This window comes from Marmota flaviventris, chromosome 3 (assembly GCF_047511675.1).
Source record: "Marmota flaviventris isolate mMarFla1 chromosome 3, mMarFla1.hap1, whole genome shotgun sequence".
NCBI lineage: Eukaryota > Metazoa > Chordata > Mammalia > Rodentia > Sciuridae > Marmota > Marmota flaviventris.
Window position 1 is genome coordinate 146,849,089 of NC_092500.1, and position 72,089 is coordinate 146,921,177.

General features: G+C 36.6%; 1 pseudogene; it reads right to left on the bottom strand.

The window, feature by feature from the left end:
• Positions 1-9,340: 9,340 nt before the first annotated feature.
• Positions 9,341-16,467, bottom strand: LOC139705111 (large ribosomal subunit protein uL18-like; annotated as a pseudogene).
• Positions 16,468-72,089: the final 55,622 nt, after the last annotated feature.

Consider the following 72,089-nt stretch of genomic DNA (forward strand, 5'->3'; position numbering starts at 1 on the left):
TCACACTAAAAAAAAAAAAGTTTTCAATTGAGTTAAAGGAACTAGAAATAGATGGAGAAGCCTATGCTCAATGTCCTGTTTTGGTATAGGTATTTGTTGAGGAGAAATAATACTTTCAATTTGAGGATGTTCATAGGGTGTTCTTGGAAAAGAATGATAAGAAATGAAGTGATTACTGCAAATGAAATTCTGGTCAAATATAATCAAAACTCCAAACTGTCCTCTGGGGAAAGAAGGAACTGTTCTCTTTGAGTATTGTAAAGAAAAAAAGTTAGGTTCATAGCAATGCAGAGGTGGGTAAGAAAGGAATAATAAATTTGTGTTATAATTACCAGATAACTAGAAAACAGTAAAGCATGTGCTCAAAGAAAAGTTTTTAGAAAGATGAATTAGCACGGTGAATATGACATTCCTGTTCTCAAGTCTTTGCTCTGGAATTCATAACTTCTAAAAATTCTCACATTTTCTTATATACCAATCACTCCCCAATACTGTATAAATCTAACTATCAACTTTCTCTGTCCCTTGTCCCTATATAAATGATACTGTTGCTTTGTAAAAGGATCTATTACTAAGTATCTGAGGGGTTTTACATGGTCAACAAACATTTTGAGTAAAATTCAATGCTTGAGTCTGTCTTTCTACTTCTAGTTGGTTGGACCAAGCATACCAATTTATAAGCTTGCCAGAGGCCTCCTACTGGCCAACAGCTGGACTTTCTGCTTCTCAGTGACCAGAGAAACAGATGGACCTCCTAAGAACTCTCTTCAAAGGGTTTCAACAGGAGACTTACAGATACAGTGTATGAGAGGGCACAGAACTCAGAGGAGTCAGAAGAATTTAGAAAGAGGCAAAAAATCTACATAACCAAAAAAAAAAAAAACACCCCAAGAATTATAGAAAAAGCATAGACAAAACTGAAAGTGGCAGAAGCTGAGTGTGCAAATAACTCAACTCTTAGACCTAACTGCTGTCTTTGAAAAACCTGCATACAAGCTTGCCCTTGGCTAACATCTGGGAACTTGGATTTGAAGAAGCTTCCCACCACCCAAACTTGAAAGAGTGGCTTACCAGGCTGAAACTATGCAAATGGTATATTATGTTGAAAATCTACTTTCTTCTGGGTCTCTGGAATATCGGCATATGTCCATATGCCTAGGTAAGCAAACTCCAATAAAACTCTGGGCACCTAGCCTCTAATGAGCTTCATTGGCAGATGATACTTCACCCATGTTGTTATAACTCACTGTTGGAAAATCAAATAAATCCTGTGTGACTACACTGGGAAAAAACCCTTGAAAGCTTGTACCTGCTTGCTTTCAGCCTGAGCTTCATATAATTTTCCTTTTGCTGATTTTGCTTTGTAGCTTTTTGTTGGAAGAAACAGTGGTTGTACATAAGACCATAGCCTCAGTTTAGGGTATTCTTCTTATAAAACTGAACCTGAAGGTCGTCTTGAGGACTGTGACACATGGCACCAATATAATAAGTTCTAACTTGATTGGAAAACCTACTAGTTTTCATTCCTATAGTTGAAGGGGATAAAGAACAATAAAAACAGACTTAGATGCCAGTAATTGATGTTGGTGCTTGGTGATGACAAAATGTTACTAGAGAGTTGTGGTATTCTGAATAACTGAATAACTTTCAATTATACTCTGGACTTCAGGAAGACTCACTATATATAGTTTGAAATCCACATTTCTTTATTTTACAACAAACTCCTGTTATATAAAGTAAGGCAATTATGGTATAGATCTAATTCTCTCCTAACAGGAGCCCAATTAGCAATTTCCAAAGAAATTCACATAACCAGATAAAATGATTCTGCAGCCAAAGGATGAATTTCCACCTGCAATAGAACCTCAGTGGTACGTGCAAATGATTTCCCTGACTTTGTTCAGGAATCTTTTGCACTATCTTAGAAGAACTTCTAAGCATAGCTTTTAACTTCAAGTTTCAACCCCATCTTTATGTTTTCTTGCAGAGGGACTTGAACTCCTTTAAAAGAAGAAAATCCACTAAAGAGATGACTTCCACCTTCAGTCCTTCCTGCAGGAATCCTATTCTAACTGCCCTATCTTCAACATTACAAGAATTGAAACTCTTTCTTTCCAAATGAAATTAAGGATTTAATTTCTTCATGAATTTCTGTTTTCTTCTCTCTATCTTTCCATGTCCTTTCTCTGGTAGCCTCTCTTTCCTAGTACTTTCCATGTCTCCTTTTTTCAGCATCTTTCTTCTATGCTCACAAAACGTGCAAAGCAATTTTACCTAAGATAACAAAATAATACAAACAGAAACAAAGCTTTTCATTTCATACCAGCTTCTACTCTGAACAAACTTTTAGAGATGGTCCATGCTCATTCTTTACTTGAATATCTTATTCAGTTTTTCCATTTTTTTTTGTGTGTGGGTGTGTGTGTGTTCTACCCTACAACTTTTCTCAAAGACATTTTTTTAACTGCACAGCTCAATGTGCTCTTTCAATCCTCGTCAAACCTGTATTTGACTCCACTGCCCAAAGGATAACACTTAAGATTTTTATCACAGTACTTTAAAATAGAGTTGAATGAGTAAACACAGAATAATCAACTCCTAATAAAAGGCAAAACACATAGGACGTGATAAATGTCTTCATAATGTTATTATATTCAGAAAAAGAATAAAAGGCTATGTTTATACTCATTGAAGGCATTGGGTCATGGAAGTAGAGTGATACATGCTGAAGATTTGAAAGAGGAGTGTAATTTGAATAGCTTCATAAAGGCAGAGAAACTTGGTTCTAGAAAGAGAAGACAACACGTTAAAGGAAAGTGTAGAAATGTTCATCATACTCAAACTCAACCAATGATTTGACAAGGCAGAAGAGCAGTCCTTTGGATACAGGCTCCAAGGAGGTTAGAAAAAGTGACAGGGATATGATTATATCAGGGACCTCAAACTGTTGGTCGTGTGATGAATAATATGAGATATTACACTTAGAGTACCTTTGCATATGATTCACTTAGAAGCAATCCTAATTCAATGAATGTAGTCTGCAAAGGCAGTTTCCAAATTTAGGGGAGGACAGTAGATTGGGTAACAGGGAAAACAGTTCAGATATTCTTTAAAAAACAAGATTGACCGAGTAGGCAATTTCACTGAAGACAGGAGATAGAATAGGTCTTGATATTTATGTAAAACATTCAAAATAACATCCCACTGATTAAAGTCAGGAAGGCATTAAAAACACAAACTCATAATGTGAAAGGCTCATAGGGATAGTTAGCATTACCCTCCATGGGGCAGCTTCATTCTGTTGGTCTCACAAATTTACAATCAGTGATTCCAAACAGTAAATTCATTAAAAGTAGAAAATTGCTTAATTAGCTTAAAGTGACAAACATTTCTAAAAATACATCTTCAAACTACATGGATTCAAAACAAATTTATTACAATCAGAACTGTTACAATATACATAAAAAACTAGAAAATTAATTCAAGATAATAACATGCCAAAATGTGTGTTTCTTAACTTGCTTTTCCCCCTTTAAAAAAGTAGCCTGCTTATTTTAAAAGGTGTTTAATCTCCACCCATCCTCACTCCCAAGATGTCACCTGGAGTATAGACTGACTTATTTACAACTTGTTTTGTCCTCTTCTTCATTGCAAAAATTGTCTATAGATGTTATTGATGACACTTATATGATAAGGATGGTCTAGTGTGTTTTAGCAACCCAACATAGAATTGAGTCCAATTTTCATGTTTTAATATTACCCAAGCTCAATGCCTTTTTAAAAATGTGTGTGAAAATCTATACATTTATAGTTTACTATGGGCTATTATGCCAGAAAAAGATAACCCTTTATTAAACTAAATAGACTGAAGTTTTGTATTTCCCTTGGACATAACTTCCATTCTAGAGAATTTAAAAACCTATGAAAAATAACCGTTATTATCATGTAATATCCCTACTACTAAAGCCCTGTGATCTCCATCTCAGCCAGCTGCCTCTCTCAGAACAGCTTGATTGCTCTAGTATTCTTTCAATTGAATCATAGGTAGCAAAGATCGCCCATGAGATAAAGGTTCAAGTTGCTCCTGGAACACAGGAACAGACAAGAGTATCCTCAATTCTAAGAAGAATAGAAGTCTGATATAAATACAATTCAGTATGTTCACCCTGTAATCTCCCTCAAGTTTAGAAAAAGTAAGTTTCTCAGTGCAATCCTACTGAGTAGAATTTTTCAAGCATTTAAGATGCCATCTTGCTTCCTCCATCACCCCTTGAAGGCAGAAGATGGCCAAGGGTGGGAAGCTTCTAGAGACTGTAGTGATTTGCTTCTCTCCCCATCCCAGAAATATTTCCTGAGAGGTGACTAATGAAAAGACAGAACTCTGCAGCAGCCATTCCAAATATTAGTACAAAATAAATACCTGATTATACCCAAATCACATTAATGTCTGACCAACAACTTTAGATGTTAAAGCAGTTAGTGAAACATTTCAAGTATGAGGGAGGGGGCATGAACCATAAAATAAAGAACAACTTCCATTTCTCTGATATAGCATAGTTTTTGTCTTCAAAATCCTATTGATCTATTTGGCTTCAAGAAGTTCATTTGGTATATACATTACTTATTATCTAATCATAAAACATGTATATTGTTTACCTAAATATCAAAGAAATTCCTTATTTTCAGTATAAATAGGTAAATAGCAAGTAAACCAATGATCATTGATATGCAAATACCCAAAGAAAACATGTCACCCACTATTTCAAGTTTTCTAACCTGATTTCATTGAGCATTGATAATTATAACATTCACAATAAATTATATTATTTACTGAAAGATTTTTTAGAAAGGTAGTTTGATTGCTACAATGGTTTTAGAGGGTTACTTTCTTGACGCCAACATTCAGGGAACACATGTATATACCAAATTTTTTAAATGAGCAAAAAATTCTCAGCAAATGTAAGGAATTGTTAAAGAAAAATATTGCTCTTAGAATTATAATTATGTAAAATAAAACAATTGGGATATCTCAGGAGCTCTTAATTCTGGAAACAGATCATTTACTTACATACAAGTAATTTAGAAGTCAAAAGAGTGAACTTCCATCTCCAGTTTGCAAATTAACAACAACAGTAAAGGCGAAGACAATATTATTTTACTCAGGCCACTCAATTGGACAAAACAGAAAGAAAAACATGATTATATGATTTTTTTATTCAATAATACACATTGGTAGCATTGATGAGTTATAAATAATAATGATAATAATAACACTAATACTTCTTTCTGAAGACTAAACTGGGGCATATCAGAAATCTATCTTTTCTGAAACACTATTCTTCCACATACTAAGCAATTCAAGCTGTCAATCTGATTTCATGCATGCAGAGGAAAACAACCAGAAGATTAATACAATCACTGAGAATTTTTTAAAAGAGTGGAATTGTATTCTTAACTAGCATCAATACATATTTAGAAACACAGTTAAAATCACAGGGAAAATGAGAGACTATGTTGTTATGGTTTTCCAACTAGCTTTTATAAGTGGTTGCATGTAGATGCTAACACAAGAGCATCTACAGTCTCTTCAACAGCCACTGATGTAACATTTGTAAGTTTGGGTTCAGGAATCCTCTAGGGTGTCGCATTGATGTAAGCTCTGCTGTTTGACACTCTACCCAGATGCTCCAATTTTGCTTCAGTGACTCAGAGCTGAGTCTGAATGCCTCAAAGCATGGGTAAAAAAGAGTTATGGTTAAGGGAGGGTTGGGTGGCAGTGAACCAGTGTCACCTGCACTGATTTACAATCTTGTGAAAACAGTATGTTGGCCTTGACTGGACACTAAGCTGGCTAAGAGCCAAAACGAACATATATAAATTCAGATTTTTTTTCCTATCTCAGGATCTTTTCTATACCATAATGATTCAGTATATAGCAATTTTATGATAAAATATACACATTCAATGAAAGGAGCTGTGTTTTCATACCAGATAATCTTCTGGTATTTTTTGTCACACATATGAATGTGTCTTTCTATGTATAATGTAACATCCTCAGGTTGACCTACAGGTATTATCAGAAAAATTAATGTTGGATTTTGTTAAATTTCTTGTCTGCGTTATCCATGGAATTATTTTGAAGCTAATGATACACAAAGCGTAACCACAGATCTTTAATCTAGGAGGAGTCTTCCAACAATAAGAGGAGTTTTTTAAATGGATAGCAGCTTTTGTGCAAGCTGTATGTCAAGATACTTGACAGAGTTAAGTCATACAATTGCAAAGTTAAATAACAGAAGGGAGAGGCATTAAGAGGCAAAGAAAAGATAGAAAATTCGTGTTTTCAGATGAGATCTGTGAGGAGGAGGAGAGTCATCTGAGAAGAGAGACATAAGAACCCTCTACAGTTAACAGAAGCTGAAAAGAAATTGATTTGGAAAGAATAGCAGCATAATCACGGTGTTGAATAGTGCACTCAATAATGAGCCTGATTCTTGGAAAAGCTGATCTGAAGGTGGGGCCAATAACTCAGAGAGTGACGCACACCATAATTTCCTGAGAAATAGAACTACTCCTCACTCCTAATGAGGATGGTCTACATGACACATTTTCAGAAGGTTTGTTGAGTATTAAAATCAAGGGAAGTGATGAATTTAGGAGTCTGAGGGATACGTGAAAGTGATGGAATTTCAGGAGAACACTGACAGCAACGGAAACATGCCACAAATCAGAGTCAACAGCAAAATGTGGGATGTGATCATGGTGTGATAGCCGATCTTTGTGAAATGACAGCTGAATGTAGTTCAATACCGGCAGAGACGTCCATTACAAAGTCCCTGAGACAGGGAGAGGATGAATAAAAGAATCTGAGATGTAGACAATTTGAAACTATTAAAAAGTCTGGGAAATGGTTTTTATTGAGTGGTATGCGTGTGTTTTAAAGTTGATAAGTTTCATTTTTGGAATCACTTCTGATACCGAAATCTTTGTTTTCCCCAGTCAAACCTTACAGTGATCTTAACTGGCAGCCCAGCATGTGACACAGGTGACAGGAGTAGTGCTGTGCATGGTGCTGCTGATCCCTGCAGTCCTGGGGACTGGCGGGAGGGGTGGGAGGTGAGAACAGCCACAGAACTCACAGCTTGATGTGATAGAACACATCACCAGTCCTGTAATGTGCCTTTGCCTTTCCTAGCCTCACAAAATGTACTCTGATTTTTTTATCAAATTACTTCTTCATTCCCCCTGATCCAAACCCTACTGTTTTTTTCTAGGTTCTTCTGTTTCATGCCAGCTTATCTCCACTACTGTGCTGACAGGTCTCCTCAGAACAAACCCTCTCTTCTCAGTATAGTCTATGTTTTTGCATGCTAAGAATATAAACTGTTTGCTCTTTGTGTCCATTCTTCCACTTTCACTAACTTGAACTCTCTAACCAAACCCGTTCACCATGCACCCATAAATATATGCATACACCTATTCTCTGACCAGTTCACTAAACCATATAGGATGGAGATGAAATAGCCTCTTTAGTTATTCAACATGAACAAATCAACCTCAGCCAATACTTCCTATATGTATTTTTTCTTGTGTCTAAACTATTCTAAGAGTATGTTTGAGATTTTGCTATTCTAGAATGAGACACTTGGAAACTAGCTTTTCTACTTTACATTTTGCTTCAGAATCATATCACCTAACCTTTTGACATATAAGAATTGATTCAGTGAGAACATTTGTGTAATAGAACAAAAAAGAGCACCATCTATTTGAAGTCTGTTATTTGTCTCTGTTGCTTAGATTATTACCATTTTTAAAAATTAACAGAAAAGTGTCTGGCATCTGCCAAATAAAACTGACAAACAGAAAGACTTGAATAAAAGAAGCTAGCATGTTGATTGAGTACTGAATTTATCAGGGACGACTACTTTTTCTTTACATGGCATAATGCTCTCAGGACTAGCTATGTTAAGTGCCTTCAGCTCCTCTGCCTTCATCTTCATCTGAGTATTATCATTCTTAGACTTCAGTGTCCAATGCAACCCCTTTGTACCCTTGGCTTTCAAAGCCCATCATTCCCCAACCCTACTGTCCATCTCTGGAGAACTTTCCATCCATTCATTCATGAACCATTGCATGAACCTCTACATTAGACTTTGGAGATTGGTAACAAGTCATGGTCTTGCTTTCCCTTTATATAATTACTTTGTAATAATACTGTGAAATGGGATATTCTCTCACAAAGTTTTTTAAAAAGATCATGACTAATTTGCAAATGAGTGAAATTGAGATATAGGTGTTAAAAGAGAACAGAGGAATCATTGTGATTTGGAGTCATTCATTCATCCTTTCATTCATTAAGTACAAATGTAAACTGTATGAGGCACTGTTCTAGCTGTGGGGAATATTGAAGTTAGAATAAAGGAACAAAAAGAACAAGTCATATATAGTGCTCAGTTAGAGGGAGACATGTACAATATGTTAGATAGCAGTAAATGCCAAGATAAAAATAAGGCAGATGAGCTTATAAAAATAATTGGGGAGAAGTTTTGATTGGAGATGAATTAGCTTCTCACTGAGAAGGCAATATTTGACTTAAGACCTATGAAAGGAGACATTGAGTCCTCTCCCTTCCTTGGGACTTCTCTGTGGTCATAAGCTGAACTCTAGACAACAGATGCTATGTTGTAATTCCAAGCCTCTCCCATATCTATCACACATTTCTAACCATTCTCTTTTATATTTCTAAAAAATTGGAATGAAGGTGCTAAAATTACCTAGAAAAGAATGTCAGATAACAGTGTTCAACTGCCTAGGTCCCCAAATGACTCAGTGGAGAGAAACTGACAGCCTGTTTCTCAGTAAATGTTGGACTTACAATTATGAAAGAAAAGAATGGAATAACATATTTAGGTTCGTTTCTCTCCATATATATAAGCTTAATTTTCCCTGTTTTGTTTAAATTAATAGGCATATCAATAAGACTGTTTTTTCCTACTGTATAATATCACAAAGATGTTTATTGGGATTGGAAAAAATAGAATGGGAAAATAAAAATTGAATCAGAAAGTTTAGGAAATGGTCAGGTAAGTTCCATAAGCACCCATGCTGATAGAGATAGGAGGAAAATTAAGTCAAAAGATAAAATATGAAAGAAATATCACAATAAGTAGAAAAGAACACAGTAATGATAAAGAAGTGAAAATTGTTAAAATATGTCCATGAGTAGATGATAGCACTGGATTTTGGATATGAGTTTCAGCATTTTTCAAAATTTTAGCTTCTTGGTCAATAAGATCATTGTCTTTCTCTGAAAATTCTCTGTAGAAGATTGTGGCTTGGTTTAACTCTTGGCTGCTCACTCCTGAGCTCTGAGGAAGTTTGCCTTCTTTTGAACTATCTCATCTTTATTTTTGCCCCCCTGGGCAAGTGACAACTGGGGAAAGTTCTCTCTCTCCTCTTTAACTTATCTCTAGTGTTTTTTTTTTTTTTGTTTGTTTGTTTGTTTTTAAATAGACTGGATTCTTTTCTATAGCAGAATGAACTTCCTTCTATATTTCCTTCATAATGATGTCTGGAGTTATGTCATTCTTTATGTACTGAGAGAAAAATTTCTTACAAGCATCTGAACCTTCCATTAGGTACTGTGTTGTTATGGTTTGGGTTTGGAATCTCTCCCAAATATCATGTGTTGGAAGGAAAGTCCCCAGTGCAGCAAGGTTCAGAGGTGGTGCTTTAGGCAATTATTCGATCATGAAGGCTCTGATGTCACCAATGGATTCATTCATCCAATGGAGTAGTGGGAGTTAGGACCTAGTTAGAGGAAGTCCGTGACTCAGGGCAAGCCCTGAAAGAGTTCATCTTCTCCCTAGCCCCCTCCCCTCTCTCTGTGAGTCTGGGATTCCATGAACTGGAGTTTTTCCTCCACACCACCCTTCTGCCATGATATTTCTGCCTTGGAATCAATTGATCATGGACTGTATCTTCTGAAACCATGAACTCAAAAATATCATTCCTCCTCTAAGCTGTTATTATCACTTGTTTTGGTTACAGCAACCCAAAACTAACTAACATATGCATATAGTCTACAATTTCCTGAGCCATGATGCCCTTTCTAGTACTTCTGAACTTAAGTCTTTGCTTACAGAATTATAATCATGGAATCATGTGGTACTGGGAAAGACAGACAAGCTTCCATTCAAAGCTCCCTTCAGGGGCCTCAAAATTGCATTTCCAGTTGTAGTTCTGACAAAGACAGCATCAGAATAACAGGTGAAGGCATTCCATATTGTATTCATCCCTGGTCATCTCCATGCCACACCTATTGAAATTCCTGTGAACCAGCTGTAAGCCATTAAAAACTGAGGAAGCATAATTTGCTAGGCCAACTTCCATAATATATTTTGGTGTATTATGGGCATATGTTGTACAGGCTATCATATCCCCTCTATCCAGACACAAACAATCTCAAAAATGATTTCTTTCGGTTATTGGAGCTATCATTCGTTTTGGGAATGTTATACTTATTTTGTCCCAAGTGCTTCCTCACACAGTAATCGGGTTTACCATCTTACTGTCTTTCAGATTTCATGTGTTATCTCTTAAAAATAGACCTTATTCTTGAAAACTTAACAAGCAAGCCCTCTCCTGTGGAAGGAGACACTCATCTATGGCCTAACCCAGACCAGCAAAACCAGCAATGGGTGGAAAAGCAGACTTCTATGCTGTTAACATTACTGTTATTTAAACATTTTGCTCAGTGACACAGAGACACAAAGCCTTATTTACCTCCTTACACTTAAAAAAGATCAAACATTGTTATTACCATCTTCTAGCTTCTCCTCCAATTAGCCCAATGAACTGTTAATCTCTTTGGCCAGTTCATTCTACTATGCACTCAAATTGGATAATGGTGTCTTTTAAAATCAAGTCCCAACTCCTCTGTTTGGCTTTGAACCTCTTCATTGCAGGGTTTTATTTTGCTCTGAAAGCCTCTTTTTTGGTACCATCATCTGTTCCAGATTGTTCCATCTCTTTGTAGCCTCTTCCCTCCAACTGAGAGTTATACCCCAACCTTTGTTGTTTCTCATGTTCTTTCTAGAGAGAACTCAAAAAATTGGAAAGACCATACCTGGATGCCAGCCTTCCAGGATTAATCCAGGTTTTGCCTTTACTGGATATGTCATTTCATTTTCTATGCCTTAATTTTCTCATCTTCACAATGGGTATAATAATAGTAAATACCCACATGGGGATGACAATTCAATGAGAATATGTATATGTATGTGTGTGTGTGTGTGTGTGTGTGTGTATAAAATTTAGAACACTTCCTGCACAAATATTGTGTAATTATTCAATAAATATTTTATTTCTTCTCTATTCTTGCTTCATTCAACCCATCGAGGTCCATGTCTTCCTTTACACATGTTCTCTTATTTCTTTCAGGCCATTTGAAAGACACCATTGAGGATCCATTTTGCATACTATTGTGTGTAGACTAAACTTTCTCTATACTTGTGAAATTAATTCCTTTGGATAAGGGCTCCCTTTCATGGTTCCAGGGGTTCTGGAATACCCTTGTGCTTTCTCAGTTTGCATTATGTATTTGGCACAAAGCACGAAAGAGGGGAGATTCATTCCTAAGAAGGATGATACTTGTCTGTACAAGTGTAGGCAAGAGGACTAGCATAGTGCCACCCAGTGAATCTGGCTGCCTCAGTGAGCTGTCAGTAGCTGTGCCAAGCCTGTTGGTGGCTTCTGAGGTATGCTGAGAATTAGGAAGCAGCCCGAAAATGACACAACAGTGGTTCAAGAATGATATAAGCCTTCTCTGGAGCAACTCTTTTGATGAATCTTAGGTATCTAAGAATGCTCCATGAAACTACAACATCTTGATAAGAGTTCACTCTGCAAATTAGAAGAGCTTTATTGCCCTGTTGTTCCAAAGTCAAACAAAAGACTAGGATTTGGTTGAAGAATGGGGAGGAGGTGGTCTGGGGGAAGATCAAGGAAGAGTGACACATGGAAAAATTTGAATAAGGGTATAAAGGCTAAAGGTGTGGAAGTTAAATAGTCCTCTGAGGATGGGTTTGGGGAAGGCAGGAAAGTGGGGGTGGGGTTCACAAAAATAACATCAAAAAGTAAATGAGATTTGATAGTCAATGTCAACATGGTAATTTTAGTTTCTGCTACCTGTGCTGTGAATAATGCATAATATGGAAGTAATTTATTTTGGATGAGTTAAAATAGTGTCAAAATGAATACAGGTAGACAAATGTGTCCTATTTTTTAGGACAATTGAGTATATAAAAACATACTTATGGAAGTTGATCAACTTGGAAACCATTGTTTGTCTTATTAAAAGTATCTCAGGTTATATAAAATGGATTAGCTCCTGGGTGCTTTTACTTATCAGGGTTCCCAAAGCTTATTCAGAATAAAATTAATGTAATATTGCCATCAGAAACCATTATTATTAAAAATAAGTGACAATATATCTTAGCCTAAGAGTCATAGAAAATCTTCTTCACGTTAAACATGGTTTTATTGAGTTGTCACAATTGAGAATTGTATAATTCTATTATATATGCCTTTTCCTCCCAATATGGAAAGAAAACTCTTAGATGATAAAATAACATGGTGGCCAGAGGGAAGTATTTTAAATTTTCTGAGCCTCGTGTCTATAACCCGCAAGATTAGGTTGTTGGAACATGATCTGTTTACTCTTTTATGTTGAGAGAAGTAATAAAATGCTTGCGAAAGAACTTACCAGAATGTTGTGGTGGTGTGTCTTGCTCTTATATCCAATGAGAAAGTCATGGTATAAGAGACATTTTTGACTCCAGTAGAACACTTCATCTTGGAGCATGCTTTTTTCCCCCTTTATTAACTATCTGTAAATTAGTTTTATACATACAAACTAAGAGGGGCTTTATGAAGTTTATCAAGGTAATATTTATAAACTTCCCTGAAATCCCTAGCTGAAGACAAAATGTCATGTAATATTACTTGTCTAAAAATGAGACCTTTTGTGAGCCTTAATTATAATTTTAAATTCCCTTACATTAAGGAATGTGAATCAATCAAATATAATGAGCAGTGACTATTTGTATTTTATAAACTCCTTAGGGTCTCAAACTGAGTTTTTCTTTCTTTTTTAACTTTCACATCATATAGCTATTAAAATTGTTGTTGATGATGATGGTAGTATTTGTAGTAGTCCTGATACTAGAGTAGCAGTAGTAGTAGTAGTAGTAATAATAATAATAATAATAATAATAATAATAATATAATATTAGTGACAGCATATACCCCTCTCCTCTATGGCAATAATCAAGCAAGAGGGTGTCATTCATGGCTCACTGATTGGGTTCAGGGAACAGAATCTTGAAAAGGTAGCATAAGACTTGGGTATATTCAAATAAGCCAGGATCTAAAGCAGGAAGACAAAGGAGGAACTGAAAAGTCCCAACGTACTTAGGCAGAAATTAGAGTCTTAAGATAGGGACAGTGATTTTAATTATTTATTTATTTACCTATTATTTTCTGACAATTGAGGGTATAGTAGGCCTATTTCATGATCTTGCCCTTTAGATATAATTTCCAGAGGTGTGTGTTTTTCATCCTGGTTAATAGGGGTCTATTCTTGTCATTGATAGAATCACATTATTTATTTAAGATGCAGTGGTATCCAACTGGAAATAGTCACATGTCTTAGTATTTCTGAGGTATTTTCAGGGATGTTCTGGAACCATTAGAAATATAAATCATGTTCTATAGATTCATGTCTGAATATTCAGCATCTACTACAGGGCACAACACATATGCAGCAGGAAAATCACACAGAAAAGTAATGAGATCCTTTGTCACTTCCTGATCTTTTGTTGGTGGGATCAGGCCATGCAGGAAGAGATATTTTCTTTCTAACTCCTTTTTAGATTAATGTCTTCATTAAACTATCTTTTTGCATGGCTAATAATTTAAACCCATATTTAGGTTATATCGTAGAGTAGTCACATAATTTGCTGTTGAAATTGAGACACTTTTAAGAGTGCACAAGGGTGTTAACTGTCGATTGTGGCAAGGGCACAGGCTCCCTGTCCTGGGGCCAATTATCATGTATGGTATCTAAGAACTAATGAGGTGCCTTCAAATGGAGAAGGAGGCCAACCCTTTGGCTATTCTCCCTGATGCTTCATGAAAGTAGGTTTTACTTATGTTCCTAAAACATTCTTTCCAAATGGATTTTATAATAATTGAATCACACTTTAACTGCACTAAAGGATCTTGCTATTTAAAGGAATTATATGGTGATTCCTATTGCAAATTGGATAATGGAACCCCAAATTTATCTTTAATATCTTTCACAAGCATTGTTATACAGTCAAATTACTTAGCTTCTAGTACATTTATACAATAATGTCTAATAGCATGTATGTGTGTGTGTGTATGTGTGTGTGCGCGCTTATTTCCTGAAAAATGTTTGGAGTTGTCCTTTACCTCAAATCTTATATAAATCCCATCAGCAAATCCAGTTGGTTTTTCTTTTAACATCTATCCTGAATCTATTTATTATTACCCAAAATCAAGGAATCATGACCTCTCACCTTATCTGCTACTGTAAACTATAGATGTGCCCTACCAGCAGATTATTATTTTAAACACAGATCAGTTGACAATGCAACTGGAAACCATCTAATGTCTTCCTATCACATATAGAGTAAAATAAAATGTTTTACCCTTTTCTGCAAGAATTGCCCTGTCCTGACCCCAGCCCCATTTCTCTTAAGACATACCTCCTGTCTATCCACTATTGTCACTCTGGATTTCTTGCTGTTACCGAAGCACACCTGGCATGCCTCTATCTTCACACAGTGGCCCTTGGTGTTTCCCCATATATTTTGCATGGGTAACATCTTTGACTTCATTCATCTCTCTGGTCTAATATCTGCTCTTCAGAGATACTGCTGCAGATCACTCTTGTCTAAAAGTTAAATCGGTTACTCTTTTGTTTTATTTTTCTTCATAGCACTTATTACTTTGGAGGTTTTATTGTATGTGTTTTCTATTTTCCTAAATAGTATTTGAAGCATCCAAATAAGTGCTGGCATATAGAAGACATCCAATTCATATTAGTTACTTGAATATATTAAGAGATAATTACATATAAGATTATCCATGTTAGGACAAATCTCAGGTTGGAATTCTAAAACAATATCAAGCATTAAAATATAGGTTTCTCCTGAAATTTATCCAAAAGAACTAGAATCACCATCATATAATGATACATGCATATGAAAGTTTATAATAGCACAGTTCACAAGAGTCAAGTTATGAAGCCAGTGTAGGTGCCCATCAACAGACAAATGGATAAAGAAAATGTGGCATATGTATCCAATGGAATTTTTCTCAGCCATAAAGAAGAATGAAAGTATTTCACTTGCTGGTAAATGGATGAAACTGGAGTATAACATGCTCAATGAAATAAGCCAGACTCAGAAAATCAAGGGTCAAATGTTTTCTGTTGTGCAGAATACAGAGTTGGAGGCGGGTGGAGAGAAGGAAAGAAGGATGAAAGGAAAAACGGTATCTCAAGAAAATAGAAGGGACACCATTAAAGAAGAGGGAGGAGATCAAGAGGAAAGGAAGGGGGAAGGGTGTGGGGGAAGTACTAGGGAATGATGGCCACCAAATCATGCTATGTTCATATAAAAATATGCCATGATGAATTCCATATTATTTATATATATATATATATATATATATATATATATATATATATATATATATATATATATATATATATTTGATCACCACAACAACAACTACTCAACTACTACTACTACTACTAATAATAATAATAGAAGGATGATCAGAAGAGTAGAGCAAGTAGATTGAGTGAGGTAGTAAGGAGGGAAAGGGAAGATCCTGGGGAAGGAGACTGAGCAAATACAGATATGGCATAATGAATCTCACTACTGTGTATAATTATCAAGCACCAATAACATATAAATATAAAACAATCTCTTTTAATCATTTATTCTTTAAATGGCAAGAAGAGGAAGAATAAATAAGAGTAGCAGGCCAGTGGACACTGAAGACTTGAAGGCAAGAAAGGAGAGCTGTGCTATTGTACTATTGGAACTTAAGGCTTGAAGGAAATGCATCGAATGCAATTGTTCTTTTTCAAGAGTGGAAATTCCCTGCTACTCTACTCTGCTTAAAAGATGGGCTTTTCACCATACCCTGTAGATCACCAGATTAGTTCTTTGTTGGCTAATATAGAAGGCAGGCAAGGCCTTCCTTGTGTGAGAGCCTTCCTTGAAAGATTCCCCACCTCTGGTTCCCTGTAGATGGACGTTGGGAAATATGAGCAGCAGCAGCAGCAGCCGCAGCACTCCAGCTGATCTCAATTGCCCTGAAGTTGCCCAGGGAGCAAGCCTGATCTCTAAGTGGTGAAGGCCCAACCATTTAGTGCTTTATAGACCATGGACTATTGCACTCAGAAGCAAATAGGCAGGCGGTACTGACTGTGGAGCACGGATGGAATGTGCTCCCTGCAGCTCCATCCACACAGTAGCCAAACAACCCCACATTCTACCCTGTCTGTAGCTTCTGGATATCTTCCAAGGGAGAGCTGCTTAACCCAAACGGGATGAATTTGTACAAAGCCAGGCATCGCTTTCTAAGTTGGAAGCATACTTAGTTCAGGGCCAGTCTTCTGATGGGAATCGTTTAGAAATACCATTTAGGAATTATTTTTTATCATGATGACTTCTTGCAAGAGAAGTTATAAATAATGCTGTAAAGTTTCCAAAAAGATTCTGACAAGTTTGTTTTTTGAAAAGTCAGAAATTCTGCTGCTAATATCTGAACAGAACTTTTTAAAAAAACTTTACAGTTTTTACATAAGAACCCAGGTGAAGTGTTCTTTTTAAGTTTCACAAGTATATCATAATTTACTAATAAATTTGCTATTTATATAATTTACCCATATCATTTATTTTTATTATTCTATGTGAATGTATAGTCATATACTTGTGATGTGGTAGTATTTGAGTTTGACTCTATCTATGCTTTAAAACTGGATCATTTTCCCTTTAAGCTTGGAAAAGATAAAAAAGTATGCCCTTAATAAATGTACAGAAGTATCTGTTATTTCCAGATAGTTAGATACCACTTTTTCCATGTTTGGAAAAAGTGGTATCTAACTATAACAATAGTATCTTCTCCTTGTCTTTTAAGTTAGTAAGTTACTTCTGCATGTATTATTATACTTGATCCTCACAGAAGCCTTGGAATTCTTCCATTTGCAGAGGAGGAATTGGAGACTCAGAGAGTTTAAGTAATTAGGCCACAAGTATCAAAATAAGATAGGGCTGGGACTGGGTTGCAGATCATCTGATGAATCTCTGTGTTCCATGTCACCGCCTTATCATTGTTCACTGTGGCCCCATCTGGTTTTCCTGGCTCTTTGGGTGAGGTACATTCAAGTTGCCTAGATTGGAGCTTTGATCTTATAGCTCATTTAAAAAATGACTTCACATTCCAATATCAGCACAAAGGAGTTAAATTGTCCAAAGGTATATAACACCATCTTTTTAAAATCTCCAAGATATCAAGAATATTGTCTAAATATCAAAGTGCACGTATCTGAAATTTTTAATGTTATAAGGCCATAGCAATAAGATCATTCTCAGCATAGTTTTATACAGATTAAGGGAAGTGCTAATTCAACAATTATTTAGATAGCTCAAGTGAGTGGCATTCTTATTCTGCATATGATTCCTGGATATATCAATAAAATGTCTTTTCCTGAATTATCTAGAAGAAGTAATTTAAGAGTGATACTCAGGTACTTGTCATCCACAAGTCAGTAGCAACATGTAGCTATTGAGCACAGGCAATGTGGCTAGTCTGAACTGAGATGTGCCATGAATGTAAAATGCATACCATGTCTTAAAGACTTCATATAAGACAACACAAAATATCTCAATAATGATTTTTATATTTATTACATATCACAATATTTTAGATATTTAATTAATATTTAGTAAAATCAATTCATCTTTTCTGAATTTTTAAGTGCAGCTACTAGAAAATATAAAATTATGCATATGATCATAGTATGAATATTTTTACAAGACAAGGTTGCTGTAGAGATTATCAGAGATATCCAAGATGTGGTTTATGTCCTTGCTGGAGGTTGATTCAAGGTTTATGTATGTGAATCAGTGACCAGTGCCAGGCTATATCTGTTTAAGTGACAAGTGATTGGTGAGATAAAACAGTATCTCTGAAAAAGATCAAAGAAGGGGGAAGTCAATGAGAAACCCTATGATTACAGAAATGGAAATGACTTATAAGAAAGAATATTTCCTGATTTTTGTTCTAAATCAAATGTTGGCAAGTAAAATATGCAACATTGTAGGAAGCTATATGACATAGGCTTTTTATTCCTTAAGAGAAAGAATGTTCACCAGTTCGTTAGTTACAACTGAAGATCTCTCTGCTATTTCTCTCTTCTGAATCCAATTTACTCCTTTATGTCTACAAAACCACCCAATCTAAAACAGTTTTGCAAATCATTACGGTCTCTCCATGCTATATGGCTCATTGCTCTATGCATTTGTCAAAATTTCTGCAAGTGCAAAGAAAACCCAAGGACACAAAAAAATTAACACGTGTAAATTAATCACTGATTCTGGTTTTGGTTATGAAATTGATAAGAGAAATACATCCATTTCTAAACTTAAATTAAAAAAGAGAGACCCAGAAGTCGTGTAACTGATAATCTGGCTTGTTTCAATGAGAACATGTGCAGAAACCATATGTCAAAGAGACTACCAGAAACGTAATTCATAAGAACTGATTTGTTTTTAAATTTGGAATCAAAATGGTAGAATGAAAGCTTTGTTTTACTCTACTGTGGGAGAGTTGTCTCATTTATATGAAACACCAAAATAACGAAGTTGTTTCTGGGTTATTGGCCTCTTAATCTTGTATATTAATTCAGGTAATGCACCACTACCACTATCTTCTATTTAATTATTTTATGTATGTACCATTAAGCTCCATTTTCACTACTTTTGCAGTGTAAAGAAAAGGACAAACCCAGAGTATTTGGGCAGCACCATCACCTCATTTACAATCCTCAGAAGACCCTTTCCTTGGTGGAGAATACAAATGACAGTCCTTGACATTCTTTAAAAGCAGTTTTTACTTCTTTAATTAGGAGTTTCAGGCAGGCCCCTCTGCTTGAACCCTAACATTTCTAGATACTTCTGCCTCACAGCTGACTCTTCCTAAGTTTGTGTTGAATACATTCTTGATTTGCAAGAAAGCTTCTTTCAAGCCCTTTCATATTCTGTCATAATCCCTTGGTAATTACAAAGTCTCTCTCTGCAACAATAGGTAAATCCAGGAGGAATTCCGTAGCTATGCCACACAAAAAATTATACTTGGACATCTCAGCTGAATTTGCCTCCCAGGAGTCCCCAACTTAGAAAGCAGTCCTCTTAGAAATGCCAAAACAGAGCTCAGAGGTTGTAATGAAAATAACTTTGTGGCTGTGGAAAACAGTAGTTAAATAAAGTGGGGCAAACCAACTTTCAATGAAATAACTCATTTAATAGTGCATAAATTCTAACTACACAGGCTTACTATTGGGATAGCAGATTCCAGACTCCTTACGCCACAAATAACGAGTTCTCACTCTAACAGGTTTGACACCATGGGGAGCTTGTACTTCTTTTTTCTACCTTTGTTTGCCTGCAATTATTTGCATGCTTTTATTTCTTTTTTCTTCAGCTTTTCTTTGAGTCACTGACATAAAAGCCATATTAGAAGTTCATTAGAGTCCCAAACTCAAAAAAACTAAAATAGTAGTCTAATTACTCTGGCTATTTTCGATTTATCTTGTTACCAACCATTAGTTATTGGTCAGAATTATTGGTTTATGTTAGAGTTTTATAAAATTTGCATCTCTTGTTTTCTTTTACTACAAATCATAATAAAATTTTCCCAGTGCTTTGGTACCTGAACGTTTTGAATAAAAAAAAATTATGTATTCCCTCACCAAAATAATGCAAATATCTATATATAGTTTGTTCTAATGGAAATTTCCTATATTTAGCTCAAGGATCAATGATTGAGATCTAACATATAGGTATGAAAAACGTTTGTCTTTTGCTCTCTATATTAATACAAATTTAAAGCAGTTCATTCATATAAAAAGGAATAATCCAAATCAAGTAGAAAACTAAGAAGTTCTCTTAAAAAAAATCTTCAAAGATAGACTGAATTTTTGAGGACCTGATTAATCCTCTCCTCTGCCCTATCTTGCTCAGCTGGTACCTATTTATTGAGCATCATACATAATACCACCCACATCTTGCTTTCTAACAGCAGTAGAACTTTCATGTCAATGCTGTTTCTAAGCAATTAGAAACACCTACAGAAAAATAACAAAATCATTACTTCTGTTCATTTTATTTTTATGACCAAATCCAATGTCTTGTGCATGCTAGACAAGTGCTCTGCCAGTGAGCTATATCCTCAACCCCAAATCATACTCCTTAAAGAATAGCAGATTAGTAGTTAGGAATAAATATTTTTGAGGGGTGCCTAAAATGTTTTGCTTCTGCTTTAGTGTAAGACGATGTAAACACTGGGATTTTCAGACTGCTAACACAATGCGACATAAGTCAGTGTGTTCCTCTTACAGTCTCAAGAATATTTAACAGGTAAGAGGCATGTCAATAATCCTAATAATAATATCGAGCAACATGAACGAACCCATGTATGGTCAAGGAACCAGGCCTTGTTTGGTCCTTTGGATCATCAGATATTCTAAGATGCCATGGGGGATTTTTAAGGGACCACAAAATAAACTACAGGATGGATACTTCAAGTTCTAGGCCAACTGCTCAAAAATTTACTGAGACACTAGGTTTTAAGATTAAGGATTAACTAAAGGATATCCTCTATGTGGAGGAAGAGTAAGAACAGGCCAAGGGGATCTCTTTAGACACTTGTGTTTACTTTCACCAATTAAGAGGTTGTGACAAAAATGACGTAGTCCTGAATTTCAAGAAAGCACAGAGCCCAAGAGAGCTAAATGTAATAGTTAAACTTTGAGTAGGATAATATAAGTAGAAAAGAGAAACAATTTACTATGAGTGTGTGTGTTTGTGTGTGTGTGTGTGTGTGTATCCCAATGGTTTTTCAATAACCATTCAAGAGAGGAAAATGTACAAAAAAAAAAAAATGTTTTCCATTGGCAAATACTTGTTAAATCTCCTAAAGCAAGTTTTTGCTTTACCCCCTGCTTTCAGAGTGCTCAGTTCAATCCTATAAATTGGTTGAGGTAAGGAAAAAAAAATTGGTTCCTTAGGTCCTTGTAAACATTTCACTTTTATTTTTAAGGAAAAAAAAGATTATTTTTCAAAAACTGCAGGTGTGAAGAAACTAACATTGAAAGTCTCCTGTGAACTGTTTTATACCTTACCCTATCAGAGTACCTGTGGACTAAAACAAATTGGATGAGAAACACAGACCTGGAAGCTTCAGATACTCAAAAGCTTATTACAGCTGAAAATGAGTAAAATATTATAGCACCAGGCCCATTAGAATGGAAAACAGATCTACCTTGTACCTAAATCTAAAAGTAACTCCATTATAGCTTCCAGAAGCTAGCAACCTTAGTTTCTAACCTCCTACAGGGGCTCCCATTTAACCCACACTTTGAAATACAGTCCCAGTTTTAATTTTAATTACCAGCTAGAGAATAATGCTAGTCTTCACTAGAAAAATATCCTTAAAATAAATACAGAGTGATGTTTATTTTATTCAATATTTTCGTTCATAGGTAAGTATCACACTCTCCCCAAATCCTATTGAATTTCAGTCTAGACATTCAACATTGCTCCTACACTTAAATCTCCCCCAAACTGGTACTGAGAAATACTTTCAGCTTACCAGGAGTACAAAACACACATTCAGTGCAAGCTTTTATGGAAAAGTCACCAGTACTTTTTTTTTTTTCCAGATTATCTAAAGAGAAAAGTAATCGAAATCTATATGCATATATGGATTTGGGTATCTGGGACAGGCTAGGCTCCCAGCTGAGATACAACCTTAGGATTCTTTTTCTAGCTCCTATAAAGAGGTAATCTTTGACTCCACAAGGAGAATTTCTAGGTCTCAGGAAGAAATGTGTACCTTTGACAAATTTCTCACACACATTTTCACAAGTACACACACACAGAGAGACCTGCACACACAAACATACTTTTCCTGCCCAATAAGCAAATTAATGATGGTTAAAAGAGATCAAATGACTTGCTGCTTAGATTTGCTCATCTTTGTGGTCGATACTTTAAAGAAAAGGAAAGTAATAAAGACCCAAACTCAAGATTAAAACTTGAAAAGGAAGCCAAAGTTAGTGGATCCCTAACTTTCCCCTTGCCTTTTGATGTTTATAAAAATCTTCCTTCTGTCTAGCTTACTGGTTATCATGGAATTCAAGATTGTTATTGTCTACAATAAGCACATTGTGATAGCAAAGTAACACTGATTCCTTCAGTCTCCTTTATAAAGCTTATTTTCCAGTAATTCAGTTTTTTAATTTATTTTTTATTGCATTTATTTTCTGGGTTTTTTTTAGAGGTTTGAAATCATTTTAAAGAATGAACATAAATCCAGTCCTTGTACTAAGTAGAATAGTAAAAAGAACTTTCCTGTTTGTCACATGCTATATCCTCTGTGTTACTAAGGATCAATGAATTTTAGAATTTGGAATCAATTCCAAATATTTCATGTTGAGATGAGGAGGCTTAAGGAACTAAATGATATTCTCAAAGTTATTGGCAGAACTGAGAACACCATCAAGATTTTTGAATCCCCACTTAATGGTTCTTCTGCTATATTATATATTCATTTATGGTAACATTTCAAATAAGTACAGTACATTTTTTTATCATTGGGCTATTTGTTGATACAAGTGCATTTCCATCAAATATTCTACCTTTGTGCCAAAATATATATAATGTGCCCTCTGTAAGAGTTTTTCCTGATGCAAGCAAAACAATTTCTCTTATACATATGAGAGTGATCAAAGGAAATAGACCCATTAACATTACTGAAAAGCAAAAGGATTACAATCTTATAACCACTACGCATGATTCTTTATCATGCTTGCTTAGCATTAAACCTCACAAACTTGCTTAGCATTAAACCTCACACATTATTGGCAAAGCCTTAAGGGTAAGACACCAGAGACGACTCTAAAACTTTATGTTGTATAATATAGCTTCAAAGGGTAATAGAAATCTCTTAAACATTTGGTTATTTACCCCACTATACACAAGAAGTCATTTGTATGATATTTTCCTCTTATTCACAAAATTTTGCTTAGCATTTACTTGTGTCATGTGCCAGATTTACTCCTAGAAAACGGGAAGAAGGGTGGCTGGGAGAGCAAAGAGAGCTATCTTACTGATAGGGATCCCAAAGGAATGGCTCATCTCAGGAGAACGAGAAAGTGTTAAAGGTCACAGCCAGAGTCGTGTGTTTCAGCAAAGTAAAGCTTCAACTAGAATTCAGAGATTGTGTCAGGAGCCAAGGGGCTGAATACCAATGGACAACTGACTTAAAACAGAGACTGGAAGGACAGCTGCACAAATCCTTAAGACAAATGAACATGAACGTGTGTGAATCATTTTCAAGTTTCTGAAGCAGGTTGATGGGGCATTTCATTCATTTAAAGCTCTGGGTGGACCACTAAGCAAATAGTTATGGGTAAGTGTTATGGTTTGTTCCCAACAGTTCCTGATAATGCAGGAATAGTCAGATGTGAGATGATCAGATTATGAGAGCTATAACCTAACCAGTGCATCCTACTTTGAAAGGAGTGGTTGGTAACTGTAGGAAGACAGGGTGTGGCTGGAATAGGAAAGTGCCTGGGAAGGGTTGTATCCTAGAAGGGGTCTTCTTGCAGTCTCCCCATCTCTGCTTCATGATCCTGCCACAAGATGACACACATCCTACACTGGCCCCTTCAGCCATGATGTCCTGTCTCACCTGAGGTCCAGAGCAATATTCAGTCATCTATGAATTGAGACCTCTGAGACTGTGAACCCCAAATAACTTTTCCTCTTCTAAATTTTTCTTGTTAGGTATTTTGGTCACAGTGATGCAAAATCCGATTAAAACAGTAAGAAAAGGGTTTCTGTTTGGTGATGGAAGGAGGATCATGTGGGAAGACAACCCACAAATAATTGTGATAGGTGGAGGCTGTATATATCATAATATGGCTGAACAGAAAAGGAATAAAAAAATTGTGACAATGAATTTTTATTAATTTCCTAGTGCTTCTGGAACAAATTTGGAAGCTTAAAATACACACTAAGTCCAGAAGTCAGAACTACGTCTCACTGGGCTAAAATCAAGGTGTTGATAAGGCTACATTACTTCTAGAGACTCCAGGGTACAGTTAATGTCCATGCTTTCTCTAGCTCCTAGATGGTGCCTGCATTTCAGGTCATGATTTCCCTTCTCCTTCAAAGTCAACAGTGGCAAGTTGCATCTTTTTCCCATAACCTCATTTTGCATCTGACCTGTTTGCCTCCATTTTTTACTTTTAGGGACACTTGATTATACTTGGCCCCAGCAGATAATGCCGGTTAATTTTCCCATCTTGTTATCCTTAATTGAATCACATCCTTCCCTTTTGCCACCAAGGAGCCATCTTCCCAGGTTCCAGGGCCATCTTAGTGGAGGAGGTGGCATTATTTTGCTTATTGCAGAGTCAGGAAATTAAAGTTCTCTGAGAAGGTTTCACATGAGATGATGATGGATCATGCATGATTAACAGGAGATTTCCATACAGGGAGTGTATATATTGGGGAATGGAATAGAAGGGTTGGGACAGACTCCCGACAAAGAGTCTCCTACAGAACAGAAGTCTTTTATCCATTGCTTCCTTGGTAAATATACAGACCGCCGTACATATAAGCAAACTGGTCTTACATTCCTAGTCATTGTACTCATTACCAACATCTGCTACTCTCCTGGAGATTTTTACAGATTAATATCATATTTCTGTGCCTAGCCAAATACTAAGGTTAAAGTAGTCCATCTATTCAAAAGGTTCCTTCTTTTCTCTCTCTTTAAAAATGAATGCTACTGTTTTCTCTTGTTTAGACTTCAAACAATCTTTTCATTATTCACAAGGATTGAATACTCTAATAATTAGAAGTGGTGCTGAAATACAATCTGTCTCCTTCTTAGGATTTCCATCATCTGGTGCTGCTCACTTGCACACACTATTTGCAAAGTAATCATCTCCTTCACTGGCATATTTTGAATTCTAAGGCTTCAATCAGTCCATGATCAAGGTAGGAGCATATTGGATTCAATCTATCTTTTTTCATTTTTCACTCATGGGTCAACATTTTCCAATCTAGGTGAGGGGTAAGTTAAAGATGAATAAAAAAGAAAACAGAATTAACAAGGAGAATGAGGAGAAAGACTAAATGAGCTCATGATCTCTAGCTTGCCTCATCAGAGTGTCAGTAAGGACATGCCTGGCCACTCTCATCCACCAACAGCAAGGACATATGTGTAGGAGTGCTCTGAAACAGGTGGGATTGGGAGAGGGTAACCATGCTGTCTTCATTTTATAACTCAAAACCAGTAGGCAATCATACTCCAGAGCAAAACTGACTTAAGAAACTTAGATGATTCCAGGTTAGGTTGGATCAATTTTTCCAGGAATATTCATTAGATGTCTGAACCTTCGAGTTACACAGAGATCTCTTGTCACTTAGGGATCTGGGATCAAGCTAGATAATTGCAATATCCCCTTGAGATAATTAATCTTTTGTAGTAGACTTAAACCTGTCTATTCGTAAAGATCCCTCAGGTATGCACAAGCTATAAATTTAACTAATCATCAAAGATAATATAACCAACCTCAAGTGAGGTGTGAAGAAACATTTAAGTTGGGGTTGGGCTTGAATTCTTCCTCCTAAATATTAATTTACATGGACTACTGTTTTATTTTTTGGTAATAAAATAATTTACTTGATATACTTGATATATGAATATTTTTAATGTTGCCTTTTGTAAGAATATTTCTGTTTCTTTTGTGTGTTGTCCCCCGAATATGTCCCTACACTCTTGTGCTATTTCTTTGGATCCTTCCTCAGTGACCTAGCCTAATTTCCAAGGATAGTTGCATTCCCACTTGCTTTTCAGATTTCTTATTGCCCTGATTTTTGCAAAGTTTGTATTTTTCTATTGTTTTAGTCTTTTCTATGCATTGGGAATTTTGGCTAGAGCAGAAGTTTTCCTTGAAAAGCAAGGATGCCATGAGAACTTATTTAACAAACTATCCAGAAAAGATTGTAAATTATATTCTATGATTGTTTACATCTCAACATACATGGGAGTGTCCAGAGATGTTTATATATGAATGTCCAATATTTTAATAATTATCTAGGTTAATCCTAGGCATTTAAGCAACAACCAATATTTTAATAATGCCTGTCAAGCCCTGTGATACAGCTAGAGATGCAAGTTTGATATATATATATATGAGTTTGAGATATATATATATATATATATATATATATATATATATATATGATGAGAGATTTAAAAATGAGTAAGTTGTGGGTCATATCATAAAGGAATAAGTCCAGAAAGGGCACAGATATGCAAATAGTCATAATGCAATGTGATAAGTGCTCTTACAAATGTATGAACTAACTCCTTTGGGAGCATAGATAAAGGAGTAATTAATTCAGGCAGAAGAAGTTCAGGGAAATTTCAGAGAAGAGGTCACATTTCAATGGGGCCTTGAAAGAAAACTTCTCAAGGGACTTCAGGTGTTTGGAAAGATGGAATGGAAAGAGGGAAAACATACAACAGGTAGAAGGATCAGCATGAACAGGGACTTATGAAGGTTCAAATCTTGTTCCTGGCACATGATAGGCTCAAAGAAGTGTTTCTGAATGAATGTGCAATTTGAATACATGTTTGAAGAACTACTTACAATCAGTATTTTCTCATGTCTCAAAATATGACTACCAAGGTATAAGAAGAGAGCATAATTATTGCTGATTGCATACTACTTACAGGAGTAAGTAGTAAGTAAGCTTGAGTTCTTCTGCCATGGTTACCAGGATGTTAATGGAGACAGAGGTCCACTCACATATTCTCATTCTTTCTTAGTTGTTGAGAAGTCATGAGGAGGACCATGCAAAGGAATCACAACCTTGGCATTCCTTAACTTAGTGCCTGTACTAAGACTGTCTGCACTAATAGCCAGCTGAAGTACAATAAGTTTAATACTAGAATTAAAGCCAGATGGTTAATAACTAGCTCAAGACAAGGGGTGGGTGGCATGTTTCAGGGAGTCAAAATGACCAATAAGAATTTCCCTGAGAAAGGGAGGCTGCAAAATGGTCATGGTGGCTGAACTGCAGAGAATAAGGGAGCACCAAGTCATAGGATATCCAGAAAAAGAGGCAGAAGCCTTGTAGAGAGTTGAAGACACAGATCAATGAGAAAATTTAAAGTGGTTCAAATAGTGGTTCAACGTAAGAGGGTTTGTGCTTTAAAATAATCAATGTGCCTCATGAAGGCCTATGGATTGGGAAATATTTGTGGGGTTTGGTAATTCCATGAATACTGAAAAGGAGACTATGATGCTGGTTCAAGAGACAGGGGAGGGTAGATTGGAGCAGGTGATGGAAGTGAAATTAAAGAGAAATTGGCAGATTTGAGAGAGATTTAGGAGGTAAATGTAATTTGTAAATATAATTTAAACAGGATTGAAGATTTTGTTTGTTTGTTTGTTCATTTTTAACACTTGTCTGTGTCCTCTATTTGCAATTAACTCCTTGGTGTCATAGGAGTGAGACCACTAAGGGTTTATACCATGCTGGCTCTTCCTTCTGTCTCAGAGATAGGAAAGACTCCTACGAGTCTTGAAGAAATTCAAAAAAAGAACACAAACAAGATAATTCTCAATCTTTACAACACAAATCCTCTCTAAAAGCTGTTTATTTAAGCAGATTCAAGTTCAAAAATGTTTAAGGCTTTATTATCTATTTCCTTTTCAAAAATTTAATTACTAGTTCAGCGTACATTTAATTTATGATTAATGTAACATTTGAACACCTAAAAATTACTAACAGTAGAGCTGTAATTTTATAGGACTATCAAACATCTAGAGAAGGCATTCTTTAAAGGATTATATTTTTTTAACTCACAGTTCTGTCAATTTTTAGAAATATGTTTTGAGTTACTCATTTCATTGTTTTGGGAAATTATTCTAACTTGAAATCTTGAAAACATATGACATAATAAGGGGATAACAATTATTGGAATATTTTCAGCTTTGAAATGTGCAAAAGATATATGTATAAATCTTTGTATACTCCTATATCTCTAAAGCTGTATTTCACTGATAGATATTTTTATTTAGTAAATACCATATAGCATCTTAGACTACAATCAAATTGCTGGGGCTACTTCTGTTGGTGTCTGTAATGTTCATTCTAATTTGCCCTGTTCTTGTAGGGAAGAAATCCAAAACCTTAAGGGAAAAGAAAACATACAAATGCTATTAGAGTACACATTTTTGAGCAGCAGGAAGTCAGTAATAAGCATCAGAGATTGATCAGAATTGTGTTCTATATATAAACAATTGCCATCAGGTGTGCCCTGGTACGAGGTCATCCAAGCACCCTAGCAGTAATTTGAGCAATTTAGAATCTCAGGCAGCCTAGAGAGGGAATAAATTATTGAGGAGTTTAACTTCCAGTGTAAAATGTATCTTTATGGTGAATTTCTCAAAGAAACAGATTTTGTCCTTTCATATTAAATTAGATGTTTGTTGCATCAAAAATTTTTATATAATTTTGTACACACACGTAAATAAGTTGTACCATTTGTTTTGCAAAAGTAGGAGACATAATAAAAATGCAGAATAGATACACATTTATATTTGCTGGGTTTCTGGCGGGGGAGCAATCCATAAAAGGGACAAAAAAAAATGGAAAGGACTTTATTATTGAAGAAATGTTTAGTTTTACTCAAACTTTCCCATTATTTTTCACATTCTGAAATCAAACTAGAGGGAATAAACAGAAAGTGTTTTACTGACTAAAAACATAGTTATGAAATTCTTATTTCTGGACAGGTACTCTAACTAATACTGACTCCATTGTTGAAAAGAGTTAAGAATTCATTTTAGAACGTAGACTCTCAACAGATTATATCTTTATTCACTTGGAATCTTCCAGAATTAAAGGAAACATTCTTCAAACCAGAAAATCTATGACAGGGCTTGCTGTTCCTTGCCATACACGTTCCTTTCTTTTCTTTTACTTTAGATCTCTAGAGTTGAAAATGTGGCCCCATAACAAAATTGTGGCTGCTGGTATGTGACTGAATGGATGCACGCATTCCTAAAACATAATTGGCCTGCCCTGCATTGTCTTATTCCCACTGTCTGGGAGGCAGATTTCTTGTGTGGAACTTCAACAACCATTTTGAGACAAAATCCACCTATTCCTTTTGGCCCTGGTTTTTCCATGACAAATTAATGAACTTTTCTTTCTCCTATTTTGTTTAAATCACTTTATCTGGGATCCACTTGTTCTGTACCCTTATATCTTTGTATCCTCATTCAGCTAGCACTTCTTGATGTTTCCTGAATTCAAAAAATCTCCCTCTTAATTTGGATTAGAAAGTAAGTTTGGCTAGAAAATTTTCACTTCTATGGGAATTAATTTTAAAGTACCTACATGAATTGTTAAATTTGTTACACATTTTTGAGTGTCATAGACTCAAATGCAGATGAACTTTCATAGTTTTAAAACTGAAATGCTCTCACACTAGATGAAGTTTTAGGGGAAATAAAAATGCTATGAGTATATATGTGGTTCCTTTGTGTGTCTGAAATTGAGCCTTACAAGAGGGTGTTTTTGACATTTAGTCTGCCAGCATGACATTGGACAGTTATGAAACCACAAATCATCTCCAAGGGCTCTTCTGGTTACTGAAAGTTGCAATTAATCAGAGAAGGAACAAGGTTGAGCAAGAAGAGATGTGATTATCATCCCAAAATAAATATAGACAATTTTTCACATTTGAAAAATGCTGCGACAAGGTTGTCATTTTGGGAAATCAAATTGTGATCTAGAAAACTCATTGCCTCTATTTGCTTTGAAGATTTGAAACTCTGTGAGGGCAGGGACCATGTCTATCACATTTGTCTCTGTATTCCCAGTGTTTAACACAGGGCTTCGGTCAAAGGGACTTAGAAAGGTTTGGCGAATGACTGGGTGAACAACACATTTTAATGCATTATTTCCTATTGGATTCATTCTATCTCTCTTTGTTTGACAAATTGCCATTATAAGAAAATAGGAAAGTACAGAGCTAACCCAGAATATTTTTGTGCTTACAAAATGATGCTTAACTTGATTGAAAGAATGAGTAGAAAGGGAAATGGAAAGAAGACTATTCGCAGAGGCAAGTGCACACAAAAAAACCTGCCAGGGGTAGAACATAGGCTAGCAATGATTATACTAGTTGACTCAAGGATGATACAGGCTCAATAATTAAATGAAGAGATAATCTAATGATCCTGCAATTTCACTTTTATGTAGAGACAAAAGTTGAAACAGTCATTCACAAAGTGAATACAGGGACATGCGATTTCATAGATACATTATTCACAATAGTCAAAATGTAGTGACAACTGAAATGTCCATTAGGGAAGAATAGAGGAAAAAAATTGTGGCATTTACATGTGGTACATTACATATAGAGTGGAATTTTATTCAGTCATAGAAAGGAATAGGGTAGTGGAATATACTACAAGATAATGAGACTCTCTTTTAAACATTACACCAAGTGAAACAAGCTAAACATAAAATCACATGTTGTATGATTCTATTTATATGAAAAATCCTGAAAAGCTAAATCCATAAGAAAATAATGCAGATTAGTAGTTTCCAGGGGTTGAAGAAAAGGGGGACAAACTGTTTAATTAGTGAATGTTTTACTTTGGATTGATGCAAATTTGGGGGAAATAGATATAGTGGTTATATAATGTCATACATACATATATATGACACATATATGACATTTATATATATATTTATATACATGTATATATAAAGGTCACTCCGTTATTCACTTTAAAGTGGCTAATTTTATGTCCTGTAAACTGCATTTAAATAAGTAATTTTAAGAAAAAATAATCTATGCCTTAGAGCTTAATCAGTATCTTTGGAAGAAAACCTTTTTATCAATATTGGAGCAAATCTATTATCATTCCTGTATATTTCTGTTTCCTCAGTGTATTTATGTCAAAGTTATGATAATCAGTTCATTTCAAAGTCTCAGCTCAGATTTTCATAATTAAAACATGAAGTTTCTTACAATATAAATATTATGGCTTGGATAAGTGTCCCTTATAGGTGCATGTGTTAAAACCCTTTTCCTCTGGATACCACTATTGGGAAGTGTTGAAAACTTTAAGAGGTAGAGCCTATGGGGTGTCTTGAGGTGACTGGAGCAGGGCCATTCCCTTGAAAGGGATAGGAGAACCCCAACTCCTTCTCTTCTTTCTTTTGTGGAGCAGTTTTGCTCCACAAAGCTCTCCAGCATGATGGGATGCTTTGCCACAGGCTTAACACTAATGGGGCCAACAAATCATGGACTGAAACCTCTAAAAGTATGAGCCAAAACAAACCTTTTCTCTTTATAAGTTGATTATCTCAGTGAGTTAGTTTTTCATCACTGTGACAATATGCCTGAGAAAAACAGCTTAAAGGAAGAAAGATTTATTTTGGGTCAGTTTCAGTGCATGGATGGCTAGCTCCACTGTTTCAGGTCTTATGGGGAAGCAATATGTCATAGAGAAAGGGCATGGGAGAAAGAGGCTTACCTTCTGATGGCCAGGAAGCAGAGAGAAAGAGAGAAGGAAAGGGGAAGGGGCTGAGAACAAGTTGTAGTTCCCAAGGACACCCTCCACAAGGATCCATGGCCTTCAACTAGGTTCTACCATCTACAGTTTCTGCCTCCTCCCAATAGTCCACTCAGTTAAGAATCCATCAATGGATTGATTCCCTGAAGAGCATAGAGCCCTCAGGACCTAATTATTCCCTAATGCCCCACCTCTGAACATTGCTGCATTGGGGACCAAGTCATTAATACGTGAGCCTATGGGGAACATTCCAGTTCCAAACCATAATACTCAGGTATTTGTTATAGTGACAGACAGCTGACTAACAAAATGCGATTGGGGAAAAAAAAGTGTCAGGTAAAATAGTAAGAGGTAACTGAATAAGGAAGAGATAATAAACATTTGTGGTGTTCTCCTGGAGATCATACAGAGCAGACAATGTGATCAGCACCCAGAACAGGGCCTGGACAGGACTGCCGTGAGCAGAGTACCATGTCTCTCCTGTGTTATACAGGTGACTGTGTCCTCCAGGGAAGGCTTCCTCTCCCTGATGTTTGCATCAAGGATCAAATCAAGAATCAAAGCAAGAGACAGCTCATGTGCAGATGCAGATGCGGGTCAAGGGGAGTTTCCCTGAGTGTGAGGCAATCTCAACACCTCCTGCTCCCCAAGGGCCAACATCAGAAAAGGGGGCATTTGTAAGTTTTACATTTTCAGTAAAGCTGTCCGAATGAATTAAGTACAGTAAAGTAAGGGGAACAATGTTTCTGAGTTGGAGCTTAAAAATAAACAACTCTCTGTGTCATTAATGCAGTTACACAATTACAAATATTTTTAGTGGATACTAATGTATATATATAGGAATGTATATATATAGGAAAAGGTACATTTGTTTCTAAAGAAGTTATCCATACAATTAATCTATGAATTTCAATAGAGAAGAAAAAATTTCTGGTGGGGTGCTCTGATTACCAAAGTTACTGTATGTACTAATAAGCATATCCAGATAATTTCATTATGTGAGCTTTGATAGCAAAGTCTACAGTGCAAATAAAATAAGAATGATGATAACAGCAATGATAATAATAGGTTACATTGCTTGAATGCTCATTATGTCAAGTGCTTTAACTTCATAATATTTAATTACATAGACATTTCTCATGTAATATGCTGTATAAGCACACAGAATAAGCCAATTTGTGTTCAAATCTTAGCACCAAGTTCTTCATCTGTAAAATGAGGATCACAACTATCATACCTCATAGGTTCACTGTGAGGATTAAATAAATTGATATGGGTAAAGCTGTTACACTATTGCCTGACACATAGCAAGCAACATGGAAGGTATAGCTATTTTTGTTACTAAAAAGAAGCCTTGTCAATAAATTTGCTAAACTTTGATTGACATAAAATAAGTAAGTCAAATTAGGTGGAAAGTATTCAGCCACCAAGGGTTTCCCTATCAATTCTTTACACTGTGGTGCAGTTGTAGTTGAACTTGCTGCTAAGCTGCCCCTTGTATGACCCAACCCTTCTCATGCCTCACTGCTAAAGTGCACAGGGCCGCTCACAAGAAGAGTGATAAAGTAGTCATTTTAGATTAAAAGGGCAATGACCAAAACAACTCCCAGAAAAGCAAAATCCCTGGTGGTTTTTATGAGGTGTATTTTTTTTTTCAATTGCAGATGTCATTTCTACAAATTTTCATTTTGGCATTTGGCACATGCATGTGATTTGAAAGCAATATTGCACATGTGCTGGCTGTTACCGTGACATTCTTTGGGGACTGCTTCACACAAATTAGGTGAGAACTTATCTTTGTAAAAGAATGTCTGTCACTGACAATTATGGTGATGCCCAGCCAATGCCCACAGTGCGAATACAGAACGTCAACATGTATTTCTCAAGTTTTATGATTCAAGGAGGAAACATCAGGCTTGAATGGAAAAAAAAAAAAGAAAAAAAAAGCTCTATCTTCCAACTGCCACAATTGTGCCCCTATTAGAAATGGTGGAGCCTGGACTCCATTAGTTAGCATAAGTCACATTCGAATAAAGAGGTGAACAAGCCACAGTCCATAGCCATAAAATGGGTCATTGCTTTAATGAAAGAGGGCCTTGTTCTTAATTTATTTGGATCCCAAATCAAATTATGTAGTATTAGAGACTTTTTTTTTTTTTTTTTTTTTTTTAGTACTTAGCAGACTTTTGTTGTTGTTGCTTTGGAAAGAATTGCTTTTGTGCTGAGCTGTTCAGCCGAATTTCTTTGTTAAGATAACCAGGACATTTAGGCTCACACGTCAGCTCTCTGCAAACATTTCTATGGAATATTTTAACATATATAAGCAACCTTGCAACGTGTGCTTAGGGTTTTGAGTTGAAGATGAAAGCCAAAACTTAAAGTGAGGTTTAGTTTATTGTTATTCACAGTGACATAGTTTTATGTGTTCCCTGAAAACTTGATACGAACCTTGAACTTTCTAATTTTAGGTTAATGTTTTTAAGTCACAGCCTTGCAAGCAAACACTTAAAATAAGACTCTCAGATTCCTATTATTTTTGACATTTTCCTTGCAATTTCTTATACAAATTTTAAAGCTATAATGCTGCATACTTAACATACCAAATAACTATTAGCTCATTTTAGAACTAAGGCAGTATGTGCAAAAATACTTCAAAAGGCATTATGAAGTTGTAAAATATTAAATTTAATATTTTTTAAGAGAGAGAGAGAATTTTTTAATATTTATTTTTCAGTTTTCAGTGGACACAACATCTTTATTTTATTTTTATTTGGTGCTGAGGATCGAATCCATCGCCCCGTGCATGCCAGGCTAGCGCGTTACCGCTTGAGCCACATCCCCAGCCCCAAATATTTTTTATGTTCACTAATGTAACCCTATGAAACTAGGGTCCAGTCAGTGGATTTGAAGTACATTCATGGTAAAATCATGCATATTAATATTTGGATATAGTATAAAATTGAAGTGCAGTTCTACCTTGTTTTCTTTTTCTGGTTCGGGTAAATGTGATATTTGCCTGTTGATTCAGAGAAAAGAGCCATTGATTCTTTCTTTCCCAGACCAGCTCCCAGTTCCCTTTCATGAGTACACCAATAGCTTCCTGGTAGGTACAAGATGAAGCAATGTGCTTACCTACCATCAAGGGCTGTCACAGGGTATGGGGTAACAGAAGAAGCCTCATCCAATGATGATTTTGCCAACTCCATTATCACTCATGCAGTAAAACCCTGGTGAGTAGCAGCTAATTGCAGCTAATTGTTATTGTGCACTTAATATATGCTAAGTGTTTTGCTTGTATTACTTCACCCAACCTTTGCCCGATTAGCAATTCCACTCCATTTCCACAATGAAACTACTAAGCCATATGGCATCAGTTAATATTTATTGAGCACTTACTATGCACCAACTACATTACTTGCATAATCTCATTTAATTTTCACACCAACCCTTTGATCTTGTAGTCACGCAGGATGCTTGTTCATTGTGACTTATTGGAAGACCAGAGTCACATCTATGCTCTTCTCTGTCTCTTGTAGATCTGGTTCCTACTGGGCTACAACTTGAAAATGAGATGGCTAAGAAGTTGATTAAGGAATAAAAGAAGGAAGGAAGGAGGAAGAAACAGTAACATAAACTGCCTCTTAGATGAAAAAAATCCCAGTTTCACTTCTCACAGTAATCTTTAAGGGAGGCATGTTTATTTTCCCTATGTTAAAAATAAAAATGGAGGCATGCTAAGGTTAAACAATTCCATCAAGTCTGTATCACCCACAAATGAGTTGTCAAACACTCAACTCCTCTGTTCAAATCCCTGAGATCACAGCCTGGCAGATCTGTGTGTGGCTGCCCAGCGCCTGTGGAAAGAGGTTGAGCCTCGGAGTTTCCTGTGAGGTAAGAAGCACATCTGGCTTCACCAGACCCTGCGTTAGGGAAGAAGCAGCAGGAAGAGGATGAACCTCTTAATGTGGAAACCACTTTAGCCTAGTGGGGCACAGCAATCCCGGGAGAGGACAGACGCATGCCATATGGCAACTCACTACACAAGACCCAGCCCATGGGTTTTACGCAGCTTTGGCAATGAGCTTGACCATCCAGGCCTGAAAGGGGGTGACAACCACATTGACTTATGCATGACATAATCACTATCTCATTTTCCTTCACTTTTATTGGCTGTGTATATTTAATATCCCTATTATGGTATCCATCTTGACATTGAAGATCCCTCTGTTTTTGTTTTAGAAAAACTGGGGGAGCACAGTTCATCACGGGACATAAACATATCTCCCTGTGCTTGAATGTTTAGTTTAATTGCTTTCTCCTTGGACTTTGAGCTTTGTGAAACTAGGGACTTATTTTATTTACTAATAAAGTCTTAGAACTGTTCACAGGGCCTTGTTGACCCTCTATAAACAATTGGTGAGTTATCTAATTAATACCATTCAGATTTAACACACATACTCTATAGAAAAAAAGCAGCAGAGATTAGCTAATATACTAAGAGATGGGATTTTGCTGGGGGGGAAAAAAAACTGGACTTAAATTCTGTCTGTTCATACCTTGCACAGAACTTTCACCTTCACATCTCTCCCCATCTCTTTGAGGCTACATCCTAGTCTTCAGTCTCTTCTTGTAAGAAGTCATCTTTAATTGACATATGTCTTTGAACCCTTGGAATCAAATTTTCCAGGGGATACTTTGGTTCACTGCCATTTGTAGTCCATTATTTCCAAGGCAAAAATTGATAGTCCCTTAAAATGGGGCATCATTTTAAAAAAATAATTATACCCCAATCAAAAAAGATTGCTTAACTTTGAAGGCTTGTGGGGCTGTCTATATAATCATCTCAGAAGATTTAAAGCACCTTAGAATGCTGATAAATTTTCTTTAAAGCATAGGTATGGCCTAATGTAGATTGAATTGATTCAGTTAAAACATCCACCAAGAAACACTTAAAAAGGTGATAGCTTTCTGCCCCTGATCCCTGAGTAGCTGCTTTAGTAGTAAGTTAAAATTAGAAACTTGTTGAAAGTATGCAGTATGTTTATGAAGACTAAGGAATATTTAAAAGCAATATTTAAATATTTTTTACAACACGTCTGATGCAGAAGAAAAATTTCGTTTTCTCTTTAGAGTTACTGAGGCGAAAGATAAGACTAGGAAAGTTCACCCGGCCATGTATATTTTACAGCAAACATGTCATTTTAGACATCTTTCAAAATGTATCTGGAATATGGAAAGCAATCCTACTGAGCTATTGTTTGGCATAGCTCATTGACATATTTATGTTTGTAAAATCAATCATATCAGAGCAACTATGGGCTTTGAGTTTTATTTTGTTTTTCCCCGAGTGAATGGAGTCTGGAAATTTTCAGTAAATACAAAAATAAAAGAAATGTATGATGGGTTTTGCTTATTATTTTTCCCTTAAAATAAAAATAATAAAATGTAGAATAAGAGAAAGGGAGATATTAGGAAAATAGTTTGGGGTAATATGTTCAAAGAGTCTATAACAAATGGCCTATGTAGTAATAATTGGAAGATATTGATACGTATCCCAGAAGCTGGGCTCCCAAAGCCACCTTCTCTCTCATCCCACATGCTATAAATTTTCAAAAAGTCAACAACTAACAACAACCTCAGGTTCTTCTAAAACAATGGAACTAAACATAGCTCTCAATTTTCAGGAATGATTATAAGGATCACATAACATATACAATATACATAAAAGGGCTAGAAAATACACACATTTTCCATAAATAAATGGTATTTAGTGACAATGTAACAATTATTGTTTAATTAGAACAACTGTTGTCTTATAAAATCTAATTTGAACCTGTTATCCCAATGCACTATGATTTTACTCTATTCTCTGAGAAGTATTTGAAATGACATATTTAGAAAATTGTTCTTGAGTTAAATGTATCTTATACTCTCCACTTGTGGAGGGGTGGAAGGGTTAAAAAAAAAAAGCTTTAACAAAAGCAGGCTTCCTTTTAAAATTAGAATCTCAAAGAATAGATTTTTACAATGGTTCTAATTCTTAACCAAGATATAAATGTAATAAGATAGAGGACAAAAGAAAGCAAGAATATTGGAATCGTTGTACAGGTGAACTAGCAGAAGATTTTGTTGTAAAACAATGATAAAATGGAGATTTGTCTCTAGATAGTAAAAAGTCCTATCAAACTATACCTTGAGAAAGTTTTGCAAAGTTCTTTTTCTTTACTTTCTTAAACATCTTCTGGTATATCAATTCCAGCAATATTTTGGCAGCCTAAAATTACACCATTCTGACCTTGACATTAGTATTCAACAGCACTGATGAAAGAATGACAGCTTCTCCATCCTGGTGGGTGATCTTGCAAGCTTTTACTTTCATGACTATGGAGTTTCTGTCAAATGTGCTTCCAGCTGAATGATCACATTCTTTTGAATTATGAAGTGGCTGCAAACTGTGCTAATTGGGTCCGCACTGATGTCACTGATAAGGATTAAACAGCCTTGATTGTCTAAAGTCATAAAATATATGTAATTTTGTTATACATGCATATTCCTCTTAGTATAATCCGTAACAATAACCGTGCAGAATTGTTTTGCTTAATTCAAATACTCATTAAGGATATGAAGATGAATTAGAGGCAAACCTTAAAGAGATCATTGTAACAGTTGAGAGCAACTATAATAAAAGGTTAAATATTGTGATTATTTTTTATTCTTTACAAAGTGTGAAAAGTGTGTTTGGGAATGCAGAAAAGATTGAAAAAACAGTTCATCTTCATCCAGAAGAATAGAGCTATAAGTGCAACAGAACAAAGAACACATATCAAGTCCCAAAACCATAAGAAAAAATGCCTTGAACTAATGTAGCTGTTTCCTTTTGTGAATTACAAAGCCTATTCTACAATTAAAGTCCCTTTAAACCGTAAGCTCCTCAAAGGCAGGAATAGGAAGAGAAGAGTTTTGTACTCTAGCCAGTACAGAGTCATTTGTACATAGGCGCTTATTAATTAATTACTGTCTGATGTAAGTGTCACAGCCAGTAGGAGATTCTAGAGGACAGTAATGCATTTCTATGCATAGTTCATTGCTCTCTAACCACAAAATTATACTGATATTTTAAATTGGTGGGATTTGAATGGAATAGTTAAAAATCAGTACATTATTAAAGAAGTTACTAAGCTTTTGAAAATCAAAGTATAATAAATTATTGTACTTTATTAAGAAACAAATTTTCCTACTGAGTTGCTCCATGAATTTAATATGGGTATGTTCAGTAGTCTTATTAAATAATTTTATCATGAAATAGTTCATGCAAAGAGAGGGATAGGAATTGATATGTTAACAACACAGTATTCAGTGCAATATTCAGGTTTTTAAATTACTAATATTTTCCATCATTGGCTTTAAAAAATAAAACAATATAGATACAACTAAATTTGCCTCTATGTTCTCTGATATAAATCCTTCCCTTGCCTCGGGGATCCTTGATTTCTGGAATTGTTTGTTGTTCTCATGTTTTGATGTTTGCATGTTTGTGGAAGTACATGCGCGTGTGCACACACACACACACACACACTTGATTCTAAAAGATATGTGCAATATTTTATGCATTTTATAATTTGTATAAATTATTTCATAGTTACATATCCTGCAACTAGCTTTTTTCATTCAATGTTGCTTTTGAGATTGTCAGTATCGATATGTGTAATTTTGCTTCATTCAGTCTTAGATTCTTTCAATTATTCAATGACTTAGATATGCACTGAAAATCTACTATATTCCAGGCAACATTTGAGGTGAGAAGGACATCCAGCCAACTGAACAGACCAAGTGGCTGTACCATGTAGCTTACTTCTTGGGGAATTGATTTCAGTGGATGCACTCTTTTTTCTATGTATGCTTCCAAGTTGTATAGTTTACAAAGGGTGCTTCAATGAATAATCTTAAATATTAGTACCTGTGTACTTGTCTGTGAGGAGAAATACAAAGGGTGAAATACTGGATTTATAGTTCAGGCATATCTTTAATTTTATTACATAAATTCATATTGTTAAGTAAAGTGATTGAGCTGAATTTACACATCTAACATGGCTGCAAGTCAGCACCCAATGACGTTCACATTCTCAATATACTGGTCCTGTCAAACTTCTTAGCATTTGCCTGCAGATGGGTGTGTGATGGTACTTTCCTTCTATTTTACATGTGATTACATGTGATGTTGACCATTCCACATGTAATTATGGCTTCTAGGATTTCTCTTTCATGGATTATGCAATCATATATAGTGTCTGTTTTTATATTGGGTTAGTTGTCTTTTCCTTTTTGTTGTTTATAAGTGTTTATGCACTCCACTGGGATTACAGGCCTGTGCTACTACCCCCAGGAACTCTAGAAATTAATTTATTCTGGGCCATAAGGGTTCCACTAGTCTTACATACTATTTTTCTTTTCTGAGCACATTTGTGATTTGAAAAGCTAATTTGTTTTAATCTAATTATATTTACCAATGTTGTCTGTTTTGTTTGTGCTTAATTTTTACCATACTTTACTCCATATCATAAAGACATCTGTTGTATAGACCAGGAAGAGCATACTACAGAGACACAGCCCATCAATGTTTATAGCAGCACAATTCACAATAGCTAAATTGTGGAACCAACCTATATGCCCTTCAGTGGATGAATGAATAAAAAAAATGTGGTATATATACAAAATGGAATTTTACTCAGCAATAAAAGAGAATGAAATCATGACATTTCCAGGTAAATGGATGGTGTTGGAGAAGATAATGCTAAGTGAAGTTAGCCAATCCCCAAAAAACAAATGCCGAATGTCTTCTCTGATATAAGGAGGCTGACTCATAGTGGGGTAGGAGGGGGAGCATGGGAGGAATAGATGACTTCTAGATGGGGAAGAGAGGTGGGAGGGAAAGGAAGGGGGCAGGGGATTAGCAAGGATGGTGGAATGTGATAGACATCATTATCTAAAGTACATGTATGAAAGATGATATGTCATGAGCTTTGTAATGTTTTGAACAACCAATAAAAAAAATAAAAGATAAATAAAAATCTGTATTAAAAAAAATAAAGTACATGTATGAAGACACAAATTGGAGTCAACATACTTTATATATAACCAGAGATAAGAAAATTCGGGCTGTATATGTATAATAAGAATTGTAATGCATTTTGCTGTCATTTAGTTTTTTAAAAAAATCAATTAAAAAAGAAGTAAAAAAAAGATATCTGTTGTATTTAATAAATGTATTAACATTTGGTTTTTCATGCACACGCTTTTATTACACCTAGTATATTATTTTGCCTATGAAGGAAGGGCTTAGTTTTATTTCACTTGTCCATGGTTGTAACAATGGTAGTTAGAGTGGATGTTCACCAATACTCTGGTTCTCTCCTTTCTGAGCCCAGGAGAGTACTTCCTCTCAACCCTGTTGTTGCAACTATGTATTTCCATGTGACTTGTTTTGGCCAAGGGACTATGAGTAGAAGGTTACATATAAACTTTAACACCATGAGACTGGATCCAGAAAATAAATAAGGAATTGGATTTTAGTCAAGTCTTCCTTAGAACAAATCTATAAAGTAAGTGGACTTAAATTAAAAAAAAAAAAAAAAAAAAAAAAAAAAAAAGTAAGTGGACTTTTTCTATCTCTCATTTATCCATCATCTCCGTGTTTTTAGATTCTCTTCTAAGGTCAACCTTACAGGACTGCCCTACATAGACAGGACTTCTCTCTCTGGATTTATCCCTTCAGCCTCCACCCTAAAGCAAAGTAAAATAAAACAAACCTATCCTAAGATCTACTCTCCAAACAATGCTAACAATTTCCAGTTGTCACCATTGAGCAGAAAAAATATTAAGAAATTAACTGCTTGTTTTTTTCCAGCACTGAGTTCCTGGTGACAAAGTATTTGTATTATGGTGGGAAATAATAGAACAAAGATGTCACTTTGGAGACTTCTAAGAATATATATTTCTAGAGATTTGAATTTAAGCTGACTTGGATTTTAAAACTGTTCTATCACTTAATATCTGTATAACTTTTGTCAAATTGCTTAATGCTCTGAGCTTCAGCATCTTCCTTCACTCATTGGAGGTAATAATATTTTCATTACATTATTGATATGAGAATTAAAATAAATAAATTAGTCAATAATGTATGTACTAAATGCTTACCACAGTGGCTGGCACATAGTAAACACAAATATCAGTATTGTCGCTTTTATCAATATTTATAATAGTGACAGTGGTATTCTTTGAAACTAGTCTGTTAATTTTAGGGTAGAGTACTGTCCTGGTAACCCTAACATCACAAAAACACAGGCAGCCTCTTGCTTTGCCCACAGAGAGAAACCGCTCATCAAAGCATTGTCTTTTTTGAGGCTTCAGTGGAAATATAGGGAGTTTCTGAATTGGTGATTTATTAAAAGATATCATTACAAATTAAGAATATCCGATTTACAAAGACATAATTGACATCTGCAAAAAAATAGTATATTCGTCTCATTTTTATCCTTCCTCTATTGATAACTAAGTCAAAAACAAGCTGTTGCCTTTCTGGAAGAGTAACTGCATGTTTTGCCTTGGAAAGAAGGTTTGCATTCATAGGTTCATGTGTTAACTTTCAAAAGAGAATGTTAAACTCCATTAGTTCTAAACAGTAAGAGGTAAAAGTGTTAATGAAAATACTAAGTATTTTGCATCCTGATTTTTTGGTCTCTAAAAGGTATGTTTTAATTGTTCCCTAAATTTTTAGAAGCAATTTTGCCCACTTCAAAATAAACCAGATAATTTTTTCTTGTTTATGTGATTTCTTATAAAATGAAAGATACTACATTTAAGCCTTTCTCTTTTAATTTCATTGATTCATAGAAGTCAGATTATTTTTAAAGTTTGTATCATAAGTTGTTAAATAATAAAAAAAAAGTTGTATTATTAAAAATTAAAACAAGGACAGTTGAAATACAAGTCAATAAAAGATGAAAGAATTTTCTAGTGATTAAGTTAAAAGACTAAGGGATTAAATTCATCCTAAGAACCAGTTAATGGTGCTGATTGTGCAGGTCTCATTATGCCATGAATTATTAATTCATTTTCAAATAAGGGAAGTTTGAGACTTAATTAATTTTTACAAAATGTTTGATGACGTTATTATTAGAGGAAGTGTGGATCAATATTTTTTATCATTTTAATTATTCCATGTGACTACAGCCTTTTATAACCTACTAAGTTTGTATATGATTTTTAAAATAACATTTTGGGTAGATTTTTATATGTTGGTCTATGTTAATAAGAAATAAACATGAGTACTGAAAATTGTCAATACTTCTATATGAATGCTAAGTAATTTTGGGTTCACAACCAAGTATGTTAGTCTGAACTTGATTTGTAAGCATGAATATATTAAATGCTTCACCTACCAAAGTTTCTCAGCTGACTAATATAAACCTAGGAATAATACTTTATAATACTGTGCTATTGTTTTCAAAGTACTTCCTCAGGAATTATTGTATTTAATCTTTGCAAAATCGTTTGAGGAAAAAGGAATAAGTTTGGGTACCCCATTTTATTGATGAGAAAACTGAGGCTCACTGGATAGTCCTAAATATCAGGGCTGATCAGTGGTGTCATAATAAGCACCCGCTTTTCCTGACTTCATGCTCAGTGACTATACCACGGCATATCTTATGATTCTTCAGGCAGAGTGCCTGGCAGCTCAGATGGTTGTGTGTGAGGATGTAATGATGACCTTAGTTTAATGACTGGTATATGTAAACATGTATGTGCGTGTGTGTATATTCTTTTTACCTTCGACAAAAAAGTAGGATCACATTAAATACGGAAGAGTGTATTGCATATTTTAAGGCATTTGTGATAATGCATTAAGATGTTAGTTTGGAGTCATTGACAAACACAAGAAAATTAACAAAATGAATGGCTACAGCAGAAGGTAGTTAGGGTTAAAAGTTAAAACATACTTCTGGTTCTTACTCGAATTTATATCCATAAAAAAAAAATGTGGATTAGAAAGAGGCTAGCACATCTGTACTTTTGTCCTGGGACATGTAGAAACTAACTTATCCCGTTTAACAGGAGAAAACTGATTCCAGTAATCCTTATATTGAGCCAGAGTCCTTTAGAGTTTCTGATTAGTATTTCTGTTTATACCAGAGCAAGAGAAAAAAAAAAGTTTCTAAATCTGCACAGGGAAACTTACTATGGTAGCAGATCATCCTTTGCTAAGAAATTCCAGATGGTAGGGGCTGCAGAGGAGGTTGAGAAAGGGTATTTCCCTGAAAGTTAGCACCCTTAATATTAACAGCATGACAATGACATTACTTTCACTGAATTGCTGATAATATAAAGGCTTATATCATTATATGAAATGGACTTTCTTAAACATAACCTCCACCAGCATTGGAATTATTTGATCATGATAAACATTAATTCCATGGCTTCTCATTATCTTTTGTTTATGTTAAATGATTAGAAGTAAAAATTATACTCAATACCTAAAAGACTAGAGTGGCAAAGGTTATGTTTATAAGATTCACTTAAATTACGAAAATATTCTTCACATACTACTAGCTTCTTTCTCTAAAAATAATCAGCATTGAGTTTTCCTCATTATTTCAATGAGTCAACTTAGTAACTAGATAATTTGCTAATGACATAATTGCATCTTTAAAACTGCCTATCTGCAATCGGTAAGGGATGCTTCTAATACATGACTAAAAATTGGCCCCTTCAGAGATTGTATTGATATGGGAAATGAGCCAGATCACTTCAGATACCTGTCATTGAAACCGTACAGGGAAGACTGCATCTTTGCACTGATAGGCATGCAAAGAGCTGGAGAATTATGTTAGAGATTTTCAACTTTTAAAAACTGTTTCATATTGTTAATTCTAAATAAAATATTGCAATTTTGCTTTTCCATGCCAGTCACCAATGAACGTCAGCTAAATGTCAAAGGACTGAAGCAAAATAAATGCATTAAAGTGGAAGGATAATTGTCATCAATCTGAGCAGTAGGCTTACTGTTCTTACCTTATGAAACTAAGGATTTGATGTTTTGAGCAATGCAAGCTTTCGGGAGCCATGTTTAGTCACTAATTTGGTTCTCAAATGGGCATGTTTAAAGGCTCTTCTGACAGTGTCACTTCCATGCACAACACAGAAGACTCACGCCTGGGTAGGATTTGCTGTTGAAGATACTTCCTGTAGCCTTTGAATGACTCCTTACCAAGCTTTTCTCGCTCCAGCAGTACAAATGTTTGTCATCTTATTATCATTGGCATTTGCTCTGCATAAGATGATAATTATAATGTCAGTCAACGCCTTATTTAAAATATTTTTGTTCAGTGCAGTTTTTCCAAGGTCATGTTGTTGTGATAAGTGGGATAGAATATGGTGGATCAATTTGAACACTATTGAGAAGGCTGTCACATTCAGAGCTTAAAATTAATTAGGATCCTATTCATACTACTTCATCACAATGGCACAAGAATACCTCTTAAAACACATCTCTAGTTTTTGTTGTTTTTTTTTTTTTTTAATAACATGAAGAGCCTCATATTTGCTAAGTGTCATGCTGTTCAAATAGCAGGCCAGAAGAGAGAACACTGAACAATGAAGAACAGGAAGAGTCAGTGAGAACATTATGGCAGTCTGGATAGAGTGGGGAAATGGAATTAATGGAGGTTTTTGAACCAGAGGAGATATTTCAAGGTACAAGAAGGTCATATCAAAAAGGACAAGCAATGAAGAGATTCAAGGAGGCGGAAAGGCAGCATTAGAGAGGTGAGAAAGGAAATCACCCTGGCAGTCATGTCCTGGAGAGAGATGATGGAAGGGGGAGCCAGGGAGCAGACACTATCAGTATCCAACTGCCATTCAACAATTTCTACAAGGAGGAATCCACTAAAGTAGAAGCAATGCAGATTCCATAACTAAAGCCTGGCAATTTTATGATTTCTTTTTTATTTAAAGAGTTTTTCCAAATTCTTTCTGGATGAATGCAAATTTTATTCTGAGCTTTAGAAGGAAGTTTTACCCAGAGAGTAAATAGATCACAAATTCATTAACAGGATATTTCAAAGGAACAACACTAACAACTTTGAAACTATGAAAAAAAAGACCATAGAACTAAAGATTGGTTTTAATGTTTCGGAGAAAATAATATTTACAAAACATTTCATCAGAAACTTCTTAAATTGCTTACTGTTTCAGTTGCTCGAATGCAAAGTGTTGGATAATAATCTGCACCACTTAGTCACTGAAAAATTTAAAGAAATTAATACCAACAAAGCACTTGGAATTCTACCCAGCTGTTAGCAACACTTAATAACCTCAGTCATTAATAAATTTATAATCCAAGCCACATGATTCAGCACCAATTCTTTTTCCTATTAGCAACTCTAATGAACAAATAAGTGGGTGCTTACATTAGGTGTGTATGTACATATGATAGCGATAAAGCATATAATGATTACTTACAAAATACCCATTCTGACTGTTATTTTTAAAATGCCATTTCTTTGATTGGGGCTTATATATGTATTTTCATGTCATGATTGAATGTAGCATTCTTGTCTTTCAATGACAAAAAGAATTCTAAAAATCCCTTATTTGAGTTGTTCATTATCAGTTTTCAAAGCAATATTAAGGCCACATTCCCAGTCACTATGCAAGTTCTTGGTACAAGAATAATATATTTAAATGGTGCAATATGGATAGGACAGATAAAATAGAGAACATTGCCGCAGGGCATCTTAATTCACTTTTTCCTTTGAATTAAATCCTTGAGTCAGAAAGCAAAAGATAGGATGGTTGAGAAATTCTCAGTTATAATATCAAGTGGTTAAAAGGCCCATATATAGAATTTCTTCCTGAAACTGTAGAAATCTTTATGGATGCTGCCTAACACCGGGAACTAGAATTCTGATATATATCATTTCATTCACCTGTGGGGTACTTGATAGAATCTGGAGGTTTCTACTGGGTTACTCCTATTTTATTTTGAGCATAACTACTTTCCCAGTGACCATATATAGCCCTGCAACTGAATTAGCAGGGCCTGTACCTATTAAAGTTCTGGATCTACCATAATGTCTGACATTGGTGGTGGACATACAATAGGAATATAATGCACTAGTATATCAAACTGTGCTATCATTAGGCTCTCCAGGTAAATAACCACTAGATTGGTCTTGGTCAGTTTTTCATTACTTGGGGACCAACTGCCATAAACCCATAAGACATGACCAAATGAGCTGAGAAAATTTGGTGTGAGTCAGAAGGGATCCAGTAAATCTCAAATGGAGAAGTAGAGCATGTTGGTAGAATCTACCAGAGATTCTAATCAGAGTATGGGAAAGAAAACAAAATTTTGAAGTAAGAGATGAAGGAACTTGTAAAAATAATATGGAGCAGTCTCATCAGGAATTCACCAGAGCCACACAGTGATGAGAGAGAGAGAGTGTCTCCCATTACAAACAACAGGAACTGGCAAAAGACTGAATGCAGTTATTTTCTAGTCATCAGGAACCAGAGGTAGCACTATCAGTGTGCATTAGAAGGACATACGGAACATTCTATTATACAATTGCACAGTATTTAGCAAAGTGACTGAGAGGGGTTCTCAGTGGCCACAACCCCTATTCCCTCCACTTCCTGCATGCTGGCTCACATGGAGTCTCCAAAGTTGGAGGAGGGGCTGCTTGGCTACAATTGTCACTGACAGACCTGAGTGTGGATGTCAGTTGTGGCCCCGATGGCTCCACTCTCACCCTGTCACACATTGTCTTTCCAAGCCTGGCATGTCAGTGCTATAAACTGATGAGGTAAGTAGTGATTAAGGCTAAGTGGATCTTGTTAATTCAGCAACACTTTAAAATAATTGAACATGAATAAAATGGCAAATTATAATCAAAGTCCTCTGGGAATGCATTTGAAAGCTACATAATGCAACATTAGTTCATCATGACTAATACTGTTATAATTAATATTAAATTATAAAATAATGATTGGCTTCTCATCCTGAGTTCACATTCTCATGCCAGCAAAAGGGTGCCTTGCCATGTGACACTGGAGGAAGGGGTGGTGACAAAGGCGTTGGAGAATGAAACCATTCATTTTGTATTGCAATTTTAGAACTCAGCGCTTTCCTTTTGAAACTGCTTTGTTGGATTACTTGGTGTTTGGACCAGGACATTTTTCCTTTATGCTATGATGTTCAAAAAGAACAGAGATGATGGTAATAGTCTCCCGAAGTGAATTCTAAGGTTTTAAAGCCCAAAGTGTACAGGAGGCAATAACATGTTTGCTTTAAGAGCTTTTGAGATGTAAGTAGTGACCTTTGTGTTTCCAATAATGCCTGATAATTGAATGTAGACACTGCATATTGGAAAATAAGGTACTTGTAAGGCAAGGATCATATTCAACTAGCCCTTGTAATTGAGGGGCACAGTTTATCTGAGATTGTGTGCCCTGTCTCAAAGAACCTCAATAATCATAAGCAGTGGGGGATTCCCACTTTCTGTAGCTAGGGCACTGCAATTCTTGCCGCAGGTCACATGAAACAGAAATAAAGAAACAAACCAAAACAGAGGGTGTTCACATGGCATTGCCCTCGGGAAAGTGGGTGGCAATACCAAACTCATGAAGCTGGACTGAAAATGTGTGATGAGGATTTTCATGTACTTTTGAAACTAAGAATAACCTAGGAAATAGCTGGTAGAAGATACTCATTTTTTTTTCTTTCTTGTAACCTGCTTTTAAAGTTTCATGCAAAAATATGATTTTTCCATATAATATGTGTGTAGCATCTTCTTTCATGTCCATTGAATTCTTATGAAGGGGTGTACTCCTCCACCTGTGGCCATGGTAAAGGCCACTCCCATACTTAGTTAGCAATCCTGTGCAAATTGTTTACTCACATGGTTTCACCAAGGTTTTATTAAGGCAGAATATGAATTCCTAAACTCTACCTAAAAGGAGCATGGTGTATTACTTAAAAGCACAACCACCTAGGGGGTCAAGCTGAGCAGAAAAGCACAAAATAAGAAGCTTCATTAAAAAATATTAATACAAGAGTGAAGCTTCATGGAAATGGATGAATGGGGTGACTTAGGGATGTGTGGAGCATGCTCAGCTATTCTGTGTCAAACAAACTGATTTTTACATTTTATCTCTATAATAGTGAAAATGGCTTAAATTCTTCAAAGCAGCAACTGACAGTGTACAATGATTTGTTTGTTTAATGACTATGATTTGCCACTTTCCTGTGAGTTGTTGGTTACTGTGACATTTTTAGGTCAAGAGCAGTGAGCCCTGGGTTCAAATACAGGTCACTATTCTTTAGTGAACCACAGCAATAGATCTCACTCATTCAGCGATTTTAAACCTCCACACATTAGTAGTAGTTTCAGCCATGTGTCTCATATTCCATCCACATCCTTTTTGCTGAATGTACTTTATATTTTTGCCTCTACTCTGGTGTGTCAAATGGTTTGCCTTTCATTTAAACAGAATGGCTGCAGTTGTATGTGGGGTCACTTTAAGGCTACTTTTTCAGCTACAATCTCTGTTTTCCAATTAAAAAAAATCAACAAAGGTATGCTATCTGCAAGTATCATTTTCTGGCTTCTAGGAAAAAAATCCCTAAAAACAAAGAATGAAAGGTTGTAGTAGATTTTACAGGAGACTGCATTTTCCTTTGTAACTGGAGTGTGTGAGAAGCTTTATAAATGACAATTTGAACTATAGCTTATATCTTCGTTCCTTGAGTGCTCTCTTTGGCTCTGGAGGTAATCATTATGACCCCAGATCATTCCTCCAGATTCTTTTGATTGTCTAAACTCCAGTGTCAGTCCTAGTTTTTATGGGATCTTTGACCTCCTCGGCAGTGTCCTCAGTTAATTGGACCATAGTTTTGAGCTGTTACCTTGACACCATAGGTGGTCATGCTTTTAAGAAACACAATGTCATGTTTCTTTTTGGTAGAGTTAGGAATTCATATTCTGCCTTAGTAAAACCTCAGCAAACATTATGCACAGAATGGTTATTTAAATATAATAATGAGCTTGCCATGATCATGAATGGGGGTGAAACCCTTCATAAGAACTCAACTGCAGTAAAATAAAATACCACACACACTTGAAAACCATATCAGCATAAGAAACTTTAAAGGCAGATAACAAAAAAGACTCACAAAACCTAACATATGCAAGTGTTTCAGCATACAGGACAGTATTCCAGATCATGGGTAAATGATTTTAAACAATTGTATGAAAAAAAATTAATAAATTTGAATGTTCATTGTTGTGACATAAAATGAAGATACTGTTCAAATAAAATGTTAAAATGTCTAGAGGATAGAGATGTGAAAGCATTCTAACAAAACTTGGAGCTGTTTATATTTTTGTAATTATCTACAAAGGAATGATGTCATTCACTATGGCCTGCAGAGGACCAAGTCTCCAGCTGTTGACATTCAGAAAGCCTAACTCCAGGCCCGGGCAAAGGTATAGGTGTGGTCCAAAAAACAAAACAAAACAAAACAAAAAACTGAAAAATGTGGAACTTAGACAGATCAAGTATTCTTTCTAGAATGCTTAGATACCCCAATATAAAACCAAGTTCTTTTTATAAAATATAATCATAAAAAAGTCTTCTATGTAATTTTCTTTGTACTCCAATGTATCTCATTTTCTCTTTTTCTAGGAATATGGATACTCAAAATCTCACTTCCTTCATTTCTCTCTTGCTTTCTTCCTCAGGCATCTAGAGAATTAAACAAAATCTTAGGTGCAGGAAGGATCTCAGAGACAAGCTTATCCATCACTGCTAGTGAGCAGATGAGAAATGGAGGCCAAATAGGATTACCTGCTTGCTCAGGATTCCACAGGTAATAAGATTCAGATTTCAAATACAAATCTTCTGCCTTCTAGAATGTTATTTTTTCTTCTATGTCACATCATCAGGTTGCTTTAATTTCTCAAAGGTTTTCTAGTATTTGTCCGTACAAGAAACACTCCAAGCCACACCCTATGTCATTAGATATTTAAGTATTTTCTCTGAGGTCCCTTTGTCTTGTATTCTCCTCAGCTGGATTCCCAACCACATGACAAAGGCAGGGTGAACTATGTCACAGGAGGGTATCTTTGTCAAGGCTGATAACCAGATTTTGATTCTGATTATCTATTTAATTTTTACTTCAAAAAATATATTTTGAGCACCTATTGCATATCAGATACTAGTTTAAATGTCAGGCATAGAGCAAAGGACAAAAACACCATCTCCAGCCCATCTCACCACTCCTGTAGCTAGAGACAACACACAAGATAGTAGATGATGAATGTATAGATAGAAGGATGGCAGACAGATAGGCAGACAGACAGAAAGAAGAAATATCAAATGGTGATAACTTGACAACTCTGAAGAAAAATAAAGCCCAGGAGGAGATTAGGAAGCATTGGGAATGTGGTTTCTATTTAACAAGGATAACTAGAGGAGGCCTCAGTGATAGGTCTAGTCTGAGCAGATAACTAAAGAAAGTATAAGATACAGCCAAGTAGAGATCAGGGAAGGATGCTGTAGGCCCAAGGAGGCATGCTCTAGTGTGCCTAGCACATTCTAAGAATAGTCTAGGATGGCAGGATGGCAGAAACTAAGAGAAAGAGAGGAAGTTGCAGGGCACATGATGAGAAATACACGTTACAGAGAGGAGGTGTATGGATGCGAGTAGTACCTCTAGAGCTTCACAGGCTGTAGTAAAGAGTTTGGCTCTTCCAAACCCCAAAACCAAAGGCCGAATGTTCTCTCTGATAAGTGGATACTGATCGATAATGGGGGAGGGGGCATGGGAAGAATGGAGGAATTTTGGATTGGGAAAAGGTATGGGGAGAGGAGTGGGTATCACAGTAGGTAAGATGGTGGAATGAGATGGACATCATTACCTAAGGTACATGTATCCTTGTACAAATGGAGGGACTCTGCATCATGTACAACCAGAGAAATGAAAAATTGTGTTCCATTTGTGTATCATGAAATGAAATGCATTCTGCTGTCAGGTATAACTAATTAGAAAAAAAATTTTAAATGTTAAAAAAAAGAGTTTGGCTCTACCTGAGAAAGATGGGAAGCCATTTGAAAGTTCTGGATAGAGGAGTAAAGTGATGTGACTTATATTTCAAAGGCATCACTCTATTCTCTCCACTGAGAGATGAAAAAAAAAAGAAAATGAAAACATGCTATTAAAATCCAGGCAAGCACTGTAAGTGGGTGAAACTGGAGACTATCATGCTAAGTAGAATAAGACAATCCCCCCAAACCAAAGGCTGAGTGTTCTCTCTAATATGTGGATGCTGACTCACAATAAGGGGAGGGGTGTGGAATAGAAGTTCATTGGATTAGTTGGAGGGGAATGAAGGGAAGGGAGGAGGGACAGGAATAGGAAAGACAGTAGAATGAATCAGACATAACTTTCCTAAGTTCATATATGAATACATGACCAGTGTAACTCCACATCATGTACAATTGCAAGAATGGGATCCTAATTAGAATAAATTATATTCCAATTAGGTAAAATATGTCAAAATGCACGCTACTGTCATATGTACATAAAAGAAAAAAATCTAAAAACAATTCAAGCAAATAATGATGGTAGAATGAAAGTTTGGAAGGGATAGGATGCTGGGTGCATTTTAAAGGTAAAGCCAACAGGATTGGCTGGGGACATGGATTTGGGGTATGAGTGAAAATAGTCAAAGAAATGCTGTTTAGCTTTTTTTTTTTTTTTTTAAGGTTCTGGGGATAAAATTTAGGATGTCATTTGTGTCAGGCCAAGTGTCTTCCACTCATCTACACCCAACCTGCCTATTGGCTTCTAACTGGATAGTTGAGGAGGCCATTTTATATATGAATCTAGAGTTTAGGGGAACATTTTGGATTATACATACAAAGTTGGAAGATATCAGCTTTCCATAGGACAGGCTATTCTCACCTAGGAGTGACTCAACTTAGAGAAGAACCCAAGGTTCAAGCTCTGGAACACTTAGGGGTACAGAAATAGTGAGAAACTGAGAAGGAAGGGCTATGAGTAGAAGGAAAGCTATAAATGAATGATTTCCAGTGTGCCACATAAAGAAAATACTAAGAGAAAGAGGAATAGACCACCTATAACAAATGTTGCTCAAAGAGTCAGTAAGGTTAGAACCAGGGGTTGCCAAATTTTGCACAGAGTGACTTTTCCAGAAGTGGTAAAGTGGTGGGAGCAAAGCTTGATGTTTTGTGTGTTCAGTGTAAAATAACATAAGATTGGGAGGTAGGGTTGGGATGAATCACTTCTGATACATCCTGCATAGGTGGTTGAGGAAGCCTCCTTAGAGGGGGTGAGAAAAAAATTAGGTCTTTAGCTTTGAGCAAGTAAATGTTATGGAAGGACATTTAGGGATATTGAACTACTTGAGAAAAATATTTACCGATGAGAAGTACAAGCAATGGTGCATAGGTTAATACCATGAGATGATGAAAGGGGAGGCACAGTTGGAGGGTAAATGGAAATGCTTGTGTGAGAAGGTGGCCAAGACAGGAAGTCTAAATGTTTCTCCTGCATAATGAGGTATGGCACAGATGACTTAAAAACAGGGTAGTGATGCCATTGATCTCAGGAAGCTATCTCTGGTCCCAGAGCATTGGATGGTGTTTAGGAAGGAGGGGGGATGGATGCAGGGAAGCCAGCTGAGTTGCTGTACTAGTAGTTCAGAGGTAAAGCAAGTATGGACTAAGGCAGAGACCTTTGAGTTAAAAAAATAAGAAGAAGAAGCAAAGATTGGACAAAATATTTTGGAGGTTTGACAGGATATGTCATCTTCTTAGACATACAATCTGAGGCGGAGGAGACATTTTCAGCCTCAGTGTGAAGTTTCTGGTGATGACAACTGATGCAGCAAATAGAAATGGTGAACAATGAATTTGGAATCCAAACTAGATGGCAGCTCAGCCCATGCTGCTGACAAGGCTTGGGCCACTCTGTCCTTCTCTCTTCTTTCTTGCTCTTACTCTCAACTGCTGTTTCATCACTTATAAAACAAAGAATTAGAGTCTGAGATCCATTTGGCTTCAGTCTTCCATGATTTCAGCTCTAATGTTAAGGATTTCAGTCTTAACTGTTGAGCTTGAGATCCGTTCAAGAAATCAGCAAGCAAAAGTTCAAAGGGCATAGAGAAAAGAGTCTAAGAAGAACTTGCAAGAGTGGGCAAAATGTACAGTTGAGGAGCAAGCAGCTCCAGCATAGAAGATTCTAATTTAGCTCCTGGCTCTGGATGAGAAGCTTGTTACCGTAGAGGCTTTTCGAGCTAGAAAAGGGTTTCTGCCTGGCAGCTAGAAAGAATCTGTGAGACTCCAGTGGCACATGTCCATGTTTTCCTTCCAAGGTTTTCAGTCTGTGCCAGTGTACACAGAGTCACACAACTCCACCTTGAGAAGCAGAGCCGAGCTGGGGTCCTTTCCATACAACTCTATGAAAGCCTAAGCCCATACATGTTAGAAAATTAGACTGAAGTGCTTAATTGCTTTTTCTGCTAGATTTGAAGATCCAGTGGCCTCCTATCTTACTCATTTTTCAATCTGTTTGAATCCATCCCAGATCTTTCTGCTAACTCCAGTACGGGATGTGTCCTTGGGGGCATGATGCATGGAACATACAAGGTGCCCAAAAACTGTATGTAGTGTCCTGGCCAGATTACTCATACGGGATGAATACTGAGAGTAGAGAACTGGCTACTTCTAATATCTTCCTGTAGGAGGTTGGAAAGAAATGAATAAAAAATTAAAAGTAAGTAGATATAGACAATTCCCTACTCCTACATGTAAAGCTTTCTAAAAAACATATGTAGAAGGCAGATAACTTAATAAATTCACAGATGAGAAAGGGAGTTCTTCTTCAGTAAAGTTGGCCACACACAAACACGCACACACCTATTCATTTCCTGACTTGATCTCCCCCTAAATATAATTTCAATATTGACCTTGTATTTTGTTTGGCCTCTCTAATGATGTTCTTCCTCCTTTTACCCACATTCTTGCACTCATGAGGAGGCACAATGAGAAGCTGAGTCTAAAAATTTTCCCTTTTCAGGACACCTAAACATTTCTTTGTTTATATTGCATCATGTTTAGGAAAAACACTATTGCTATTGCTGGTCTCCACCCAGTCTCATTTCAGCTTTCCATGCCTACTTCTAAATAAGGACAAATGTGACTAAAGTCAAGTAATTTTGCAAACAGGGACTGCTACATAGATGAACATGGGTGTGCTGGTGAAGTAGAACTGGTGGCTGACAGGAGGCAGCAAGTGATGTTTGAAATGACTGTACATAAGTTTATGAACAAAATTCCAGATATGCACAAGAAATTCAGCTCAAGTAATGAGCACAAATTCTCAAAGACACTTGTGAAATAAATTTAATCTTTATAAAGCCTAAAGGACAGTTGTAAAATTGAGGTAGCTCCTAACATGAGTTGCTTCCTTAACTGTCAGGCATTGTACATAATGTGTGGGTGGCTTAGAAAATTTATTCTTTTCACTAATCTTATGCTGATTCTGATATATTATGGTTTCCATTTTTCTCAAATTAAAAAATCAAAGGCATGAGTAACTTGTCCAACCCACGTTTGAGAGACAATCCGCAATGAATCTGGGAGCCATGTAGTGTGTCAGGGACAGTAAAAACTTCAGGGTATTTTGGATGACCTATAATAACCTGAAGGCAATACAAGTTTGCCACAGGAGTTCTTGTCTTGGGCACTTTGATCCTTGGGATTTTGTCATGCTGTAGCGATTTCCTGGCAGGGAAGAACAATTAGGTTCCCGTGAAATACCTTGGCATCTCTCCATCCCCCATGAATGGAGCATGACATAACCCCTCCATAGCCATCACAGAAGACATCCTGGGCTTAAGGCTAATATGCTCTTTTAATAATTCCTTCTGGAATCCTACCAAGAGCAGCCATCATTTGAATTTGGCATGATTTCACTGATGCTTGTTGTTCATAATTTCATTATTCTCCAGATGTTAACATATTTTTCTGCGATGCTAATTTTTCTTCAGCCAATTATCTCTCTCAGAATTGTAAGACACTCATCTTTTGGGTTATTTATTTGCACATTTATTCCACTAAAATGCAAGCTGTGGGAAGGTAGGGATTGTGTTTTGTTTAGCAATTGTATCTCCAGAGACCAAAAGTCATAACCATGATAAAGTATGTGCCCAATAAATACACTTAGAGATTAAATAAGTGAAAACTGTACACATAAGTTTCCTGTTGTGTGGGAGATATTAAAGCGGAATGATTAAAAATATCTTGAATGCTTAGAAGTAAAAAAAAAATTCAGTTCTTGTTTCTATCTGCAGATTATACATAAAAATTTTGAATGCTAGAGTGATTTACCCCTCGGTTTATATTCCTAGGCTGCTCCCAGTTCATAATGTGAGCTGGGTTAAAAAGAAAGGAAATCATTTTTTTTAAGCCAAGTTGTTAGTACAAAATGACTGACACTTAAAATCATCTTATATATTTTCAATTAAAAACAGTACTCTGAATAATCCTCTTTTTATTATCTATATCACCTCACCAGTCTGTGTGCTTCATTAATTGACAATTTGTTATCCCATTTTTAATCACTCCATAAGAGATGGAATTAATTTTTCCTAAGTCTTCTTTCATTTTCTTGGCTAAACACATACATTTTTAATGATTTTAAAATATGGTCCCTGTTAGTCTTTTTTTTTTTTTTTTTTTCTGAGTTGGATCTTGGGTGGACATTTTGCAGGCCTGGCAGGCATTTTTGTTCTTCTTGTTCAAGTTTTAAACTGTCTTTTCCCTTTCCATATGAGCAACTGTAACCCACATAATATTGGGCATGAAGTGTTTAAGAAGTGCTGTCGGGAACTACTGCTGCCTGGGGAATGGTAAATGATATTATGTGAAGTGTCATGGTACTGTGCAAAGAGGGAATTCATTTTCAATTCAAACTCCAAGCAGGAACTCTTCCCTGCCAAAGGGGGTTTAGCACCCCTCATTAATAGAGTTTGCAGGAAGATTCAGGCAGCAGGGGAAGAAAGGCAGCCACTGGCGTGGAAGACACTAAGCCCATATCAGATGCTCAGATTAAAGGACTGGGCCACAGCACAGCAGTGGCTAATAAGGTTAACAAGTGATTGCCAACACTCACAGCCACTTCCTTGGATATACCTATAAGCAGACATTCAAGTGTCCTGCATCAGAAGTGGTCAACTCAATGCAGTAGGAATCCAGTGGATTCCTAATCCAATGGAGTAGGAATACAGAAGAGAAACTTTTCAATGCCTACTTCCTGAGGCAGAATTGAGGGCTAATAAAATAAATCAGTGGACATTGCTTTAGGCCTATGTGTTCTGATCTCTTCAAGAAAGGCTATGAACTCAGTTATTATTAACAAGTTAACTCAGTTATTATTAACTCAGTTATTATTAACAATAAGTATATCTGGGGTATAAAGTATGCCATTAAAAAAACGCTGTGAACATTTTATATCAAGTCCTCAATGGCATAGGAAGAGCCCTGCTTTGTTAACTGTGCTAAGAATATTTGTCCAGAAGAGTCAAAATTACAAAGGCCTTTTTTTTTCCTTGTGTGTGTGGTAGGATGTATATCCTCTTGCAGAGGATATCAATCTTCTAGATTGGTGCAACATAAATTTTAATATGAATATGAATTACTTTGAGGGTTCTGTGAAAACATAGCCTCAGATTCAGTAGATCTGGGGTGGAGTCTTAAAATCTGCACTTCTTCTTTTTTTTTTTTTTTTTTGGTGGTGGGTACTGGGGATTGAACCCAGGGGCACTTAATCACTGAGCAACATCCCCTGCCCTTGTTTCATATTTTATGTAGAGACAGGTCTCGCTAAGTTGCTTAGGGCCTCACTAAGTTACTGAGGCTGGCTTTGAACCCCCAACCCTCCTGCCTTAGCTTCCCGAGACACTAGGATAACAGGCATGCACCACCACATCCAGTTCAGACTCTGCACTTCTAAAAAGCTCCCAGGCGCTGCAGCTGGTAGACCACCTTGAGTGGTGAGGCTTTGGGTTATAAAATCTTATACACCAGTACAAAAATTGGTGATCCTGATCATAATTTCTCATGTGTCTTTACTATACCAGGGAACTGTTCCTCCCACACCACCCGTGATTTGGCTTTTCTTCTTTCCCTTGGAGTCCAAGTCCCTTCTCCTATATTCAGAGGCCATCTCTTTTACTTAATAGCACCTAAGTCGGTTTTTGCTGAGATTGATTGGCTGTTTGATTTTTGCCCTTTTAAAATAAATGTTGATCCCTTTGGTCTTGTGGAGACAAAGGAAGTCATGTGACTTGGAATTCCTAGCGATATCTTAAAGATGGCTGTTCTGTTTCTCCAGCAAGGAGGAGGAGAATAACATATGGATATATTGCCGGGCTGCCCGTGCCATCTCCTGAATTGCCAGACCACGCTGTAAGGTGCAGCAGATGGCCAGAGCAGCAGGACGTGCCAAATGATGCACTCCAGAGCCCTTCCACAAGGTGCCTACTCTGGTAGCAGTAGCGGAGCTCAAGAATATGCTTACGGCCTTTCACAAAGACAAATTATCTGGTACCTCTTCAGATGGTGCTATCAAAATCATCATATAGGGTGGATGATTTACCTCTTCTACACACTGGCAATTCAACATTGTGTTAGGAAAGAGAAAAAAAAAAAACTTGTTGAAAGTTTTTGAAATAGGGTCTTTTTTTTTTTTTTTTCCCCTGAGCAAAAAGTGATGCTTACTGATTATTTCATCTCTCACAACAACAAAGAAACTAAGCTCAATTTCCCAGAATCAGCAAGGCCCCCTCCTCTTCTCCTGCTCCCTTAAACTTCTGCTCTGGAGAGCAAGGTACTGCTCTTCTACCCTACACTTTCACTGGCCACCATGTTTTGCCTCTGAGGTCTTGTGTCTTCCATAGTGTTCTGAGCTTCCTGTTGGGTCCTGTTGATCTCAGTTCTACTCATTCTTTAAGATACAATCCACAGATTAACCCTTCCTAAAGATTTTCCTTTATCTCCCCAAGCCCAAATAATATTGCCTTCCTCCAAAACTGTCAGATTCCATCATTTGGCAGGTGAGTGGCTCTTTGGGACAGTTACCTGTCTTTTTCTTTTATTTGACTTTTCAGATGGACATGATTTCTCTTCTCATTTGACCTAACGCTTCTTAAAAGCAGCAAATATACTTGGCATTTTAAAATCTATGACAGTGGAGAAAGTCTTATTCAGATTTTAAAGTTATTCAGGGTAGTAAAGAGTGGCCTTCCTCCTAGAGGTCCAAACCACTGAACTGTGTTAAGTGCTCATAAGGCCACTGAGATCTGCCCAGTGTTCCCAACCATACCACCAAAGATGGAGGTAGGAATGTCATTATTGGTGCCCATATTCTCTTTCCCCAGGATAATGAAACAAGGACAAACTCTTTCTCCCTTCTACTGTAGTAATTCTAGCTTCTTCTTGCTCTGTGGAGGAGAGTGTATGAGTTACCTGTGTTTATCCCTGAGGGTAGCTGATGTTGCTTGCACCCTTATTATTACCCAGTAGACTTCCTTTCCTAGGAATTCCATTAGGTAGGTCTTGATTTCTATAGCATATATTGGATTCAGAAATTCATTGTTAGTTGCTGTAATAATGCTGCAGAAAGTCATTATTTTGTTGTGAATCAAATTTGAAATCTTTCCTTGGAATGAGCCCCCACTTAGTTCAAGCCAATTGGCTTAATATCTCTATCACCCAGTCATTCCACACAAGCCTTTTCCAAACTGTGCCATATTCTTGGAATGTTCTCTCTTTCTATCTGCCAAGTTATCTCTCTTTCATCATCCAAATAGCTCATGCAATCCCACCTCCTCTTCACAGTCTTCCAGAACTATTTGGAAAAGGTCTAATAGCTTCTCTCTGCACCATCCGGTGTGAGCATTAGCCACTTGAGGCTCTTGCTCCTCACTGCTTCGCTCACGTAAAAATTCTTAAAATGGACACCAAACACACTGATTTGCATTGTTCAGCAGTCTTTCTTTTTCACCCTTGTATACATCATTTTTATATTCAGATATTTTTAGTCTCATAATCTACTTTTGACAGATCCTACAGAAATAAGACTATAACTAAAGCCTTCTGTACAGTGCTGAGTGTAATGTCTTGAAGAAACAGATACTTAATACATAAGGTTTCTCAGATTTGATTTTTTTAATGTACAAAGAATATGGAACATATTTAATATTTCACAAATCCACCAGGACCTGCCAGAGAACTCTGTTAGCCTTGGGCAAGGATGGAGATTTCCATGGGGGTTCATCTCTCAGATGGCAGTGCAGTAGCTGCTGTTGGTGGTAATTGTAGGCAGTACAAAGGGGAATTAATGAGATGTCCCCAATGCTAAGGGACAAGATCATGAAAGGTCATTCTCAGGGAGGGAACTCTAGTAGGAATGTACATGGCTTAGAGCAGCAAGATACAGAAGGTTCCCTTCTTTGAGAGAAGGCTGAAGAGAATGTTCCTAGAAAAAGCCAGGAAATCACCTTCAACTTGGCGTGGGCTCCACTGTGGATTTGTCGAATGAAAAAAGGAAACAGCTATTTAAGGAACAATAAGGCAAGCTACAATTTTGTTGTTGCATCCCAGTGATCTGTTTGAGGAAATAACTTGGTAACAGAATCTTCTGGGGGCAGTCTGAAAGGTTACAAAACAGTCTAAGAACCAACCGTTTTATACTGTGCTTATCCACTCATGATCAAAAGAGAAAAATACCATCAGCAGGACTGGCTACATGATTTGCAGGACCTGGTACAAGATGAAAATGCAGAGCCCCTTGTTCAAAAATTAATAAGAATTTCGAGGCAGTGACAGCAGAGCGTTTAACCAGTAGCAGGGTCCTTCTAAGCACAGACCCCTGTGTGATGCCTGGGTTTCCTGCCCCTGCAGCTGACCCCATCCAGCAGATATGACTACTTCTTGTCAGACTATTACTGGCCTAACACAAAATCTGGAAAAAATATTCCTCTTCACATGTATCTTAGCTAAAATAAGATGAACTTTAGTTAAATCTCATTTTTCTAAATATTTTTATACCATGGAGGGAGATAAAGGGAAAGAAGACCTCAATTTTATTCAATCTGGAGCCTCTTTCAATTTCTATATCAGTCAGTTGAGATTTTTAACTAGCCTACAAATTTCGCCTCTTGTGTAAACCACTTGAACTCTCTGTTCATCCATTTTATGAGAATCATCTCTAAAATGGGAATAATAAGCTTCATCTCTCAGGCTAATTTGCATTTCTCGAGGTTATGTTTGTAATTTTCTGGCATATACTGGTCACTTCTTTCTTTCTATTCTGTTCACAAATCCCCATATTAGCAGGGTGCACATGGGTGTATCATTGGATAGAGTGTAATTAACCAACTTTCTGTGTGTGCAAAGCTCAGGACCTGGCTCTGCACCCTATTCATCAGCCCTTAGTGGATGCAGCCTTGGAAGTCAGAGGTTTGGGCCCATTTTCTCTCTCTGATACCCTATACTTGCAGCACAACTTATCCATGGAAGTCTGTGGGTGTTGCTGAAGAAGAAGATGATGGATTAAAGGGACAAGAGCCCTAGATATTTCTGTCTTATTTCTCATTATCTGCAGAGCTAGGTTCTATACTATCAACTTCAGTCTACTAACAGCCTATTGCATTCCAGGAAGGAGACCTGGATGAAAGGATGGTGGAGGTGGGGTGAGGGTAGGGGTAAAGAGAGATGGAAAACAGATCCAGCACTTTGACAAGCTGGATGCAAAGATGATGTAGTCCGTTTGATCAAAATGGGGGAAAAAACACTTTTGTCAAACTGTCTACTTTGTTTACGGGCACTGCCATTCTCGCACATCATTTGCCTCTTTGCATTAATGCTCTGTCTACATTTTTTATTCACTGTTGGATGATCAGTGTCCAAAGCATGTTTTCCCCCCCTGCAACAGATTTATTTAAATTTGCTGAACTCTTAAGCAGTGAGCTTACAGCAACTACTATAATCTCTTCTTTACTCATAACCAAAGACGCACATCACACAAGAATAACAAAAGTATGAGGAGGATTAGGGGAATTTTGTGTCATAGTGAACAAAGCACAGCTAGCATTATGCTTTAAAAATAATGGCTTTTCTGTCTCATGGGCAAGGAGAAATAACTTTTCCACCACATAATAAATTTATTAGCCTTTCCGACCTCATCATTCCTACCTTAACTTAGATACAGCATCAAAGACAAGAACATCTGTTTGACAGTAATATTTCCAATTCAGCTTTTTTACCATTCCCGTTCCGGGGCTCCAAAGTTACTGCACGAGCGCCACCTGGTGGTAATTTTGCAGGTTGCTCAATGTAGCATCACATAAAGGTAAGAACCTCAGTTCGATGTTTTCACTACTTGAAAATAAATTTAAACATATTTTGAAAATATGTTTTAAAGACAAACCATACGCTGATAGCCTATTAACACCATAAAAAGTGACTTTGGTCATTTTATTGGCACCTAATTCCATATTTCCCCTTTTTTGCCCATCTTGTTTTTCCTACTGAAATGCTATTATTTTCCCCATGCACTTCTTCCAGCCTGTTCCCCCCACCCATTCTTAATTTTAAGTTCATGATGGAACTCATCATAGAGTTCCTACAGAAAGCCTTATGAATCCTTGTGTCAATCAATAGAGAAGGCCCAGTGAAACTGGATTATTGAAGAAATTTCTAATTTCAAAAATCCATTGACCAAAGGGTAGACAAGGTACAGGGAACTCACAAGTGATAGTGAAGAATCACAAGAGTAGTAACCCATGCCTCTACCAGCCAAGTTCTGAAGGGACAAGGAGAAACTGGGCTATGGGGAAAGGGACTGACAGTCATGCGGCCTCTTTGGACAGATCACATCTCCTACAGATGGTCCCTGTTGGCCAAGCCCAACAGCAAACCAGAGAGCAAGGAAACCCATTCAAAGTCACCTCTGGGGAAATAGCCAGGGGAGAAAAATTTTGAAAGAAGATAGAGGGTCCAATATACCTTCACCATTTCCCACTATTCTGAGCACCCACTAGATAAGAATGCTTTCATGGATTAAAGATGGAAAGATAAAATATGAAGATACACCACTACATTAAAAGACTGAATGATGGAACAAATCAAAAATTTCCATGATCTCTAGTTTACTTTTGCTTCCCAGATTGACATCTCCTCATTCTTAGCTACCACTACTACTGCATTCAATGTGACTCTATCTCAGCATTTCTTTTTGTTTGAAGGTGCACAAGGGGGTATGTTAATAGCAGCTATGCTTCAGACTCTGCTAGTAGTGACCCATTATCATTTATCACTTATCATGGACTAGAAGGTGGAGGATTCAATCTGATAAATTAATGTTAATTAATGTCTGCCATGTCCCATCTCTCAGTTTTTGAAGGACATTTCAGACTTTATTGAGTCTGTTCTCTCTGGCTCTCTCTTTTTGAAATTAGCATACCTTTGAAAGGTGTACTGGCTAATTAAGCAGGGAAAAGTGTCAACAGCTTTAAGTTTCAAATCAAGAATGGGCAGCATTGTCTTCAGGAGGGTTTCATTTGCAGGCTTGTATTGCAGTCCCAAAGAGAAAGGGACCTGTTAAATTAACCAGCGAGAATCATAGATATGCTGAGGCTGCCTTGTCCACAAAAGGCTACATCAGCTTTTGAGAAAGTCAGTATTGACTTTCAGATGTTTCTTAGTGCAGTTCATGAATCTTTAACATGACAATGCAGTAATCTGAACAGTGGAATTTTATCAAAATTGTGGACTTTCTTCAAAGCACTAATATATCCTATTACCTACCCATATATTTTTATATTGTCCAAAGAGTCCCACAAATTTCCTCTATTCTTCAGTTAGTTGTTTGAATTGGTTTTGGTAAGAGGGGCTCCATAAATATTAACAGGCAACAAATAATAGTGATTATTTCAATATTCAAATAACCAGAAATTATCAGGCAAGACTGTGTTTCCTAAATCAAGAGATTTTTTTTTAGATCAGCATGAAATTTTGTAGAATAGGTACTATTCTATTTTTGTGTCATTTAATGATTTATCCTTCTCATTTTATAAATGAAGAAAATGAGATCACGTTTCAGTCACATAGCAGAAAAAGTGGCTAAGTAATTGCAGATTTAAAACCATATCTCATGGATTTACCCCTCTATTGAGAATGTCAAAGTAAAAACAGGACCTTGTTGTGTGACAGGATGGTTTTATTAAAAGAAAAGAGGTAGTAGGAACTTTCACCTCTTTTCTAAAGTAGAATCAATAGGAAGACAGAAGTCGTGTTCTCTCACCTCTTCCTTATCATCCTCCCCTCTGTATAAGAAGGAAAAAATAAACAGTGGCTTTTGTGGCTCAGAATCAGAGGAGAATTCTAGAATGAACCTGAGTAGTCCAAATATAGACACCTATCAAGGTACTGTTTTTCCCTCATATACAGGAAACTGGGTAAAAGGGAAATTCAGGGACAAAGAGGGAGGCGTGAGGTAGATGTGTGTGAGTGTGCACATAAACACAAGCTGCTGAGACATCACCAAGGATGGAATCATCTGCATGGTGTACCTTGGAGCCCTGCGCAAGTCCCCACTACTAGCTTGGTGATGGTAGCAGGGATGATAGTGATTCTCCATTAAACCTGGCTGCCTGACCAAGTAGAAAAGGCATCCCTAGCTCTATGTCCTTTGCTCTTTTTCTGGATTGCTTAAGCCCCAGAGTTCTACTACAGCCTAAGGGTGGGGTGAGAACATCCCAAATTGACTATTATTGGAATCCTTGTCATCCTTGATGACTGCCACCTTACACAGGATTTAATCTATCTTTCAAAAATAAAGCAAGGCGACACTTCTTGTACTTGAAGTACCATGGAGCAAGTTGTACCTGCTGTAAGTGTAAATTTTCTGCTGCTATCATATAATAGTTATTTTGATGGGTGAGGAGTTAAGAGCTAAGTACCAAGTTGATCATTTCATCCACTGACTTTTGTTCTTAGAAAGTGTCTTTCTCTTTTTCTTTACTTTTTTTTTTTAAGCATAATGTTTCTTACTGCACCATTTTTCTGGTCCACCTAAAAAGAGAAAAAATGGATTTTTGCAATTGTTTTTGTAGTAACGTAAGCTCTTCAGGGCATAGGGCTTGTGCACTGAATTGCAGCCCAGCATGAAATTTTACAGCTGAATTATGAACTCCTGCCAATAAAAGTTTACAACAGAACAGCCTGGCTTTTCGAGCTGTAGGAGCAGGAAAAAATATACATGAGCTCACAGATACTGTTATTCTGGAAATATGATATTAATGATTGGACAATTTGAGAATAAAGAATTAAAATGTGAGAACAAAGTTAATTAGAAATGCTTGAGAGGTATGTCATTTATTATCCAATTCATGTGCACATTATTTACTTTATTGAAATGTAAACTCAAAATGATTTGACATCACTCTCAATTTCATAATTAAATTAGAAGATTTGAGAACTTACAGGTTTTTAAATGGAACTACTATTGACTTTAAATTATCCCTGTTAAGAGGGAAAGTAATAGGATGAATAAATTAAATTCACACAACCTACCATGGTTTTATATCATTAATATCTCTCCTAAAAACATTTTTTTTTGCCTATTGAATACATTTATATCACAATTACCCAGGCAGTCAATATTCCAAAAGAATCAAGAGGATATAGATTTTTTTTGGTCGGGGGGCAGAGAAAGATGATTGGCTATGATGTATTTTGGAATAGGACAAGGTGGAGGAGGGTACCCAGATGACTGAACAGAGCCATGAAGTAAACAAAAGACACTTGCCAATTAGAATTTAAAAAACAATAATAAAGTGTTGCCTTTTTGTAAAGTAGTTGAAAAATCCCTTGAGAGTTCCTAAATTAAAAATCCCCACGAATATAACAGAGGATTTTTATGGGAAACACATGAACAGAATTGTGCTTTCATTTGTCTAGCTCTACTCCCCATCCTATTTTTTTTTTAATCTGATGGTCACAGAGTGAGTGTATATGCATCAGCAAATATTCTGGTGAGTAGGACACAGTTATATTATCATTCCGGGTTGCTGTTGGCACCCAGGGAACTTACAAAAATAATGGTTCTTAAGGAAGAGTAAGGAGCACACTAGGAGGTCGTGAACTTCACTACTGGTTCTGTCCATTTGCAACCGTGGGGCTTAGGGAGTCACCTAACTGCCATTTGCCTCAGTCTACTCCCCAGCACAATAGGAATCACCAGTCACCATGACAGAGATGCTAGACTCACATGGTCTCAGCTGGGAAGAGATGTAAGTCATCAAAGTGATGTTGGGAGGATTTGGAGCAAATGTTACAGCGAAACTCTTGGTAGATATAAAGTGCAGACGGGTCTATCAATATTGTTTTGCTTTAGGGAAGGCCCACCATTACCGTAAACTGTAAAAACCAGAATAATTTATTTCACAGACAAAATGGGAATAATAACCACCATCAACAAATGATATATTTGCCCCACATTCTATGCAACAGCGGTCTTGTCGTCTTAGGCTGTGTGCATAATTACATCCATTCATTCATTTGCTTAGTAATTTAGCATGGACTTTATTCCAAGCACCAAGCTCGGTGCTGGAAAACATGATAATAACATGCATCTCTTATTTGCAAGGAGCTCAGAAATCTTAGGTGGGGATACAAAGTTAACAGACACAGCATGGATGTGGAGGTAATTCTAGGACAACACAGGAATGAACAGGAAGGTGACTGATAAAGAAAGGAGGAAGGAAGAACAGAAGACTTCTCAGAGAAGGTGGGATTTGCTTAAGCCTTAAAACTTCAGGGACGAGAAACTTATAGGCAGAGGAAGCCTCAGAGGGTTTAGGGAACTTGAAATTGCAACCATTGACAAACCTGGCAAGAGAAGGGTCCACAGTTGAAGACAGAATAGAGACTCGAGGAGTCTGTTTCTTTTGATGATGAAAACAGTCATCCATAAAGTGGTTAGATTTACATTCTACGATGATAAATCTAATGAAGAAGGTGAGTTGATTGTAAAAGATGAGAAGGAAGCAAGGAAATTTGTGTGTTTAAATTTTTCCACAATGAGCACGATTATCTAGGTTTATTAATTTTAATGTTTAGAACCTGGCTGTAGTGCCCCTGAGCATGCACTTTTTCAGATCTCCAACTACAGGGAGCATAAGTGGCCAAGGGCCCCAGCTGCTGAGCTCTGAAATCCATCTCAGGCTTAGTTGCAAGGCCATGCTTCCTACTGACAGCTCCCAGGCAGTGACTGAGCATGGCAGAGGCACTAAGCAAGGCACTTCTTGGGAAACCAGGGTTTTTCCCAGTGGAGAAAGAGAACCGAGCAGCCTTGCAGAACCTTCTTTAAACTGCATGACACCTGTTCTCTCTTTCCTTTATTCTTGGAAAGACTTAACATCAAGGCCCGAGAACTCTCAAAAACTTCTCCACTCCCTCCCCCTTTGCTCTCCAAGCATCTCCCTACAAAAGACCTTGCATGTATTATTCCACATGGCATCTGCTTCTCAGAAGATTTGAACTAATACCCAGGCACAGCACAATTTACCAAGTAAATACAAATACATGCAAATGCACACAAAAGTGGATGTCTTGAGATTAAGGTTGGTTCTCATTTTTCTACTTCTTCCTGGCAAATGAAGACATCCCGATAGTTTTGCAAGATGATTAAAAGAATAAATCAATCTAGAGTTGGTCATGCTACCATATCTTCCCTTATAGTTTAAGGTAATAAATTAGCCATGCTAATGCTAATTTTTTATGAATGCAACAACAACAAAAAAAAAACATGAGAAGGGATGTGCTTTTGATCACTGAGGAGATTAATGGTAGAAGTCCCCTTGTGCACTGTGATTAGAACCAGTGCTATAGTTGTTTAACTTGAAAAAGTCAACTTGAAAAAGGAGGGGGTCATAAAAGTGATTCACACCTTAATATTTTATGACAGCTCCAAACATACTCATGTGCATCTACTTGTAATCTTTCAAAGAGTGAAGGACTTGTCACTGTGTGGGATTCCCTGAATAAGCTTCTATGTTCTTTTCTTCATAAAACACGCCCAAAATACATTTCCTGTGGCTTGCCATCTCAGGTCCTTAAAGGTGAATTGGAACTGTAATCTGATTGTGAACTCCATCTACATTTCAATGATTTCACCTAAATATTGTAGAATTTGATTGCCTATAGAATATGCATAGAATTTACACATGTATGCATGTTCATGTGCATTGGGTTTGCTAGAGGGCATTCGGTTTCCCTTCCTTATTTTTGTTAAAAACAGTTTCAGTTATAGTTAGCTCCACTAACCACTCTGTAGCTGGAGGAAAACACAGTAGAGTTTGGGCAAAGAAGCTGAACCTGGCTTGAATCATATCATTTCTTTCTCTTTTGTGAACCCAGCCTGCCCACAGGACAGACCATTTTCTGCCTCTTTACAAAGATGTTCTTAGCCCTTATGGAAAAGGTCACCAGTTGCTCAAATCCATCAATAATGTGTAACTATGGCTGTGAAATTCGGGAGGAATGCATTAAAAAGTGTGTAGTGAGGAAATCACTAGGTTCCATATTCCAGTTTAGTTTTTATTGCTAAGAATACTAACATCTTAATCTCCACTTAAGAACTCCTGTGTCCTAATTTGGCAAATAAAGAATTCATAGCCCCAACATCTTTAATAAAATCTTCAAAATTGGTGAAGGTAAAAGGAGTTACTGCACATGAGTATTTAGTCTGCTGTGTGACAATTAACTAGACTACACAATTATAGCATCAAATGCATTGATGAAAAACAGATTTGAGAAATTCATTACTGGCTCTTGTTCAATATTCCTTCCAACATGAGGGAGATCAAGTGTGATGGTGGACTTAAATATAACGCTCCCCCCCCTCCTGCAGCCCAGATTGTCAAGAATTGTATGCATTTGCATAGGAAATGGAGAACATTAGTTAAACTGATGTTTAAATGGAGGTTGATGAAGAGAGAACTTCTGCTGGACTTATGTGCACAGGTTATTTTTCTGTAGTAATACCTGAAATTCAACCATCTGAGGATTTTATTCAGAAGATGCTATTTATACTGGGGTATTGATGACCTGAAGCCAGTGGTTTCAGTTTGTTTTTCTTTTTTTTTTTTTTTTTTAATTTTTATTGTGGGTTGTTCAAAACATTACAAATTTCTTGACATATCATATTCCACACTTTGATTCAAGTGGGTTATGAACTCCCACCTTCACCCCATACACAGATTGCAGAATCACATCAGTTACACATCCATTGATTTACAAATTGCCATACTAGTGTCTGTTGTGCTCCGCTGCCTTTCCCGTCCTCCACCCTCCCCCTCCCCACCTCTCCCCTCCCCTCCCCTCCTCTCTCTCTACCTCCTCCACTGTATAACCCTGAGGGTCTCCTTCCATTACCATGCAATTTCCCTTCTCTCTCCCTTTCCCTCCCACCTCTCATCCCTGTTAAATGTTAATCTTCTTCTCCTGTTCTTCGTCCCTACACTGTTCTTAGTTACTCTCCTTATATCAAAGAAGACATTTGGCATTTGTTTTTTAGGGATTGGCTAGCTTCACTTAGAATAATCTGCTCTAATGCCATCCATTTCCCTGTAAATTCTATGATTTTGTCATTTTTTAATGCAGAGTAATACTCCATTGTGTATAAATGCCACATTTTTTTTATCCATTCGTCTATTGAAGGGCATCTAGGTTGGTTCCACAGTCTTGCTATTGTGAACTGTGCTGCTATGAACATCGATGTAGCAGTGTCCCTGTAGCATGCTCTTTTTAGGTCTTTAGGGAATAGACCAAGAAGGGGAATAGCTGGGTCAAATGGTGGCTCCATTCCCAGCTTTCCAAGAAATCTCCATACTGCTTTCCAAATTGGCTGCACCAATCTGCAGTCCCACCAGCAATGTACAAGTGTACCCTTTTCCCCACATCCTCGCCAGCACTTGTTGTTGTTTGACTTCCTAATGGCTGCCAATCTAACTGGAGTGAGATGGTATCTTAGGGTGGTTTTGATTTGCATTTCTCTGACAGCTAGAGATGTTGAGCATTTTTTCATGTACTTGTTGATTGACTGTATGTCCTCCTCTGAGAAGTGTCTGTTCAGGTCCTTGGCCCATTTGTTGATTGGGTTGTTTGTTTTCTTATTGTCTAATTTTTTGAGTTCTTTGTATACTCTGGATATTAGGGCTCTATCTGAAGTGTGAGGAGTAAAGATTTGTTCCCAGGGTGTAGGCTCCCTATTTACCTCTCTTATTGTTTCTTTTGCTGAGAAAAAACTTTTTAGTTTGAGTAAGTCCCATTTGTTGATTCTAGTTATTAACTTTTGTGCTATGGGTGTCCTATTGAGGAATTTGGGGCCCGACCCCACCGACTGTAGATCGTAGCCAACTTTTTCTTCTATCAGACGGCGCGTCTCTGATTTGATATCAAGCTCCTTGATCCATTTTGAATTCACTTTTGTGCATGGCAAGAGAAAGGGATTCAGTTTCATTTTGTTGCATGTGGATTTCCAGTTTTCCCAGCACCATTTGTTGAAGATGCTATCCTTCCTCCATTGCATGCTTTTAGCCCCTTTATCAAATATAAGATAGTTGTAGTTTTGTGGATTGGTTTCTGTGTCCTCTATTCTGTACCATTGGTCCACCCGCCTGTTTTGGTACCAGTACCATGCTGTTTTTGTTACTATTGCTCTGTAGTATAGTTTGAAGTCTGGTATCGCTATACCGCCTGATTCACACTTCCTGCTTAGCATTGTTTTTGCTATTCTGGGTCTTTTATTTTTCCATATGAATTTCATGATTGCTTTCTCTATTTCTACAAGAAATGCCGTTGGGATTTTGATTGGCATTGCATTAAACCTATAGAGAACTTTTGGTAATATCGCCATTTTGATGATGTTAGTTCTGCCTATCCATGAACAGGGTATATTTTTCCATCTTCTAAGATCTTCTTCTATTTCTCTCTTTAGGGTTCTGTAGTTTTCATTGTATAAGTCTTTCACCTCTTTTGTTAGGTTGATTCCCAAGTATTTTATTTTTTTTGAAGATATTTTGAATGGAGTGGTTGTCCTCATTTCCATTTCAGAGGATTTGTCGCTGATATACAGGAATGCCTTTGATTTATGCGTGTTGATTTTATATCCTGCCACTTTGCTGAATTCATTTATTAGCTCTAATAGTTTCTTTGTAGAGCCTTTTGGGTCTGCTAGGTATAGAATCATATCATCTGCAAATAGTGATAATTTAAGTTCTTCTTTTCCTATTTTTATGCCTTTAATTTCTTTTGTCTGTCTAATTGCTCTGGCCAGTGTTTCGAGAACTATGTTGAACAGAAGTGGAGAGAGAGGGCATCCCTGTCTAGTTCCAGATTTTAGAGGGAATGCCTTCAGTTTTTCTCCATTCAGAATGATGCTAGCCTGAGGCTTAGCATAGATTGCTTTTACAATATTGAGGTATGTTCCTGTTATCCCTAGTTTTTCTAGAGTTTTGAACATAAACGGATGCTGTACTTTGTCAAATGCTTTTTCTGCATCTATCGAGATGATCATATGGTTCTTATTTTTAAGTCTATTGATGTGGTGAATAACATTTATTGATTTCCGTATATTGAACCAGCCTTGCATCCCTGGGATGAATCCTACTTGATCATGGTGTACAATTTTTTTGATATATTTTTGTATCCGATTCGCCAGAATTTTATTGAGGATTTTTGCATCTAGGTTCATTAGAGATATTGGTCTGTAGTTTTCTTTCTTTGAAGTGTCTTTGTCTGGTTTAGGTATCAGGGTGATGTTGGCCTCATAGAATGAATTTGGAAGTTCTCCCTCCTTTTCTATTTCCTGAAGTAGCTTGAAAAGTATTGGTATTAGTTCTTCTTTAAAGGTTTTGTAAAATTCTGC